This window comes from Aplidium turbinatum, chromosome 13 (assembly GCF_918807975.1).
Source record: "Aplidium turbinatum chromosome 13, kaAplTurb1.1, whole genome shotgun sequence".
In the NCBI taxonomy this organism is placed as follows: Eukaryota; Metazoa; Chordata; class Ascidiacea; order Aplousobranchia; family Polyclinidae; genus Aplidium; species Aplidium turbinatum.
The window spans coordinates 11,751,461-11,823,549 of record NC_137484.1 but is presented as its reverse complement, the minus strand read 5'-3'; the positions used below and the strand labels follow the sequence as shown (position 1 = coordinate 11,823,549).

The 72,089-nt window shown below is 37.5% G+C and overlaps 4 protein-coding genes across 4 annotated transcripts; 3 read left to right on the top strand and 1 right to left on the bottom strand.

Moving 5' to 3' along the window:
* The first annotated feature begins 10,485 nt into the window (after positions 1-10,485).
* Positions 10,486-27,602, top strand: LOC145782041 (BOS complex subunit TMEM147-like). Its single transcript, XM_082593773.1, has 4 exons — positions 10,486-10,609; positions 11,340-11,566; positions 24,581-24,714; positions 27,143-27,602. Exons 1-4 carry the CDS (start codon positions 10,533-10,535, stop codon positions 27,383-27,385), a joined length of 681 nt encoding a protein of 226 aa, XP_082449899.1. The 5' UTR covers positions 10,486-10,532; the 3' UTR covers positions 27,386-27,602.
* Positions 27,603-40,576: 12,974 nt separating this feature from the next.
* LOC145782083 (peroxisome biogenesis factor 10-like) lies at positions 40,577-45,895 on the top strand. The gene is made up of 3 exons (XM_082593822.1): positions 40,577-40,717; positions 41,338-41,492; positions 45,227-45,895. The coding sequence occupies exons 1-3, from the start codon at positions 40,639-40,641 to the stop codon at positions 45,884-45,886; spliced, it is 894 nt and encodes a 297-aa protein (XP_082449948.1). The 5' UTR covers positions 40,577-40,638; the 3' UTR covers positions 45,887-45,895.
* A 98-nt stretch (positions 45,896-45,993) lies between these two features.
* LOC145782084 (DNA repair protein XRCC4-like) lies at positions 45,994-48,731 on the top strand. Its single transcript, XM_082593823.1, has 2 exons — positions 45,994-47,220; positions 47,889-48,731. Exons 1-2 carry the CDS (start codon positions 46,996-46,998, stop codon positions 48,552-48,554), a joined length of 891 nt encoding a protein of 296 aa, XP_082449949.1. The 5' UTR covers positions 45,994-46,995; the 3' UTR covers positions 48,555-48,731.
* Positions 48,732-48,920: 189 nt separating this feature from the next.
* Positions 48,921-66,888, bottom strand: LOC145782085 (testis-expressed protein 264 homolog). The gene is made up of 4 exons (XM_082593824.1): positions 66,599-66,888; positions 60,114-60,335; positions 59,421-59,557; positions 48,921-49,059 (listed from the first exon to the last, which is right to left on the bottom strand). Exons 1-4 carry the CDS (start codon positions 66,878-66,880, stop codon positions 48,951-48,953), a joined length of 750 nt encoding a protein of 249 aa, XP_082449950.1. The 5' UTR covers positions 66,881-66,888; the 3' UTR covers positions 48,921-48,950.
* Between the last annotated feature and the right edge of the window lie 5,201 nt (positions 66,889-72,089).

Genomic DNA, 72,089 nt, shown 5'->3' with positions numbered 1-72,089 from the left:
TATTTAGCATAATTTTACCACGCAACTCGATACGCAACTGTATGCTCATGAGCGGTGTCGAACCGGCGCCCTTTCAATTGCCGTTCCAGCGCTCTCACCACTCGGCTATGCAGCATAGGTAAATGAGAAAGGTTATACTGTACTGTATTTAGCATAATTTTACCACGCAACTCGATGCGCCTATTGTCATGCAAAAACTACTACAAGATGCAAAAAGTGTGATGTCGGTCTGCATGTTAAATGCTTCAAGCAATATCATATTCTGCAATGACTTGTTTCAGTGATGGTGTCGCGAAAGACCATGTTTCCGATGTAAAAGCGGCCTCGTATTGCGACACTTTCATAAACCACTTGCCAATTTCTTTCGCTTCGCTTCAAAGGAATCTGTACCTCCTGTGCGCTTACATTTTAATTGTAAAATTCACTCGCGATTGCCGATTGCAGAAAAACAACAAGAGACTTATTGCATGCATTTCATTGCAATTTGCAACTCTAAAAATTATTGTGTTGTCAGGGCCGTCGCTGCAGGGGGCGTGCCCCTCCCATGACAACGACCTGTGCACACACATTTCAGGCACTGAAGAAGAACTGGTTTTAATTTTAGTTTCATGAACTAGGTGGCTAGTAAAAATATTACTTTTCATGTTCTTGACGCTTGTGTGTTGATCCGAAATAAAATTTATCGGCGATTAATTATCGGCGATAATCAAATATTGCCTTTGGCGATAACGATAAACGATAACTGAAAAAATAATTAAGCGATAACGATAAGCGATAAAAATTTATCGCCGATAATTATCGCCGATAAATTATCGCCGATAATGCCCATCACTGGAGGCAATACATCCGTATCAAATTTAAACATGAACTTAGCAATTTCGTGTTCGTACAAATCTTTAAGCTTGAGTATATTAAGTTGCTTATAGAAAGGTGTGACATGATCACACCACCTGCCACCTGCTACTATTCTGACAGCCTTATTTTGTAAGGTGCTAAGCTTAATTGTTCATTCGTGTCTTGCAGCATGAACCCCAAATCGTTATCCCATATGAGAATGTACCAGTGCGTAGTATAATTGTAATAATGTTTTGTTTGGTAGAATGTATTTGAGTTTGGACAATATTCCTACAGATTTAGAAAGTTTCTTGTGGAGCATATTAATATGAGGTTCAAAATTTAGACCATTGTCAAAGATCCTAATGCCAATAAGGTATTTGGCACACTTAACTTGTTCGATCTGAGCACAATTATAAAGTACATTGATATCTTCTGGGTAGCTGCATTTTTTAGGAGGAACCACAATAACATTTGATTTGGAAGGATTGATAACTAATTTATGTAACAGTCGAATTCTGCAAGATCATAAACTGACCTTGCATCCTGGTCACAGCGGTAAACCATAATCTCTTCGTGGGAAAATTGTAACATAAAGTTCCCGGATCCGTTCGTCTGTATGTAATGACCGAAAAAAAAACACTCCTTCGAAACGTCTATTCAAATTTGTATTTCTGTAAAATTAGCCACCTGGCTGTCGAAATTGGATGCAACGCCGTACACCACTAAAACTTGTCACTACAGAACAGATTACTTAGATAAAAGACGGAAAATTTGTCCAGCTAGTAAGCACCAAGCAAACAGTTAAATATGCGACTGACTTCCAACAAACAATTTTACGAATGACTAGAATAATTTGCGATATCTCAAATGCACGTACACAGTAACTGTGACACAATAATGAAAGACATTGTCACGCAATTCAAACCGGTGTTCAAAGGTAGTGATGCAATATTTCATCAGGACTTACGGCCGATGGTGCAATATTTGGACATTTTCTAGCAATTTCCATGACGTAAGATGCCAGCTAGGTTAAGTAGACCATAACGGTTTTATATGACGTTTGATTTGGTGAATAATTGTCGGGAACACATCCAACAACTGTGCTTCTCGCCTGACAAGAACAGCTCCAAGGTTAGGCCTCTAATTATCACAAACTGATTAAAGCTGACTAAAAGTTTATTCAAGTAGCCTACACACGAAGACACTTACTTGCAATCGACGAACAAATAGTCAACCGTCATCAGTATGAAGTTTTAGAAAATGTGACCGTCCACCGCTCGAGTCAAAACGCAAAAGCACGATTCCGATAAATGACCAACAGAGATTAAAACTCGTGCGGCTGGAGGTCAATTAAGCGTGACAATTAAACCAAAACATTAAAATTAAAAAGGGATCGCAAAAATCGTTTCTTACAATTTATTGGCTTTAATCCAGTTCTTGATGTTAAGTAATTCAGACGATATTTCCTTTTCTAAGTAGGATGGATTAGGAGCGTTAATTACCAGGCAGGTATCGTTTGCGAATAGTTTTGGAACAGAAGACGTGCAGTTTGGTAATCGTTTACGTACAATAAAAACAGTAATAGACCCAACGTTGAACCCTGAGGTAGCCTACACCATGAGTTATGCATCTCTGTTCAGATTCCTGTTCATTAATCGCAACATAGCCTACTGCTTTCTGTCTTTTAGGTAGGAGGAGAATAATTCGTTTGCTGTACCTCGGATTCCATAGTGGTTGAGTTTGTATAGTAGAATGGGATGGTATACCGTGTCAAAGGCTTTTTTGAGATCCAAGAGAACCAAACCTGTGTGTTGCTTTTTACGTGTTCATAGGTGGCACTAATAATATCAATAGCGGCATATGAAGTAGGGTAGATGAGCCAGACCGAAATCCAAATTGCGTAGGAGAAAGGACAGAATATTTATCTACAAAGGAAGAGAACCTTTTATACATCAGCTTTTCCAAAATTTTTTGAAAGACGATAAAAGGGAGATAGGTCTATAATTATTTACGTCAAGTTTGTCTCCAGATTTGAAGACAGGTACGGTACAACTTTAGAAGTTTAAATGTTTCTGGGAAAATACCGAACTGAAAGGAATAGTTAATAAGAATTGAGAAGGGCAGGGCAATAATCACGGAGGCGATCTGTATGAAGTATGCTGAAATGTCATCGTAGCCAGTTGCTTTGTTGGGTTTTAGAGCTCGGATTTCTTTGAGTACCTCATCACCTGTCGTTGGTTCAAGAAAAATAGAAGAAGGAACGTGGCTTGTAAGGGAAAGGTTCATTGGTTCCAATAGTCTCGGTTTTGTTAACCACATTAGTTTTTTCGTCACTGTACACTTGTACAGTGTACACTGCTTAGGTTTTTCTTGTTAAACCATCTTAAAGTTTTTACCCGGCGTCAAAGCAGTGGGATAAATTTATTTAAGGAATCTGGCAACACTGATTCCAAAGGCCTTGCCAGAAGGGTTGCCAGATGGCCTTTTTTTAGGCCAAATTCCAGAAAACTGGCCTTTTTAAATTGCAGTTGGCCTACAAAAATTGATGCAAATAAGGCCAGAAAATCTGGCCTTATTTGGCCCTTTTTATGGCTGCAAGTTTTGACCGGTTTAGAAAGTATTATTTTAAGGAAATTCAATTTCAATTGCAATATAAAAGTATCACTTATCTTATCATCACTTAGAGCCTGGCCTATATTCGTTTTAATTTTAATTAGTGAGTAGAGACATTGGTAGAGAGTAGAGAATGTGTTAGCGGTGGACAGGGCGGTTCTATTAAGTTGCACCTGCCGTAAACCGTAAAGTATACACTTGCCTTGTTTGTTAATGTGATGTGTTTGCATTCCATTTGTGTAATTGTCGTATTTCGTTTGCTGCTAAATAATTTCAAAACCGAATATTAGTTTTAGTTCTTATGACATCTTAAACGTATTGATTTCGTACTGGGTTGGTCTGTGAATAAGTTTATTATAAAAGCCTGGGACAACACATTTCACTGATTGTTGAACACTCCATGTTTACTTCTGATTTGGTTTGCAATACGCAAAATGCTACAGAACGACAGGAAATCTTTGCATTCGTTTATTTTTGATTTTTTAGATTCGTGGTTTGAAACTTCTATACATCAAATAACTTAAAATAAGTGTTGATGTGAGTGAAGGCTATATTTTATATTGTTATTGCAAAATTGAATTTTATACATTCTTTAGTTGATACAAACAGTGTTTTATTTTAATAATTCTTTTGTAGTCATGTATAGCCCTGAAAATAGTTTCCAATCCTGTAGTTGTAGACATCCTTGGTACATATACTCAATTAGACAAATTCATGCTTATTGCTTAGCTAGATGTTCCGAATAGCACTGTTCATGAATTGAAGTAATAGTAGTTTCTAGTTGAATGCCACCGATGTCGTCCCCTGGACATGTCGTCCCCCCGATGTCGTCCCCTGCCGATGTCGTCCCTGTTGCCAGATGTTCAACTTTTTTTGTCCATTTAAATGTAGGTAAAAATTATGGTTTTTCGAAACGAACTTATTCAAATCGAAACGAAATTTTTGCTACCTTTTTCTTTTGTTGGTTTTGCTCCTGTACTCTATTGTTAAATTCATCATTACTGTTTTACTCGTTACAATATTGTTCAACTTATCATCACTTATACAAAGAAAAATAAAACTGAATTGAAAACAAAAAAATCTTTCTTGCCCTGTTCTGATTCCTCATGAATTTCGCATTGCTTTTTTGTCCGAAGAACATGGATTTCATGTTCTTGCAATCAACACTGTGGCGTAGCTAAGGGGGGGGGACAGACCGCCCCGGGCGGCACGTCTGGGGGTGGCACTAAGACTACGATTTTTGATTTTGATTATAATCTGATAAAAAAACGCATTTCATTTTCACATACTTTTTCTTGAAGGGGTGGCAAAATCTGAATCCGCCCCGAGCGGCACATTTCCAAGCTACGCCACTGAATCAACACTCAATTTCTTTTCATGAACATTTATTTTCACATCGCTAGCGTAGCCCACTGCAAATTGGTTCGTTGGTTTTGAATCTTTATCCTCGGACTGATAAAGCCTTGATTGGTTATTCCTGGTATCGTAGTTACGCGTACTTGCAGTGGCTCTTGACGCAGGGCCGGTCACCGAGATTGGCAGAGTGAAGTTTTCCGATTGTTGATGTGTTGTTGCCGAGAAATTATTCCATTCACTGGGGCCCGCTGAATGGAGAGCAGTCCTGAAATGCGTTGCTCAAGCGCACATCCTGAGCGTCGAGCTTGCGCCGCGTGATCTTGAGCCGGCGCATAACTGAGCTAACGGGGCGGACAATAAATAAACGCAATAAATGGCGAAAGTAAACATATCTAACCTACGACAAAAAGCACAGAAACAGCTAGCAAAAACATTAACTATGACATGCAACAAGTGTGGTCCTACGTTATCTGGTAGCCTAATGTAGATTAGAGATGTGCTCAACTGTTACTTTTTAATAAGTAGCCTACTTTGAAAATCTGAACTGCTACTTTGAAAGCTAAAACCATGAAAACAGAAGAAAGCTAGGCTAGAGTAAACCTCAGTTAACGTGTGACTAAAAAAACAATTGTGTAAACCAGGGTGGTCCAAGACTGCAAACATGAAGGGCCACATTAGGGTCTGAGAAAAACTCCACGGGCCGCATAGTGAGAAATGATAACGCGTTGTTGAAAGTAGAAACGTTGTTAAATAAAAGCTTAACTAGGTTGCAATTTTGAAATTATTTTCTATAGATTTCGATCTGTTTTAGCTATATTCTTGCTGTTAGGCTTGACTGGGCTATTTTATGTCTTGATTATCATTCAAAGCATTACTTTTTTGCATTTGGCCTATTGCATGATAGCGAATCCAAGCAAAGAACATAGCGCTTCTGCTTAACAATAATGTTAAAAAAAGGTGCCACATTACTGCACTGCATCGATGGTTCGCATTTGTTTTCTATATCGTCTATACTGCTTTCTATTTCGCTTTGTATTTCGCTCTTATTGTATGTCCTTTTACGCATCCCAGTTGTGGAACAAGTTTAGATCTTCTAATATAAAACGATTACGTGTTGCTTACAATGATTCTTTTAGAATATTGCACAACTTGCCTCGTTATGTCATTGCCCGTGAATATCAAGTAATGTATAATATAACAACGTTTGATGCTTTATTGAGAAAAAACATGTTTTCGTTTATCAACCGTTGCATTCACTCCTCCAATCGCTTTATATCAGACCTGATGTCATCTGATTGTTTTTATCGCTCTGAATACTTTCAATTCTTCCAACGCTCATTGCATATAAATTTGTAACAGTAGATAGCCCATTTAGTGAGCTTTTAAACCGACGGCATCCAAGGTGGCTCTCTGTGATCTTTGTGCATTTTCAGTTTGTGTATTATTTCGTTGTTTTTGTTTTGGATATGGACAACTTTGTTTGACGCAAATAAATAATAATAATATATAGTCCGCCTTGTTCGCAAGTCAACATAGGCCTAGGACTAGCCTACTTGGAAAACAAAGCTAACTGTTGTAAGCAGACAGGTATTAGCTTGAAATTTATGCTGTAGGCTAGGTCAAGATATAAACACATAATGACTGCAAACTAATTTTAGAATTGGCTCTTCTTCATTTCTGTGATGGTAATTTTCCATTGATAACGTATTTTCAGACACACAATTAAACGGAAGTGAACAGAATTACAAGCCACATTTTTACGACTTCGTTCCCCTAGAGGCCGTAGCACTGCAGTGGTGTAGCTTACCTAGGGTATGGCAGGCATGGCTCGAGCCTTGGGCGCAAAAATCGGTTGGTAAAAAATAAAATTTGTGAGTTATACTTTCTTCAAAATCTAATTTGCGCCCAACAAACATCAAAAAGGGTCACTCTTTACTGTAGCCATTGTCAAACAATGGACGTTGAAAAAGCAACATTGTGCCTCTCCTGGCTCACTTTACGTTCAGTCAGCAACAATTGGAATCAATCAATCAATGGTTTATTTGTCAGTAACAGGAACATAGTACAGTAGGCCTACATGTTGGAAATATGCAAGTAATATACACAATGCAAAAGTTACACAAGTTTCCATACCGACAGGGAGACAACGAGACGACCTAGTCATTTGCCACCCTACGGAAATGGCGATTTTGCCATTTAAAAATTGGAAGTTTATTAAAGTCGCTAAGCAGCGATTAGTTGAAGCTTAGAAGTAGCTCCAGTACTTACTTATTCATTTTTATAAGAATTTATAAATCCAATCTGTTGTATGACTTCAATTTGTCCTGATCAGAGCACTCAGTCTGTTCTAGGAAGAAATTAGCATTGAAATATTATTGAGCCTATAAGCATCATTATGTGAAATTTTGAGACCAAGAATTATGCTAGGTATGATTTCTTTTACGTGCTGTGCTGGCACTGCCTAGCACTAAGCAGTCTGAAGTTTTGAGGTTCATTGACAACTTCACAAGCTGTGCTTTGTAAATATACGGTACCGTACTTTTACCTAACTTCCTCAAGTTGTCAAACGGATAAAATGAACGCAATTCTTAGTAGCTAGTAGCCTACACACCAATGTTGGGATTGATTCGCTATCAGTTTCTTCAATCTCTAGTTAGCATAGGCTATAACCCAACGGTTACAAAACCCGCCGACATGCCAACAAATGTCGGCGACAAATTAAATTAATTAATATTAGTTTTTGAAAAAATCTGCCGGACTTGGGTCGTTTTATTTTTATCCACAGTTATCAGACAAAAATACCCCTATCTACAGGTCGGTCACCGCCGGTTGCATCAACACAGTGCTCTATTAAGATGAATTTTTAATTAAGTTGGCTAGGCCTACGTAAAAAACTAAGAAAACATTTTGCGTATACCTAGGCTATATATTGTAATTATCGACCAAGGATTTTTTTAATTTAACTTTTACTTGCCCTTTTAGACTCTGAAACAAACCAATACAAAGAAAAAGGAAAGTGGGGCTGAAGGGCGAAAGAGACGAGACTTGCAAGCAGCAGAAGCTGAAAAGTCAAGCAGACAAGCTTATGTCCGATTGATTTTGTCCAATAATTCACTTGGTAGTAGGTTACAGTAGACTATACACACACAGCGTCAGATGAAAAAGTAATAAGCCGCGTTGGCTAGTTTTTATGTTAGAAATAACTTGGAAAGGCGCAATAGCGCAGCATTCTATCAAATTGATTAGCTCTGCAGAGAGAACAAAATTTGCATGACGAAACAATCTCTCGTGACTGCCTTTGAACATTATAAAACGGCAATAATACATTGATTTATTTTCTTCACGATTTGTTCATAAAAGACTTGTATGCAATATTTAACTTAAATTGTTAAAAAGGGCGCACATTTAAACTTTGCCATGGGCGCCATTTTGCATAGATCCGCCACTCGTAGCAGTGGGCTACCGTGTCCGTAGGTTATGTTATTTTAAAGAAATAATAATAAATAAACAAACTGTTTACTCGTCAGCAACAAAATAATTAACCCTGGCTAGCGGACATTTGAAAAAAAATTAGCCTAGAAATTAATTTTTATTTTTGAAATTAAAATAATTTGTTTGTTCATGTGAACAAAAAAAAATTGTTTGTTCATCAACTAATCCCACAAGTTGTACCAAACTGAAAGAATAACGTGAGCATTGACGCTCGAGCTGAAATGCAACAGCCCGCCGCATTTTGAAATCTGTTCGGCAGCGTGATTCATGATCACTCACTGGAGACGACATGGGCATTGACGCTCGAGCTGAAATCCAACAGCGCGCCGCATCTGAAGCTTTTTTTTGCTGGCGTAAATTATTGCGCGTCCCGATGTATGAGGGTACGACATCGGGGGTACGACATCGGCAGGGGACGACATCGTCGCCACCCTTTCTAGTTTATCTGCTACTACAGTAATTTTTCATTAATCAAATTATGCAAACGAACCGGTCATTATGCTCTGACAGTGCTAAATTATTATCTGTCATATTTGATCGTAAAATGGCATTTTCAAAAAATTATTTCAATTAAGTTGTTAGCGTTTATTTAGCTTTAGAAGTAAATAAAAAATTTGGCCTTTTTTTGGCCTTATTTTATAATGGATTTGGCCTTACTATAGCTTGAGTATCTGGCAACTCTGCTTGCCAGGAGGAAGCCACTTTAACAAGTAGAAATTCTGCCACTGAAATTGATTAGAATGAAACCGCCAACCAATCAGAACATGTTATAAGAGGCTACCGTCCAATTGTGACAGTTTCTAGCACTCAGCCAGAGAGTTAATGCTTGTTTTGAACTTTTTTGGTAATTACAGAAGAAAAAAGAGCAATAGCAGTGATGGGAATCGAACCCGCGTCAATGAAATAACTACTTTCTAGCCCTAACCCCTAAGCCAACCAGCTGACAGAAAATCCATCACTTGATTTGCTTTGTATCATCTTCTTTTCGCTCTTTTTCCACGTCATAGAAAACGTACGGTAGCTTATGACTGGTTGGCGGTGCATTCTAGTCAATTGCAGTGGCAGAATTTTTTCTTGTTAAAGTGGCTACCGAGCGAGGGGTACCGCTGGGGTAGGCACTTTAACATCTAGGACAGTTTTCTGTGCAAACCAGAAAGGTAAGGTAGGGTAGGACAATTTTCTTTATAAACTCAGTTGATTACAGTCATTACGATCCTTCTTGCTCTCAGTTCAGTTGCAGAAGAAAAAAGAGTATATATTAGCAGAGGGTGGGAATCGAACCCATGCAATCGAAATGACTACCGTATTCCCTTGCCCTAACCTTAACACATTAGGTCACGCTGCTTGTGGTGATACATTCACTTAATTTTCTTTGTATCAAAAATCTTTCGACTAGATCAGTCAGAATATAACGTGCTGAGTCACATGACTGAAATCAGCTGATTTGCAAGGAAAACTGTCCTATGTCGAAGATCCTACCTTGCAGAGGTGGACAGGAGCCGGAGTTTTGGACTTTGGAGTATTTTAGAGCTGGAGTCTCAGTTTTCGGCCTGAGTGCGGAGTCTGATTTTTTTACCAGTTAGCCTAGATACATAACACGCAAATCTTTACGCCTTACTTGGTGCAACTGTTATTTTTGTGAAGGTAGGCTACTTCGGATGCAAGCCTATTTCGTCCCCCGAAATTTAACTAGAAATAGTAGGCTAGCCTATTGATTTTGTGCAATTTTATGTGAAATGAAACGAAATCCCAAACTGCTAAAATATTTCTGAAACTCAGAAAAGAAGCCCAATTCCACAGAGAAATTGCAAAACTGGCAACTTTGAATCTCATTTTCATTCTTGCAAGAAAAAGCGGAAAATCCACAAAACATTTATTGTTAAAAACATGTTTTTGTGACAATTGCAGTGTAAATATTTGTATACAGATAGTATCGACTGGCAAAAAACAAAGTCAAACTTCGACTCCAATCCGGCTCCTGTTTTTACTACAAATTTCAGACTCTGGACGAAACTTGAGACTCCGGCTCCTGTACACCTCTGATACTTTCTGAAAATATTGCTTCATTTTGTGTTTGCTGAAAATAAATCCAAGTTTGAGCGTAACTGCTGCTGTATTGATATTTCCTTACATACCATAAATTTAACACTTAATGAATAAAATTTCATTGGCCTAAATTACTTCTTTAGAATTGTAAAAGTTTTCTTTAAGCTATCACTTGCTGAATCATCAAAATGACGTTTGTACATTTTGTCAACTGCCTAGCTCTTTCGTATGCTCCATACGTTGTCACCTACAAGACATCAATATTGTAAGTTTGTGGCCAATTGTTTTATACACTGTGTGAAATGATTATTCTAATTTGAAAGAATTTTTGCACTATCAGAAGTCTCATTTTTTAATTCCACTTCTGGTCTTGGTGATTTTGATAATATTTATGGCATTTATAATTATATTTGTTGTTTTTATATATATAGCGCTGTATCCATCGCAGAATGCATTGCTCCTCAGGTCTTTACAAAGCAGACAGTGTCACAGCCGTATAGAGGCACAGCTGAGTCCATTATTACCTGAATCCATTCCGTTGCTCAGTGCCAAGCAGGAATTAGATTTATTACCATGTTTAAAAAGTCTTTGGTATGACTCGACTTCGACAAGGTATCCAATCCATGCCTACCGATTCAGAGGCGGACACACTGAGCTGGAATACGCCAAAAAATATATATGTATATACCGTTGTATATAAAGTTGGGTTAAAAATTCTTTCAGTAGTGCAATGAAGTGTGAGCCATCAAAAACTGTTGGAATCATAACAAGGTTTATCAAAAGTTATTTTCAGTAACAAAACAGGTTTTCATGTACTTATGGCATCAATGTCAGAATTCCAGACTGGGCCTAATTGTGCATATGAACAGTGAGAGACTAACAGTGGTGGCATAACTAGCTGGGATAACTGAAGGTTGAAATTTTTAACTTTTGCATAATGTGAAGTACGGTATAATTAGAGAAGCTTTAAAAAATCTATTTTCCATTTTTTAAAGGTCTGAGTACAATGCGCTTGTGAAAATTGGATTTGCTGGTTTTGTGTATCTGGTCACCCAGCTTGCAAAAATGTTGGCACTGGCAACATTTTTTCCAAGTCTTGAACCTAGCTCACCTGGAAATGTCAATATTGTTGGTGAAATTTTGAAGACTACTGTAGACATTTCTGATTTGGCTGGTATTTATTTCATAATTAATCGAACCGTTGGAAAGCCAGAGTTAAAAGGTATATACTAGTGTTCATATCATGTTTATATTAGGCTATCATGTTTATATTTTCTTATGACTTTTTTCATCAAACGGGGCAACACTAAAAGGCGGAAACGCGGAAATAAGAGCGGAAAACTGCCAACAGCTCAAGAGAAGACTTTTGTAAAGTTGAAACGATAGTAAAGTAAATACAAGTAGAAGTTAAACAACGACTTTAATTTATTATGAGAAACAACACTTTCAAATGCGTCACATTAGGTTGGCTTTTAAGTACGCCTAAGTAAAAAACTCAACCAAATAAAAATATATATACAATTACGAAATCTCATATATATATTTGCTTTTTGTCATAAAGTAGTAGTAGTAGTAGTAGTCCAGTTTTAATCCGGTGATGTCCCCGTTACCGAGGGTGGCCGGATTCACCTCCAAGTGCCGCAATCGTCTTCACACCCTGCCTCCACATCGATCTGTCTAGCGCGTCCTCTCTTGTCAAGCCCACCTTGCTGCTTTCTTCCTCAACTTGCTTTTTCCATGTTTTCTTTGGTCTTCCTTGTTTTCTACGACCCTCCACTCGCAACTCCAGCGCTCTTCTCAAAACATCATCTTCATCCCTTCTCAAAACATGCCCATACCACCTCACTCCATTCGCTTTTGCCAACTTATCAACACTCTCATTCAACCCAAGCAAGCTCATAAGTTCTTCGGTATTCCTTTTGTCCATCAGCTTTACACCACACATTGCTCTCACCATCGCTCTCTCAGTTCTTCTTAAAATCGCCAATTCGTTTTCCCGTAAGCACCATGTCTCACTTCCGTACAGCATTGCAGATCTCACACAACTAATATAAATTCTTCCTCTCATTTTCAACGGAAATCTTCTACCACATAACAACTCTCGACACTCTCTGAATTTCACCCAACCAAACCTTCCTCTTGCAGTCACTGCCGCTTCACAACCACCACTGGCATTCAATCTATCTCCTAGATAGCAAAAGGCATTTACTGATTCAACTTCGTCATTCAGCTTTTTAACAGGACCAATCATTCCTTCCTCAATCTTCTTGCATCTTTCACATTCAAAACCATCTCCAGATCTGCATGTCACTCTCTTCATCTTTGCACATCTTCCATGCATCCATTTCTTGCATTTCGTACATGTAACAGAATTTGCCATCACTCTTCTTCCGCAGACGCCACATGGGTCAATTTTGCTCATTGTGATTTCCCCTTCCGTTCCGCTTATTACGACCTTTGTCTTTTTGATGTTCACACGCATACCTTTACATTCAAACGACTCCTTCCACTTCTCAAATTTCCCTCTCAGATCTTCCATTGTGTCACTCAACAAAACCAAATCATCGGCGTACAGTATCTCCATTAATGAATCTTCTCTTACACATTCGGTAATCACATCAATCACAATGGCAAAGATTAGAGGAGAGAGGACAGAACCCTGGTGTACACCAACCTTCACCGAAAAACTCGTCTGAGAGGGCAGATCCAACGCGAACTCTCGTCCTTGCACCGTCGTAAAGACCCATTACGGCTTGCACGAGAGCTTCTGGCATTACTTTTTTTCTCATTGCCCATTCCATCACTCTTCTTGGAACTCTATCAAACGCCTTTTCCATGTCCACGAAACACATGTACAAGTTTTTACCCTTGTCTCGATATTCCTCTTGCAACCTTCTCAAAATAAAAATAGCATCTGTCGTTCCCTTCCCAGGCATAAATCCACACTGCATCTCGTCCAGCTTCACCACAGATCTTATTCTATTCTCCAACACCCTTTCCACTACCTTCATTGCATGCTCCAACAGTTTTATTCCCCTATATGACCCACAATCCATTACATCACCCTTTCCCTTGAAGATGGGTATCACCACACTCATCTTCCATTCATTTGGCATTCCTTTTCCATCTAACACACGTTGACTGATTTCCTGCATTGCTTTCAGTCCTGTCTCTCCACTTGCGCGTATCATTTCCACAGTGACTTCAGATAGTCCAGGAGCCTTCCCCGATTTCATTTTCTTCATTGCTTGCGTTACCGTTAAAGTATATTCACAAAATTGTCATTTAGGACTGCATTCTTATTTTTTAGAAGCAAAATGCAAATGTTGCAACATTTCATGATGCAGTTATCGCTATGTTAAACAATATGGACGCCAAGATCGTATTTCCGCGTTTTCTACATCGGTGTTAAAGCGCTACTTCTGCGGACAATATGCCATTTCATGCTCGGCTTACTTTCGCGTTTCCGCCTTTTAGTGTTGCCCCAAATGATCCATTTTGTTTTATCCAATACGTGGAAGCATGTATTTTTGGTGCAGACAGTTAGGTGCCTGCCAAATAGGTGCGCACACAGTGGCATCAGGGTATTTAGGTGTGGCGCTGGTCATTTAAGTGCTATTTCCTGTACAGTCTATTTCATTAGGTGCTTGATAGTAATACTGCAGACAGTAGCGTATGCAGGATTTTCTCAAGGGGGGAAAGGGAGCATTCAAAATGCTTTTCAAAACAAAATGAATACAAATTAAAAAAACACCCATTTGCTAGTTATAACCAGCAAGTTAGTTGTATTTTATAAGATTAACCTACCATATTACTCAGCTTGCAGTGAAGATATTTTGTTAGTTTGCGACAGCTAGGTTACTTAATATTATATTTGGAAAGATTTTGAATTTAAAACAAACAATAATATGATACAACACTCTTGACGTTTTTTATATATTGTGTTACGTACATGACATAATTTGCTTACTCAACCCATTAAACCACGCGTATGGCGTAACAGGCGTATGCAGGATTTTGTTATTGGATTTGATTTTATTTGACATTTTTGATCAAGAGTAGCCTAATGCTAATTTATATAGTGAAGTCTGACCAAGGTAGCCTAGGCTGCTTGTTGGTGAAACATATGCTCTTTGCGTATGTCACTGTATTTACGCATTGAATTATTAGATATGTGAATGTGAAAAGCATGATAGGGCAATGTCATTAGATTAATTAAAGCAGTAACATCTAAGTATCCTTACGCCACAGTGCACACACTTATTTGGCAGGCACCTAAAAGATGTGAACCCCAATCTGTTTATGTTACCTATACATGAACCTATACTGAACATGAACGTATACCTATACTGAACTGGCAATCCTGAGAAGAACGGAAAGGTCAATGGTGAGAGCAATGTGTGGGGTGAAAACGAGAAGGGAAAAAAGGACTGAAGAATTGTTGGATATGCTAGAGATGAGAGAGACCATAGACCAACTGGCAAGGGCAAATGGAGTAAGATAGTATGGACAATGTCCGAAGGAGGAAGATGCAACGGACAGGGTGAAATGGAGAAAAGGGATTAAAATAATTGCTGCGCGGAAACAATCGGCCACCCCCACCAGTGGGGAACAAACCGACGATGGATTATGATGATGATACAATGTATATATATATGGTGTACAATGTACTTATTAATCTATAATCCAGGTAATAGCGTACTAGTTAATTTTTCAAGCTTCTTTATTTGTTTTTCCAATCAATATATCTTATAATATATAATATATATATATATAATATATAATTATATAACAGATATATATAATTATATAAAGAAATATAACATAATGTTAATTATATATAACATAATAATAATATAACATAATAATATATAATAATATAATATAATAATATATAATAAATATAAAATAAATATAAAATAAATATAATAAATATAATATAATATAATAATAATATATAAATATAATATAATATATAATAATAATAATAATATATAATATAATATATAATAATAATATAATATACGTATAGACAATTGTTTAAATCAGATTGTTTAATTTACTATAGTTTGGGGTTTACAAAACATATACTGTATGTGACAAAACAATGCAATTAACCAATTTTTTCTAAATATGTAGCTTGATATATCATTTTTCGGAGCACATTTTTTAGGTGTAGACAGTTATGTGCCTGTCAAAAAGTGCACACACTGTTGTGTCAGGTTATTTAGATGTGCCGCCCGGTAATTTAGGTGCTATTCCCAAGTTTATTTCATTAGGTGCTTTATGGTAAAACTGCAGACAGTGGCATAGGATTTTCTCTTCTTCATCCCTGTTAACGCTTCTGACTGCCTATACCGAACATCTTCGCCATTTTACGAGCATTTAATGATGGACAATTCTTATGCTATCAATCGTTAAAAGAAATTTCCCAAGAAAGGGAGAGGGTAGTAATATTATTCTTTCTATAAACTTATTTTTTCCCTGATCTAAAATAATCATTCCAAATGATGATCAACAATACTAAACCCAATAGATACAGTCTAAGCTATAAAATGTCAAGCTTTTGTAGCAGTAATGTCAATTTTTTTTTACAAATAGCCACAAAATGCTGTAGGATACCAGTTATATATACATGTATATTAGGGTGCGGCTGGTGCCCCTTGTATGGATGTTTCACCCTTACTTTTTTTTGGTGGGGAGGTTAGGGGTATAAAACAATCTGTTAAAATTTCAGGAAAAAAAACAATGTTTAGGGGTAGCAGGTCACCCCCAAACTTTTGAACCCCCTCGCTCGCCCCGATAATCACGATTTTACAGTATCTACAGTTATACTTGGGCTAGAGAGTTGATTTATAGCTCAAAATGACCAGAAACCTCATATTTATATTAGTCTTTCTAACATTGTATAGGTCTATATCCTTGAGAAATAAAGATAATGAGAAAAAAACATTTTTCTCTTTTACGACAAGAATTATTTGGCATTAATGATATATAATATACATAAAATTTATTTAAAAAACTTGTTCTACTCACAAAAGTCAGGAGAATTAATTTCAAAAGCTACCATTGAACATTTCAAGGAATGGAATTGCACTGAGTGTGTTGGAGGGATTGTGTTTGAGGGAGCAAGTCTTTTAGGCGCTGACAGTTAGGCGCTAGTCTAATAGGCGCGCACACTGTGGCGTCTGGATATTTAGGTGCGGAGCACTGTGGCGCCCGGTCATTTAGGTGCTATTCCTAGTAAAGTCTGTAGATTGTATCAGCTTGGTAGCTTGCCAGAAAATTATATCATGGCTTTACAGTGAGTGAAGCTGCTAAAACCGGCAATGCTTTTCACACAAAATGTTATATTGAGCAGAAAAATATATTGTTGTTTTATTGATTTATTATTGTTTTATTTGTTGTTAGTCCAAGTTTGCGTTGGTTAAAGCTTTATCAATAAATTATTCAAGCTTCCGAACATTATTGAGTTCACTTTTTAGTTACCGTAACTCTTTTGCGACCACGGACGTATACACACGTCTTGGGATTTTTGCCATGATGACCAAGAAAGTATCCCTACGTCCAAGGTTAAAAGGTAGCCTATTTCAAGCAAAAAAAATAATGTAAATGATGGCAGATCCATAGTCTTTGCCTGTCCTTTTTTAACTAATTAAAAAAAAAAAATTTGGCGGTGCAGTTATCGTATGAGGACTTCTTAAAGATGGGGACACAGTAGATTTTTTTTTCTTTCATTCATTAGAATTGGCAGTCAAAACTGGCTAGGCAACCCCTTACTTTGGAATTTCTCGATCAAAAAGACTGTAGGTTAAATTACGTAAACTTTTTGCTTAAAATTTTCCAAATTTCTCCATAATCATTCTGCTGTACCTCCTAAAGCATTGCGCGCAGAAACGAAGTAAATTTTTTCTCATGTGCAGAATTGTTTTGGCATTCGATTAAACTACATATATTTTCAAATTATTTTATCATGCTTGGGTAGTAAAGATTATAATGAAGTAGCCTACACTTTTCTGCCAATTTTTAATTTTTTTAGAAATTAGAAAAAATACCGTTTGGAAAGTTGCTAGTTGTACATACAATGTTTTAAATTTTATTGCAAAGCTTTGCATCTTCGGATAGCTGAAGGTGTATGCTTTCATTTGATGTCAAGATTGTGCGTCTACGTCGATCACATGACATGTTTTTACCGCGTAAATACAACGGATTTGTGTAAAAAATGTCTGGTAATTTAGATTAAATATAAATTACTTCTGTTCGGGATGGATTGGCCATGTGACGAGAATGCGTAAGACGCTCTACTACTGTTCACATGAATACATTTCTACAGGGCATATAGGCTACTGGCTACACCTTGGCTACAAGTTGCAAGCATAATGGTGAGACTTCGCTCGTTATTAAACCCAGTCCGGGTTTTGACGAAAAACTAAGTTACTCTTCACTCAAGCCTACCGCCCTCTTGAGTACAGCCTATGGTACATTTTTTACTGATGTTTAGTTACTATTTGACCTAACTAAAAGTGAACTCATACATGTTCGGAAACTTGAACAATTTATTGATAAAGCTTTTGCCGGCGCAAACCTGGACCAACAACAAATAAATGCTGAACACGCGCATTAAAAAAACAACATATTTTTCTGTTCAATATAACATTTTATGTGAAAATCATTGCCGGTTTAAGCAGCTTCACTCACGGAAGCCATAACATATTTTTCTATTCAATATAACATTTTGTGTGAAAAGCATTTTCGGTTCAAGCAGCTTCACCCATATATTTTTCTGTTTAATATAACATTTTGTGTGAAAAAGCATTGCCGGTTTAAGCAACTTCACTCACTGAAGCCATGACCAACAACGCACACGCATTAACAAAACAATATATTTTCCTGTTCAATATAATATTTTGTGTGAAAAGGATTGCCCGACGCCCCTACCTACCTGCCAAGCTGATACAATCTACAGACTTTACTAGGAATAGCACCTAAATGAACGGGCGCCCTAGTGCTCCGCACCTAAATATCCAGACGCCACAGTGTGCGCGCCTATTAGACCAGCGCCTAACTGTCAGCGCCTAAAAGACGTGGACCCTGTGTTTGACACAACTGCTTCTAATACCGGGAGTATTATATAGAATAGAAAATTCAGTCAGGCATTTATAATCAGAATTCAGTAAAATACAGTTCAATAAAGGCTAACTCAATACAGTAATATCTATACAATTGCAGAAGGCAGACCAGATTAATAAGATTATTATGAATTATTCTTGTAAGGCTATATTTTATAAGTAGTAAGTAACAATAAAATATGAAACAGTAGCCTATGCATATTATAACAGAAATATACATAGATGTACAATTGTACAGTACAAATGCAGTATCTAAGAGAAATATTATTTCTTAGCAAGTTCAGCAACTAGGCATATGTATAGATTATATGATTTCAGGATCTCAAGCGGCAGCATGTGTATATATCTATTCATTTCAAAAGAAGTTGAATCGAAAGTTACTGTGGTTTGCATGCAGACACCATATTATAGGCGAAGTTGTACTAACGCATTCATGGAATAGTTTAAACATGGAAGTTTCTAAAAGTCCTGATATCATACAATTTGGGTAGAGAGGTAACTCTTTTAAACCATAAACAGACATAACTCAGCAACAACACTACATTTAACATTATAAAAACAAAAAGCGCACGTTTTCGGCTAGTCATATAGCCCTTTTCAAGCCTATAAGAAAATACATTTTTAAAAGAAATGCTAAAGAATCATATAGTATCACAGCAAAAATATGGTCAAATCTAAACATTTGAGAAACTGCCTCGCTCACACAAAATGATAACTGAAAATTACACAGCACAACACGTCAAGTATTTCAGAGGTAAAATTACAGTAATTGATTGTTCAGACAAGGACTCAGGCAGATTACGCAAGAAAGACAGAAGCACAAGAGATAGGGGCACAAAACAAAGTAAATGCGAGAAACACAAGACGTGATAATTCAATCAAAAACTGCTAAACGGTAAGAAGCTCCGCAAGCAAATAATTGCCTGTTGTCCGAATTCGACACCAAGATTCACGAGGCATTGATCATCAAATCTTTAAACCCAGGGCTCAACAGGCAATTATTTGCATGCGAAGCTTCTTACCTTTTAGCAGTTTTTGATTGAATTATCACGTCTTGTGTTTCTCGCATTTACTTTGTTTTGTGCCACTATCTCTTGTGCTTCTGTCTTTCTTGCGTAATCTGCCTGAGTCCTTGTCTGAACAATCAATTACTGTAATTTTACCTCTGAAATACTTGACCTGTTGTGCTGTGTAATTTTCAGTTATCATTTTGTGTGAGCGAGGCAGTTTCTCAAATGTTTAGATTTGACCATATTTTTGCTGTGATACTATATGATTCTTTAGCATTTCTTTTAAAAATGTATTTTCTTATAGGCTTGAAAAGGGCTATATGACTAGCCGAAAACGTTCGCTTTTTGTTTTCCTGATATCATGGTATTTAAAAGGTAAGTACAGAGTCAAATATCTTACTGTTAAAAAAACTTGATCACTGTGTTAGGGCTGAAAGATGGTGATGATAAGATTACCTATACGAGTCAGTCAGGTATAGATTTGCAAAAGTTTGGACAGATTTGCAGTGTTTGTTACATAGTTATGTGTTCCATTTAGTGATTTTTCAGTTATGAAACATTTTTCTAAATTTTTGGAAATGGGTTGGTACGGTACTGTATACAAATTTTATTTACCAAAGTGAATGCATGATACATTATTTACCAGATTCAAAGAAAACTATGATTCTTTGACCTATGGAGATGTTGATAATTTGGATATTCCAATCACACCAACTCATCTCCAGGATCGAAGGCATAGCATTATTGATCTATGTAACAATGCATTGACACAATCGTTTGTACGTGGTGATTATAAAGAATTGGTGCATTTGACGCTGGTTTATCTCAAGTGGTGATAGTGAGGTAGTCAAGAACTTTGCATTTCGTAAACCAGGTGCCATACATAAAGCACGTTGGATGTCGAAGTTGTTGTATTGCTTAAAGATGGACTTAATGAGTTCCAAAATTGTGACGGAATTGCCCAAAGCAAAAGTGGTTACACCATTGCAACAGACCAAAATCCACCAATTTGTCCAGTTTGTAGTTTACTGTTACATTCCATGGTGGTTGACAACCACTGATCCTGCCACTGCACCTAAGAATGATCTTGGTTTAATTAACTCGTTATTGCATTATGTTCATATTGACCAAACGCTTGCTACTTCTGCCCTCAGAGGCTTTGCAAACCATCTTTGTTATCTCACAGAAGAACTGATGCCATTGGCTCTTTTCAGTCAACATGTCCCTCCCAAAGAGGAGCTGAAAATGGCTGATTGTTTGCTCTTGATAAGATCCACTACTGCTTCCAACCGATATGGAACAGGTTTTGGCAGACCGTGTTTTCCCAGAATGCCTACTGAAGAATCCATGGATTTGATACAATTTTTTGGAAGTGGTTTGTGAATGTTTTTTGAGGCATTAAAGATTGGGCATACCGTCCTCTCACGACCAATTAAAGAATGGTCAGAAGATGAGCAGTACAAAATAGCTAATACTATTGTACAAAGTCTTCATGTGGTCAATGATGCCGCCGAGAGAGGGGTAAAGCTACGCCATGATTTTTTGGGGGCAGCAGAGAGAGAAGATCGTCATCAAGATATCCTGCAAGTGGTTGAGAATGCCAGACATCAGCTACCAAATCAAAGAAAGAAAAATCTGAAATCAGCATTGTGGTTTCTAGCATAATAAATTAATGCAATACTACCTTGCTGCTTTACTTTGCAATGTGTTGAATGTTTGTTTCTGTTGAAATTAAATATGCAAATTACAATAGTTAGCAATTATTTTAAAAGTAGGTAGGCCTATTAGTTACACACTTACACGGTTATAGAACAAGTTTTTTAAATAAATTTTATGTATAATTATATACCATTTAATGCCAAAAAAGAGAAAAATAGTTTTTTCTCATTATCTTTATTTCTCAAGGATATAGACCTATATAATGTTAGAAAGACTAATATAAATATGAGGTTTCTGGTCATTTTGAGCTATAAATCAACTCTCTAGCCCAAGTATAACTGTAGATACTGTAAAATCGTGATTATCGGGGCGAACAAGGGGGTTCAAAAGTTTGGGGGTGACCTGCTACCCCTAAACATTGTTTATTTTTCCTGAAATTTTAACAGATTGTTTTATATCCCTAACCTCCCCACCAAAAAAAAGTAAGGGTCAATCGATTCCAGTTTTGAAAATCATAGGGCACCAGCCGCACCCTAATGTATATGTATATATGAATATGGGTGGGGCCCCAACCAGAGTGTTTGGAACAGGGTTGAGAAAAACCCGGGTTTTTTTAAAAAAGCCCAACCCGCTCAGGTTTTTTTAAAAAAACCCGGGTTTTTTTGGGTTTTATTGGGTTTTTTAAAAAAGATGCAAAAAAGGTAGATTCATGCTTATTTCACCTCAAAACTACTTTTTACGAATGAAGTGCCTTTCACTCACAGTACATGCTTGCATAACTCAATAAAATAATGCACTAGGGCTGTAGTTGCTTGAATGTTGCATCATCTATTAATTTCAAAATCAAGTTGGATGTTGCATCATCCACTGATTTCTATACCAAGTTGATGCTACCGTGGTAGAAATCACATTATTGCATCATTTGCTTTAGATTTGAAGGCAAGGAGCGTTTATGCCATCATATTATCAGTTTATCAGTCCTGCACATGTGCGTTGAGAAAAGTCGTGCGCAACGCCGTTGTCTTCCACGCGCGTGCAGCCAACGGGAGGTTCAGTTTTTCCGATTCTGATAGCCCCGACGTTGAGCCAACACAGGCGATGAGCGAAGACGCCAGAGGCCAGACCACTCTGACGGAACTCTTCTCCATGGGCAGGGTCCAGACGGAAGACTCCAACAACAGTGATGATGATGAAATCAGCTCAATCTCAAACGAGATTTCCTATTTTACGAAGCAGAAGCTTGCTTTTGGGCAAGCTGATCCGCTTTCCTGGTGGAAAGCAAACGAAGGCGAGCTACCGGTGCTGAAAAAGCTAGCCGAGAAGGTGTTTGTGACCCCAGTGACCTCGGCTCCAGCGGAGCGACGTTTTCAAAAGCTGGCCTGACCGTCACGAAGCTGAGATCCCGACTGACGGGTGACCATGTCGATCAGCTTGTGTTCTTAAACACCAACATGAGCCTGGAGCTGTAGAGTGTAGACGTTATTTTGTGTTCTTTTTTCGCAAATTTTCATGGCGTTTTTTCGTGTTTTCAAGCGAATTTTCATAGTGTTTCTTTTAATAAAATCACATTTTGCAGTGTGGTGAATAGTTGTGATATTCGAAATCGAAATTCGGAAATCAAAAATAAATTGAATTTCGAATTCCGAATATTCAAATAATCGAAATTGGACACCCCTAAATTCACATCCTTAAGTCCTAATTTAAAGTTTGTTTTAAGTGCCTTGTAGTGTTTTTGTTCATTTTTTTAATTTTCTAATAAAAACTGGACAAATATGATGCTCTGGGTTTTTTTATGGGTTTTTTTGGGTTTTTTTAAGTGGGTTTTTTTAAAAAAACCCACCCGGGTTTTTTTGGGTCGGGTAAAATACCAACAACCCTGGTTTGGAAGTAGTTAATCCGGCCTTACGTGATTAAAGCTGTTGGATATTGAGCTACTGTGGCAATATTTACATTATTTTTTTATTTCAATTAGAAATAAATAGGCCCCTAAATAGCCGCCCTGGCCGAAGGACACGGAGGGTGGTTATTACGGCCTTTCTACCCTAGACCACTTTTAAACAATAACATGTTTGCACTTACACAATCACAACAACGCTGAAAAAAAAACATTTTTGTGTGTACGGCGTACGCCACTGACTGCCTATTATACCAGCTTGGCTGGTAGGGCAATGCTTTTCACACAAACTGTCATATTGAACAGAAAAATATATAGTTTGTGTGCATGTGCGGCATTTATTTGTTGTTACTTCTGGATTGCATCTGCAAAAGCTTTATCAAAATTTTTTTCAAGTTTCCAAACATGACTTGAATTCACCTCTAGTTATGTACTGATGTCAAATGATAACTACACTAAACATCAGTAAAAAAGCATGCCATATATTCAAGAGGGTGGTAAGCTTTCAGAGTGAAGAGTAAGTTAGTTTTTTTTTAAAAACCCTGACTAGGTTTGAAAGCAATAAAACATAGCCTACCTTAACGCTGCTGAAAAACTTAGTACTTTCCATACCAGCTAGTCATTTGTTCTGTATAATGGTTATGTGTGTAACTTGACACATCAAATAGCACCTAAATGATTGGGTGTTGCACCTAAATACTCTGACGCCACAGTGCTTGCACCGATTTGGCAGGCACCTAACTGTGCACCTACAAGACCTAATTGTGGACCAACTTTTTTTTAAATCCATCTGCAATTTACTAATTCACAATTAGCCACTGAATTACAATATGCAGCTTCAGGAAACAACAGCTACTGAAATGTCTAACGAATGAGTGGTGTGCATAGTGATAAACATATGCAGTAACAATACTTCTTCAAACATGCAAAATTTGGTGTTAAACTGATGTCACTCATAGAGTTTGTTTGATGTACACTTTACCCGATACAGTCATTAGCTCACATTGGAATTGGTATCATATAATTACCTGGTTAATTTGTATCATTACTATTACCTGGATAAACTTACAAATAATGTCAAATATAGTTATTACTATCTGAATCCTTAACAGCCTGTTTCACTTTTAACGTTTAACGGATCATTAGAAGGTCTTATTCAAATATAATTCTATTTGAATAAGACCTTCTGATGATCCGTTAAACGTGAAACAGGCTGTTAAGGATTCAGATAGTTATTACTATCTGAATCCTTAACAGCCTGTTTCACTTTTAACGTTTAACGGATCATTAGAAGGTCTTATTCAAATATAATTCTATTTGAATAAGACCTTCTGATGATCCGTTAAACGTGAAACAGGCTGTTAAGGATTCAGATAGTAATAACTATATTTGATTTAATTCGCTCTGCTTTGCTTTTTTGCTTAGCATTGAGCACTTTTTGTAGTTTATAGTTTTTATTCTTTTTACAACAAATGTCATGTACCTTAATCATATACAAACAATATTATCTTCTCAAACATAGAAACCTGTAAATTTTAATTTAGTGCTTATTGCTGGCATTAGCTGGTCAGGAACTCAAGTCTTGTTTTCAAATATTCTTGCGTTTTGGTTTGGAGCGAGGGGCCTCGAATTTGATTGGAAATACATTCAAATGGCATTGGATGCCAATATTACCTTGGTAAGTGTAGTTATCGACTAATGATGATGGCGGTTGCAGCCTGTTATTTTTATACAAAAACAATATTTTTATTAGTTAAACTGATGCCTTTGTGCATAATATTATATGCATGTGTGGGCAGAGATGGGCAAGATCACCAGTATTGGTGATCTTGAAGATCAAGATCACCAAACTATGTGATCTTGAAGATCAAGGTCGTGATCTTGAAGATCAAGATCGTGATCTTGAAGATCAAGATCACTTTCAAGATCACTTTTTGTGTACTAAAAAAAAATGAAGTTTTTGATCAATGATGTTGCAAAAAATAATTACTATAAGCAACCTGGGTAAAGGTATATAGTTGGTATCGCTAACTTTTACTTTTAACTAGTCAATCGCTGGCCTAAGATTGTAATAAGTTAGTGACTGTTGCTATTAGGCCTATCAATTGTTGACGTAGTTTGCGTAAAATCGCAACGTCACACCCAAGGCCGAGGTTAATTACAGTAGTAGCCTACTGAAAAAGTTGCAAAATTGCAATTAGTTTTATACTTTTTATTTATAATAAATAAATAAAAATAAACTTTGAACTGCGTCATTTTTTACCAAATTTTTGTCTGGTTTATTTGGGAATTTTTATACGTGTTACTAGGTAGTTTTAACTTTCACTGTATTATGTCAATGTTTATTGCACCATCTATCCATCTGGCAACCTTGATACTGTTGTCTACTATCAAAAAAGTTCAGAGGTTTGCGGTCAGACAAGCCACTCCATACTCAGACCCTAAGCAAGTCTTGGTCTGGTTGATTTGCTGCAATAAACCACTTTACATGACCAAAGTCGGCTAGAGTCCAGACTTTTTAACACCGCCATTCTAGATTTTTGAAACATCCAAAATTGGGTCAAAGAAAGCAAACATTTCTTTAAAATTCACACATGGAGATTGTGAACAAAGTTAAATCATTTTTATTATACGTCAACATAAAGTACACGAAAGTTGACTTCTTTATTATGACCAACACAGAAAACTTTTTTCAATTTTGAAATGGCAACACTGTCCAGATTAGATGGAGACTTTAAATCGTCTTTTGTTGGACACATATCATATTAACAGTGACTTAATGTTAGTAGTTGCCACTAACTACTTTGTACAGTACAAGTGCTAAAAAAATGACTCTTTCTACTATGTAAACTTCAATTTTAAAGTGATTTTGATCTTATTGTTCTTCAAGATCAAGATCACACAAAAATAAGTGATCTTAGATCAAGATCAAGATCACCAAAAAAAAGTTGATCTTCAAGATCACGATCTTGATCTTCAAGATCACTTGTGATCTTCAAGATCAAGATTACGCCCATCTCTGTGTGTGGGAAAAGCAAATATTTAGTAAAACAAATTCCCAAAGGCTTATTTACATGGTATTATATAAGCACAAATCACATTGCTTCAAAACATTATTGATCTACTTTGTTGTCGATCGATCATTGTTAATGGTTTTGATAAATTACTCACTGAAAATGGATAAACATACTCATGTTAAAAGTATTTTTTTCATGATATTTTTGCCAATGGTTAGAACCTGTTTTGCAATTTTTGTATGAACGATTACAGTGTAAAATGGAAAAAATGATAGTACGGCATTTTGAAACTGTTATATTTAGTGTTGTTGTATTTGTATAATAAGACAATTTGGAAAAAAGTAAAGTTGATCTGAAATGCAACATCTCTACATTACCAAGGCATTAATCTTTGCTAATTTAAAGTTCTATATTTTATTTGAATGTTAGTTTCAACATCAAATTTTTAATGGCAACTTGGCAAGTACAAACGATGAAAACAAAATGTTACACTGTGAAGCCAATAATGGACACTGTTTAAGAATCAAACATCTGATACTTAACATTCTTTCTGTGGTGTATCACAACAGATAAACTCCATGTTCATGTGATCTCTTGTTTTTATTCGTCCTTGCGATCATAATTTTCGAGTTTCAGAAACACAAGTTTTGAACCAGAGATCCGCGGATCTCATAAAATGTTTGCAAAACGTTTTGACAAGGTCGGCGAAAGCCTCAGAATGCGTAACCAATAAATTGCGATTTATAAAAATAGCTTACTGTCGAGTTGTGATCATCACCTTTTTGATTAAACCCGAAATAATTGCAAATCGTATTGTAGTTTAGGGATATTGCATAGCCCACGTGTGACTTATTAGAACTGAGCTGGATACTTTTTTTAGGTAGAGAAGGCAACAGCGCTCTCTTTTTCAGTAGATGTTGGTTGCCGTAAAGGGCATTGAGCAAAATAATTTTTTACTCTAAACGCGAACAAACCTTAAGAGCGAGATTGCATCGCAATGCTTTCAAAACTACAGCACCTGTGATTTAAGTTTAAACTATTCTCATCATCAGTACCCTTCATTGTCATCAATGGGTGATGCTATTGCAGGTCCATGTCATCAGTATAGCTGCTCTTGTATGGATTTGGACAAGAAATGATTTGAACCGTTCGCTTCTACCAATGGTCACTACCTTGCTTGGGCTTGCTGTATATCGTGTAGTTATAGTTGAGATGGTAGTGCAAGCGTTTGCCATGAGCACGTGGACATTTTTAGTTTTAAAAGGTGTATACACTTTTCTTATTGCCACTCTAGCTCTGCAGTTATATGTTGGTTTTGTTCAAGTGTCTTAGAGTTCTTTGCTGCTGCGTGTGCGTGCTGCCACAGAACAAGTAACAGTGCACCTTGTACCATCATATTGCACCCAGTTTGCAAAGTAATTTTATCTGTTTGGATTCTTTAGTGTCCTTACTGGTCGCGGATAGTGTGAAGTCTAAAATGTGTGTTTGCTGCAAGTTTTGTGCAATGTGTCAATTGTGTTTGGCGAAGAATAAATTTATGAAATCTTTAGCTGCTGTTAAAAGAAAGGAATTGCTTACACTGTTGATACAAAAAAGTCAACATCAAGTCAAAAACAAAATTCAATTGGTTTTAGTTTTCAAGGCTGCAAATAGCCTAACTTAGCCTACCATGTATTTTACTATCTCCTGTCGTTTGGAAATAGAATTATTGTCACATTATCTCGTGCATAAATTTGGAAAGAGTTGAAATTGACTAAAAAGAATACGGTGATTAAGGGCCTACTCAGTTCAGTTTAATTAATGTTTTTTAACTACTTGAAATGCTGTAAGCTAAATAATGCTTAGACTGCATTAATAACCGGCCCTGCGTCATGAGCCTCTACAAGTATGGGTTTACACTGGGTTTGCAGTTTGTTCAATAAATGGCTGTTCAGATCATACCTAAATAAACCGATGGGATATCAAGAGATAGGCTACTGTGCAAGTCAAGCATGTAGCCATTTGATAGGCTACTTTCTAAAAAAAGTGGTCACCGTAGCCTACGCCATTGGTTGACAGCACCCACCCTGCTGAAACCAACCGTAGAAGGAAAACGGCTGATTGATGGAGAAAAAAAAGCATTGTGTTTGCGAGAAAGATGCGATTTCAACCATCGGTTTTCTGCTACCCTATGTTGCTTTGACAAAGCGCACAATGAAGCTCATAGCCTATGGCCTATTTTTAACTTGTGGATCAATAAATATTTACTACACTAAATCTGTGGAATAAACTATTTTAAATCATTATTTTTGCGCTTTTTGTTGATTGTAGCATGATTTATAAAGCAAATATTTTCTCGAAAGTACAACTTAGGGAACGTTCAAATATTACGTAACGCTTTTTTTCCTAATTTTTGACCCCCCACCTCCCCCATGTAACGCCAACGTAACGCTTTTTTCAATCCCCCCTCCCCCATGTAACGCTTTTTCATTACGAATTCAGCACAAAAAACTACCATTCCGTACTCGAAAGCGTTACGTAACGTTTTGCTTGAACCCCCTCCCCCCCCGATGTGACGCTAACGTAACGCTTTGCATAAACCCCCCTCCCCCTCGAAAGCGTTACGTAATATTTGAACGTTCTCTTATGGGAAGGCGGAGCAAAACAAACATTTGCTTTTTTGAAAATAGCTTTCTCAGTACCGTACCTAGGCTATAACTTATTTACGGTAGGCACTAGCTAGAATAGATCATGAATCTAGAGAAGATCTAGAATCCGATGTCCAAATGATTCAAAATCTATTTTTGACACTGCCAATTTAAAACAGCGTTTAGGCCAGTTAGGGTTGAATGTAGAAACTAAACTTAAGCTGTCCTTAGCCATAAGAACTACTTAAGTATTAATCATGTCTTAAAACTGTATGCAGAAACTAAACTTTTGACTAAGCAATACTTAAGTTCTTATCAAAATGTTCAAAAGTTAAGACTGCTACTGACCAGTCTTAAAGGCATACTAAAGGAAAATTTCAAACCGGAATTAAGCATTAAAATGAGTAAACTGAACATTCAAGAATACATTTCAAAAACAATTACCCAAAAATATTTGTTTTCAATGGCGCTGGCAAGGCCCAAAGTCCAGTGTTTCATTTATTTTCATTTTTTTTAAAATGACCAAAACGTGCAAACACAGCTCAAGAATACGTCATAAAGTCCAGCAATAACAAAAACCACGTTACCAATCTGATGTTTTGAGCAAACTGTCTGCTGTTTTGATGTTAAAATGTGCTGTTTTGATGTAAATACATACATAGCCTACAGTAAATTTGCCCGCAGTAACAATTATTGCGTGATCGGTTGATTGCTAGACTTTATGACGTTCTTTACAGTCGCACGCTTCGTTGCTCAGGCCAATGTCGTTTTGAAAGCTCTGACAAAAGCACGCGCACAATGGTGGTCAGACCGCAATGGGGCAAAATTTTATTGAAAATCGTTTTATGGTAGCATGTTAAACACAAAGAACGTGGAAAATCGCCAAGTCAGGTTTTTCCTTTAATACCCCTTTAAGTTGTGATTATTTCTGGCAATGCCTAAAGTTATGGTACACGTTAGGTTGATGCGAGGTGATGGGGGATTGCTTTTATACTGGTAGAGTTGCTCCGTTCGCTTTTGGTTGATTTTCTTTGGAATTTTTTTTTTTAATTCCGATGGAACACTTTGACGATGAAGAATTCGCATCTCGATTCCGCTTCACCAAACAAGCAGTCCTTGATTTATTTGAGTTGATTAAGGATGACACTTCGTTGAACGTTAGAAGTCATAGCGTACCACCGCTGCAGCAGCTATTAACTACTTTGAGGTTTTACGCAGAGGTGGGCAAAGTTACTTTCAAAAGTAACTGAGTTACAGTTACAGTTACTTGGCCAAAATAGTAACTGAGTTACCGTTACAGTTACCGATTTCAAAAATGTAACTAGTTACAGTTACTAGTTACTTTCAGTTACTCATAAATCTCAACATAAACGCTGTAATCCAAATTTAAACAAACAATTATTTGCAGGAGGCGCATCCATTCTCCTCAACATTTATTAGATGTATCACGCACCCTGTGGTGCAAATTCTTTTCTAGTTACGCAGTTGCCTTTTCCTAATGTAGTTTGTTTTCCGTCTGTCTGTTTTCCACACTATTGCTTATAATCGTTGCGTGTTTCTTGATGCTTATAGTCAGTTAGTTATAGTTGCTTTCAAAAAGTTTAAATATATTGGTACAAAAAAGAAAACTCTCTCCCGAAACTATATTCTCTTTAAATGCTCGAAACAAAGGAAATAATTTGTTTTCTCTGCTATGACTCGAAGTTACTTAGATATCGACTTCCAATTTTGAATCGAGAAAACAATGATGTGATAAGGTTGCGAACAGTGAACGTAACACCGAGACTCCGGGTCCTAAATAGGCTACTCCAAAAATACGACTCCTGTACACCTCTGGCAGCTATACGACAAGCATGAACTGAGCTATCAAGTGTCGCCAAACACTTTTGCTAAACATTGCATAGAAAGTCACATACTGATCAATCACCAAAAGCAATTAATTTAACCAAATCAGTTCTCAAAAAGCGCTAAAAAGAGCCAAATCGCCCAACCATAAATATGAAGCCAAACGTCTTAAAAAATCGCCAGATTTCTGGATTTTGGCGATGAATTTGCCAATATGGCAATTCTGCTCCATAAGATCACAAAACAAGAGCGCCGCGCATGAACAGTGCTGCTCCGATACAGCTGCGAGAAGAATGCATTATTGAGCAACGCGCAGCAAACACGCATAAAGCATGACACAAACATGCAGGCCCGGATTTAGGGGGGGGGCAGAGGGGGCAGTTGCCCCGGGCCCCCCGACTTTTGAAGGGCCCCCCTATGTGGAAAAAATGTGATTTTGTGTTATGTTTTTCCTTTTGGCCTTTAAAGTTTCTGCAAAATGCTGTGCAGTACTGGACTGATGCTACTGTAAACGTAGAGATGGTTTTTCGCGCCGTAGGCGCGAAAAATTTTTTTGCAAGGGGGCCCCCCGATCTAAAAGTGCCCCGGGCCCCCCATCAGCTAAATCCGGCCCTGCAAACATGTGCAGAGTAATGGACGGCAATTAGAAACATAAATTTCAATACAAAAGTAACTTGTAACTGTAACTGTTGAAAAAGTGCTAAAATAGGAACTAGTTACCGCGTTTCGTTACTTTTGGAAAATAGTAACGAAGTTACCGTTACAGTTACTCAAAAAGTAACTAGTTACAGTAACTAGTTACTTTTGTAACTATAGTTACTGCCCACCTCTGGTTTTACGCTACAGGAAATTTCCAAACTACCGACGGCGACCTCATGGGATTGCACCAAAGCACAGTTTGCAGAGCAGTCCACAGGATTTCAAAGTGTATTGCTAAAAGAAAATCTAATTTTATGAAGTTTCCTACCAACTTGGCGGAAGTCAAGCAAGCTTTTTTTGCTATTGCTGGGTTTCCTTTAGTTGTGGGTGCAATCGATTGCACGCACAAACCCATACAGTCACCAGGTGGAGACACCGCCGAAGTTTTCAGAAACCGCAAAGGTTACTTTTCTGTAAATGTGCAGGCAATCTGCACAGCAGATCGCATTTTTACGAATGTTGTTGCGCGATGGCTTGGGTCAACTCATGACTCCAGAATTTTTGAAAACAGCGTCATACGGGACAGACTCGAAACCAATGGAATAAACGGTTTCTTGTTAGGAGACAGTGGGTATGCATGTAAGCATTACATAATGACGCCAGTGCTGAACCCAGCTAACGATAGGGAACGAAGATACAACAGGAGTCACATTAACACACGTGTTTGAATCGAACAGTCACTTGGTGTCCTGAAGCAACGCTTCAGGTGTCTTCGCGTTCCACTGCGGACACATTTCAGTAACTCCTTGGTAATAATAATAACAGTATTCTGTCTGCACTATTATGCAGTTAAACGTGGACAACCACTTCCAGAAGATGTTGTTGAACAAGATGACTACAATCAAGGACCAGAAGTAGATGATGCTGCTCCTTTATCTTCCTCAGCAACAAGCTTACAAGGACGTGCGGTTCGCTTGCAGTTAATAAACCAATATTTCCAATAAACCAATACTTTCAGTTAATAGACCCTTTAGCAAGAGTTTATGCGACTATGCATGCTTGAAAAAACTCAGATTCATGGTAATAAAAAACTGGTATCAGGGAATTGAAGTGGTTTATTATCATCGTTACCTTTAGAGGTTACAATGATGGTTCAGCAAAGGTGACCACATTTAATAATGAGGCATGTAAATTCACTGCAGGGGGTAACTACAATTTGCAAAAATGCACAAGTATTGTATAGACTTCAGTTATGTAAATACAAGAGGAAAATACTTCACTGCAGTAAATTTTAGCGCGCTAATCAAATTGGGGGGGGGGGCCTCGAAAGCGCGTAAATCAAAGTGGGGGGGGGCCTGAGCAACTGCCCTATTTGCCCATTCTTATATCCACCACTGCAAACGGCTGTCGCTCCCAGTGACCAATATGTAATTTGCAGTACTATGTCAAAACTGGATCGCTTTATACATTATTTTTAATTCTTGTTATTAGAAAGGGTTATTACAGCATAAAAATGACCAGAATTAAAAGTTTCGTATGCGCAGGTGCTGCTTTGCAAGTCTAGTGTCGGTGATGTATCAGCGACGACGTAAGAAATTCTTACGCAATGCGTCACGTACGTAGACTTAAGTCATTGACTGAAAACTTAAACAGAACTTAACTAAGAAGAGATTAAGAATACTTTCTGCAACAGGAAATCGACCAGGACTTAAACAATGCTTAGCTAAGTTCTTCTTAGCGTTAAGCAGTTCTTTAGTTAAGTTTAATTTCTACATTCAACCCTTAGTGTTTTTTGTATTAGCTTGATTAGTTGTGGTGCGGTGGTGCCTAGCGCAAAGTAGTTCAATCATATTTTATAACTTAACGAGCCACCTAATGCTGGTTTTCATTTTTAGAATATTTTTCTATGCCGTCCCGATTCTAAGCGCAATTGAAATGTAGCCTACTATTTGTGAGGTAGGACTATACAAAGTTCTTGAAAAATTATAAAAAGTGTTGGCTATCAGGAGAAAAAAGGTTGAAGAGCACTAAGCTAGATGACTGTTACATGGTGTCACATGAACACAAAGTAGGCTAACAAGCTGTGTTGTACGCGTCAATGAAACAAATACGGCGTCAGCGCGAATTGCCTAAAAACTTCACGACGCAAAGTACTGCGTCAGCTCTTAAAAAAATTGTCAGCGCTAATTTCTAGCGCTATTTTAGCCAGAGTCTCAAAAAACGGAAGTATTTTAACCAAGTTTAGGCTAACAATAGCTATGAATAAAGAGCAGGTAGGCTATTATGTTTTGAGACTGTATTGTAATTAGCTGTTTAGCCTATTAGCAGTGATGGGCATTACCGGCGGTAAATTTTTATCGCTTATCGTTATCGCTCAATTATTTGTTCAGTTGTCGTTATTGCCAAAAGCAATATTTGTTATCGCCGATAAATTTTATTTCGGATCAACAGTCAACACACAAGTGGAAGGACCATGAAAAGTAATATTTTTACTAGCCACCTAGTTAATGAAACTAAAATTGAAACCAGTTCTTCTTCAGTGCCTGAAGTGTGTGTGCACAGGTAGTTATCAGGGGAGGGGACACGCCCCCCTGCAGCGACGGCCCTGACAACACAATATGTTTTAGAGTTGTAAATTGCAATGAAATGCATGCAACAATATTCTATTGTTGCTTTGCTGCAATCGGCAATCGCGAGTGAATTTTACAATTAAAATGTAGGCCAAGCGCACAGGTGCACAGCTTCCTTTGAAGCGAAGCGAAAGAAATTGGCAAGTGGTTTGTGAAAGTGTCGCAATACGAGCAGTCGCGTAGCCAGAAAAAAATTTGGTGGGGGGGCAAACATTTGATGAATTGAAGAGAACAACAAAGTGTTTGATTTAAGCCATCGCCACTTGATATGCAGTGGCGTATCCTGGTGGGTTGAGCAAGACAAGCAATGAAACTGGTGGGGAGTTAGAGCGTGCCTAAGGCACGCGTATCCTAGGGGGGTCCGGGGGCATACCCCCCGGAAAATTTTTGAAAAATTACACTCAAATAATGGATTATAGCGCTTTCTGGAAACACTTTTAAGGTAATATTTGCATGAAATTTATTAGCAGATAAACAGCTATTAACTTAAGGTAGCTCTTACACACGAACGGGCAAAACTGCGGCTAAAATTACAGAACACCAAAAATTCAGCTACACAACAACTCAATAACTACACAAAAACCCAACAGAGTAAGCCATTCTGAAATTGCTTCCACAAATTAGATCAAAGAAACGTTAATCGCGTAAATTTTGCGCGATTTACGATTTGCAAAATCTATTGGTGTCTTTCTGTGTGTCTAAAACAAGTCCTTGGAGGTGTTAATAGCCAGAAGTCTTGGAAAACGTAATAAATTTCCACAAATTTTATTACATTTTCAACAAAGGGCTCAATTTCGGAATCCAAACTTGGAAAATTTGAAGGGGCCATGGCCCCTTTTGCCCCCCTGGCTATGTCTACAAATACGAGGTCGCTTTCAAGTAAGCATTGCAGCAGAAATTGTGAAGAAAACGAACATTAACAACCAGTGGCGCTGCTATGGAAAAATATAAGGGGAGGAGTGCTAAAAAAATTACCCTCAAACTGGCGCATTACAGAAAGAATTACTTTTATGGAAGTTTAAGGCGGTAGTGGACCGCCTCCCGGCTACGCCACAAGTTCTACGCATCAATTACAGTACGGTACAACAAAATTAGGGCAGTAGCCTACGTAAAGACCATCGGCTCATAAACTACATTCCTTATGACAAAGACATGGCTCAACCGTGAACATTGCAAGTGGCTCAACTGTTAACATCGCCGCCATTTTCAAAATTCATGAAAAATTGCCAATAACCAACTGGCTAATCAAGCAACGAAAACTACTAAAACAAAGAGTAAGTTACCTTTACCTATCCCAGAATTTCGATTAAGACAACGATGAAACATCGTAGGAAAAAATAACACATTTCTTATTTCTCTCAAAACTACTTTTACCTACCATTTTACATTTAACTGCTTCACAATTTTTCTGCTTGTAGAAAATCCCTAAAACTACATGTGCTGATGGACTTCACGTTTTTCCATATTTTCGTTATTAAACGGTTGACTAATCATGCACGACGTTGCGATAAAACCGGATGGAACAACCGTTTCCCGGCTCAACTAACCAAACCTTCCCCTAGAGCTCTTGAAGTAAAGTATCTTTAACCTCGGCGATGACATTCATTCATTGATTTTTCTCTTTCTTTCTCTGATCCCTCATTCTCGGTAAGCTAGCCTACTGCTCACGATATGCGTGATCACCATTTGGCGAACTTCTTCCGCTTGTATTCCAGGTAGCCATTTCAACCAGCGCGAAAGCCAGTAGGCTACTTCGGTTGAGTCGCGCTGGCCAAAATACATTGTGAAACTCTCATTGTGAAGATAAAAAAAAATGACACATAGCGCTTGACGCTTAAAATCGGCAAAATAGTTGACGGCGCTATCATTTTCGTCAATTAAAAACAAAAATGACGGCGCTAGCCTCAGCGCCAACAAAAAGTTGACGCCGTCTAATGACGCATTTGACGGCGTCAACGTAAACACTGCTAACAAGACCAAGGCTTTTTAATGAAAGTTTTTCTACGATTAGGCCTATATGACAAGTTTGTGACGTTTGTCGATATCACTGAATGACGCATAGGCCATGGATGCATAGGCCTAACTACTGTAACTAGCCTACTATGTGGAAACTTTTGGGCCATGGGTACTTCAACATACGACAATTAAACAATATAGGTTATAGATCATGCTTGTGTGTAGTTAACATCAGCTTGAATAAAATACATTTGACAAATGAAATCAATCAATGTTTATGCAGAAAACAAATAGTATCACTGATGTACAGTAAGAATAATGAAATCTGTCAATCTCGACAACCAGTCCTGCGAATGGGGAGGTTGCAGTAGAAAGATTGAAATTTGTTTGTTGAGTGCATTTTAACCCTAGTAATAAAAGCTGTCGTTTTTAATGTAAAAATAGCAGAGATGTAGGCTACGTATACGCTGTAGACTTGCGGCGTAGACGTTTTGTTTACGCTAACGCTTACGGCCACATTTATTTGGATAGTTGTCGCTTGAGGCTACGCCGTAAAGTTTTCGCATTTTTTAGCGTATAGCGTTAACGCATACTATTTAATGTATTTTTTCGCTACAACACGCCAATACCTTCCAGCGCTGCAGTTGAAAGAATGTTTTCAATGGACAAAGACATATTGAAACCAAAACGCTGCAAAATGTCAGATGAACACTTTCAGATGCTTGTGTTTCTTCGTGGAAATTTAAAATAAAACTTGTTTGTTTCGAGTGGTTTGTACCGTGTAAATGTTTGGCACCTAGCAAACAAAATTAGTTTACGCTAGTGTATGCGCTAGCGCTGACGCCGCCAACTTTTTTTACAAGTTACGTTGACGCATAACGACGTATGGTTTTTCGAACGTTTGCGGTTACACTGACGGCGTCAATATTTTTTGTATACGCGTACATCGCTGAAAAATAGCAACCTTTCTGATTAGAATCTCCTGATATTCACTGCTAATTATGGTTAGGCTATAAATGCAGTAACAATCCATGTACCGGTATAAGCTACAATTTGTGACAAAACGTGTGTTTTATGTATTTATTTTCTTTAGTCTTGTGTGTTAAAAACTACTGTATTTGTATTTTTAGCCAATTTGCTTTACATAGCATGTTTTAAAAACTGGTTTAATTGTGAGCACTTTGATAAACTATGGTAAACTAACGATCGTGCGATATGCAACAGAATAATTTCAAATTGGAAAAATGCAGTAGAAGAATTTCAAATTGGACTTTGTCTCAGTTTATGCATGTACTCACACAATTAACATGTACTCTAAAAGGTCGTCGTTTATATTATAGTGTTCACTTTTTCTTGAATTTTTGATGCTTTTGTATCTGCTTTACGCGGATCCCCGATTGACTTTACGTTGATACGGTTTAAAGTAATCGCCCCTTTTTTTAAATAATCTGGTAAACTTCTGGATTCGTTTTGGTGACGAGCAGTTCCCATTATCTGGCATCACTGCAAGATTGGATTTCAGTTTTCAAGCATTGATTCCATCATAGATATCTTATATCTTATATATAGATATGCAACTCAGTGATGCGTAACGATGTTTGAAGGCTAACAGCTAGCTATGGCTGTATGCATTGACTTCAAACTTGGCACAGCAAAACAACTTTATTTTTAATATATTTTTTTGGTTTTTGTTTAAATAAAACTTTCTTCGTTTTCAAGTTGACGTATGGATTGCTTGTGATGACGTCACATTTTCGTTCCGCATGGACTGCTTTATGGAGATTCTGGCGATTGAAAACAAATCACAGTCACAGAGGGTACCTCTAAATACCCATTGTCAGGCATTGTCGGGCATTGTCAGGCATTGTCGGGCATTGTCGGATTTTTGGGGGGTTGTGGAGCATTTTCAGGGGTTGTCGAACATTTTCAGGGATTTCAGGTATTGTAGAGTAGGCTAACTACTTTCAGGCATTGCTGGGAATTTCTAGGCATTGTGTAGGATTTCCAGGCATTGTCGATCATTATCAGTGGTTTACAGGCTTGTGAGGCATTGTCGAACATTTTCAGGCATTATCGAACATATTCAGGGGTTGTCGAGCATTTTCAGGGGTTGTCAGGCATTGTAGAGTAGCTACTTTCAGGCATTGTTGGGAATTTCCAGGCATTGTCTAGGATTTCCAGGCATTGTCGATCAATATCAGTGTTTGACAGGTTTGGTAGTCATTATGGAACATTTTCAGGAATTGTCGAACATTTTCAGGGATTGTCGAGCATTTTCAGGGGTTTTCAGGCATTGTAGAGTAGCTACTTTCAGACATTTGTTGGGAATTTCCAGGCATTGTCTGGGATTTCCAGGCATTGTCGATCAATATCAGTGTTTGACAGGTTTGGTAGTCATTATGGAACATTTTCAGGGATTGTCGAGCATTTTCAGAGGTTGTCAGGCATTGTAGAGCAGCTACTTTCAGACATTTGTTGGGAATTTCAAGGCATTGTCTAAGATTTCCAGGCATTGTCGATCAATATCAGTGTTTGACAGGTTTGGTAGTCATTATGGAACATTTTTAGGCATTGTCGAGCATTTTCAGGGATTGTCGAGCATTTTCAGAGGTTGTCAGGCATTGTAGAGTAGCTACTTTCAGGCATTGTTGGGAATTTCCAGGCATTGTCTAGGATTTCCAGGCATTGTTGATCATTATTAGTAGTTGACGGGTTTGTCAGGCATTGTCGAACATTTTCAGGGGTTGTCTAGCATTGACAATGCCTGGAAATCCTAGACAATGCCTTGAAATTACCGACAATGCCTGACAATCCCTGAAAATGCTCGACAACCCCTGAAAATATTCGACAATCCCTGAAAATGTTCGACAATGCCTGAAAATGTTCCATAATGACTACCAAACCTGTCAAACACTGATATTGATCGACAATGCCTGGAAATCCTAGACAATGCCTGAAAGTAGCTACTCTACAATGCCTGACAACCCCTGAAAATTCTCGACAACCCTTGAAAATGTTTGGCAATGCTTGAAAATGTTCTATAATGCCTAACAACCCCTTCAACCACTGATAATGTTCGACAATGCCTGGAAATGCTAGACAATGCCTGAAAGTAGCTACTCTACAATGCCTGACAACCCCTGAAAATTTCCGACAATGCCTAACAACAAGGCTGTCAACCATTGATAAGTAAGTAAAGACCTTTTTTGGAGCTGTAGTTCCAGGAAAAGCTCAAGTTTTATTCAATTAATCTACTGAGTGTTACCAAAATGAAAGTTACTGCTGGCTACCGAAAGCTGTGCTACAGCATTTGGTAGCCTACTTATGGTGTGTAGTAAACATTAAAATTGTCTTGGTTTGGCGGTTGGATCCGTGATGCTAATGAAGCTGTCTCAGAAGGGGGGAGGATGCCCCCTGCCCTCAAATTTTCTCTGGATGGGGGGCAATGGTGCTCTTTTAAGGTCATGTAAGCTACTGCAAATAGCCAAATTATAGGGCCTATAGCCTACAGTAGGCCCACACAAATTATCCCGTGGACACATTTTATACTTTGCAGCAGATTGTGATGCTATGAATGTGAAATTTACCTTTCGTTTTTTGTTCAAGCTATTGCAATTATTCATCTGTCTCACATTTCGACTTTCATGGCTAATAGCGGGAAAACGAATGAGTTGCCCAGCATTATCACTATATCTCATCCTAAAACTCTCGTCCTAAAATTGTTCCGGCGCCCCTCTATCTCAGGTTTGTAAACTGCCTACAACAAGCTTTAATGAGTCACTGGAAATAAGCTTAAATGAAAGTTCCAACGATCATGAAACAGAAGTTGCATAACCTACGTGAAGAAAGATTATTGTCTTGATTTTTCATAGTAGGTTATTCTGTGAAAACTTGAAATATACGCCAAACAAAATATTCCAAAGGAGCTCAAAAGCCCCCACTCGCCAAGCCCAAACCGTACAGTACTAGCCTACCGTAGATACGCTAGCCAAGATGGCAACCTTGATTGTTGATTGTGTCCATAAAGTCAGTCGAGCGTGACGATAATTCCACGATTGCTGAGTTGCATATCTATAATGTGACGCCGCCAACTTTTTTTACAAGTTACGTTGACGCATAACGGCGTATGGTTTTTCGAACGTTTGCGGTTACACTGACGGCGTCAATATTTTTTGTATACGCGTACATCGCTGAAAAATAGCAACCTTTCTGATTAGAATCTCCTGATATTCACTGCTAATTATGGTTAGGCTATAAATGCAGTAACAATCCATGTACCGGTATAAGCTACAATTTGTGACAAAACGTGTGTTTTATGTATTTATTTTCTTTAGTCTTGTGTGTTAAAAACTACTGTATTTGTATTTTTAGCCAATTTGCTTTACATAGCATGTTTTAAAAACTGGTTTAATTGTGAGCACTTTGATAAACTATGGTAAACTAACGATCGTGCGATATGCAACAGAATAATTTCAAATTGGAAAAATGCAGTAGAAGAATTTCAAATTGGACTTTGTCTCAGTTTATGCATGTACTCACACAATTAACATGTACTCTAAAAGGTCGTCGTTTATATTATAGTGTTCACTTTTTCTTGAATTTTTGATGCTTTTGTATCTGCTTTACGCGGATCCCCGATTGACTTTACGTTGATACGGTTTAAAGTAATCGCCCCTTTTTTAAATAATCTGGTAAACTTCTGGATTCGTTTTGGTGACGAGCAGTTCCCATCATCTGGCATCACTGCAAGATTGGATTTCAGTTCAGTTTTCAAGCATTGATTCTATTGAATTGAATTTGAATCAGTGATTATTCTGGTGTAAATAATAAGGCGGTGTTTCTAGGATTTTGCTTCAATTCTTTCAACTGCTTTCAAATTTGAGAAAAGATGCCATTGTTACCTCCAGATGCTGTTACGCAAATATGCTCTCATCAAAAAGATGAATATTACATAAATAGTTTAAGAGGTGTGTCTGTGGATTACCGTATGTCATCAGTTTTTTTACAGCTATGGCTATACTCACACTATATTTTGTATACACTATATTATGCTTCAATAGCGTTTCCAGATAAGGAATTCTGCCCTAAATTGAGAAAAGTTTAAAGCTGTTTAACAACAACTTGTATTTTGGAATTTTTTTTTTAGTTCTGAACAGAGATCAAAACCCTAACTCTTACCCCTTCCCAGCTTTAATTCTAACTCTGGCAACACCTGATTGTAACCATAGCAACAAGTGGGTAAAAATAGCCTTGTTTGTTAATGGCTATTTGTAAAGTCATATTATTAGCCTATAGTTATTTCACACTGAATTATATTTTACAATGAACTGAATGATGAGGTTACTAATTCTTTACGTTCAGTAATTTCCAGTCACAAGGGTTGAAGGTGATTGGCTCACCTCTTTCACAGTAAAGGAAAGCACATTGAATTGCTGTCAGTCCCCGCTACACACATGCTTAGGTCTACAAAGTCCTTCACATGTGCAGGGTTATTATATGTACATCAGGGGTTGTAAATCTCTGTTTTGTTATAAAAAGTTGTTTTTAAAGGTTAGATGACTGTGAAAATGTTTATTTTCTTGTATAGGGCTTCTACATGCTAATGCTTCCACTATTTTTGGAAACGCTTTTTTATTAAAGTGGGGAAAAGAAGTCAACATCCTGGCAGACCTTGCATATTACTCGTTAACAACTGCAGGAAGTTTACAAACTTTGGGTGAAGAATACACTGGCTTAATTCAAGTACTGGTTTTTAGTAAAAATTTTTCTATTTGCATGACATGTTGAAAACATTAATGAGTTGCAAGGCATTTTATTATTGTTGTTACGTGCCTTATTCTGTATATATATGGTTACGGAAAAATGCTGTTTCAAAAAGTATCATAACTGACATTTTATGTATTTACATATTGTCATAGACATAGGTATTCAATTGAAGAAAACAAATCAATAATTGTTTTCCTAAAGTCAACCTTTAAATCATTTGTCTAGGCTAACCCTCACAACAGTATTTTAAATTTAATAAAATTGTTTAATTTATTTTGCGGAACCAGTTTCTGTACATTAGGGCTCATCAACACAACGACAATTTTATAAACTTTTATTTAAATACTGGTACTGTTGTAAGTGGTAGCCTAGCCATTGAATGATTTTGGCAGTGGCTATTTGACCGGCGCCGGTCTTTGAATCTGAAACACTATTTGACCGGTCATGACGTCACTATACAGTCACTTTTTTCTTTTTCTCTTTCAAAGCAAAAGACGAGAAGCGCATATAACTTCTAAATCCAACCATCTCACTCAACTCGTAACGTGGCGCATGCGATACGTCGCCGCCTCCGACTCTAGAGGGACTGAGTTCGATACTACCCGGAAGCGTTCTTTTTTTTTATTTATTTTTTTTAAACTAAACTTTGACACGAAGTGCATTTTTTAGTCAGTTTTTAATTATTTTTTATGTCTTTTCAAATGTGAGTAATAAAGTTAGAGTTTTTTTAATTTGCTGGAATTTGAGAATTTCTCTGGGTAATTTTCCGATTGTGGCCGTGCTAACTACTGATACGGTATATAGCCTAGCCTACATAATTTTTCAATTCAGGCACGTTTTAAACTTTTCAAGGTTTTGCCACGTCTTCCCGTTCATTAACGTGCTGGGAGGTCTATATGTATCGATTTTTGTAGTTAGTATCTTTTTCGTCCCGGACGCGTTAATGACGAAAAATAAAATGATTGATTGATGTGACCGTGTTTGCCGAACGAAGCAATACATTTTTGCTCTCAACAAAATGCACTTTGGGTCAAAATTTAGTTAAAAAAAAAGAACGCTTCTGGGTAGTATCGAACTCAGTCCCTCTAGAATAGGAAGCGGCGACGTACCACACGCGCCACATAACGAGTTGAATAAAATGGTTGGATTCAGAACTTATATGTGCGCTTCTCATCTTTTGCTTTGAAAGAGAAAAAGAAAAAAAGTGACTGGACAATGACGTAATGACGGTCAAATAGTGTTTCAGATTCAAAGACCGGCGCCGGTCAAATAGCCACTGCCATGATTTAACGGTTCAGACTTCAGGGAAAAAAACTGTTGATGTGTTTTCTTAATGATTACTTGTTAGGTAGATCGCCCATTTGAGGAAGTGTCTTTGCTTCTTCCAGTTAGTTTTTCCCACTTTTAATATGTATATAAAATTTACATGCAAATACATTTACATAGCCTAAACTAAAAAAGTTACTTTTCATGTTTTTTTTGCATGATAATGAGTGGTGCTTTACCATTACAAACAAATAATTTACATGTTGGTTGTGTTCAATGTTAGTGGATTGAGCAACTTTAAGCCAAAATACTGTCGGCCTGGGTTGTTTTTTTTCGCTGAGACTTTTCGGTCATTTGTCTGAAATGACTTTAAAAAAATTTGGTTATATTTTATGTATTTCGATCATTTTTTCTGATAAAAATATGGCAGTGGCTATTTGACTGGCGCCGGTCTTTGAATCTGAAACACTATTTGACCGGTTATGACGTCACTATATTGGCATTTTTTTCTTTTTCTCTTTCAAAGCAAAAGACGAGAAGAGTGCTTATATAACTTGTAAATTCGGTAGTTATGTTCAACTGATTCGGTGGCGCGTAGGATAAGTCTCCGGCTGGTGCTCAAGAGGTAATGAGTTCGATACTACGCGGAAGCGTTCTTTTATTTTTAAACTTTGACCCGAAAATTATCCAGAGAAATTCTTAAATTCAAGAAAATTAAAAAAACTTTAACTTTATTACTCATATTTGAAAAGGCATAAAAAATTGGGCTGTAGGCTACTCAAATTAAAAATTAACCACAAAAATGCAGCAGCTTAACGATTGAGTCAATTCGGGTCAAAGTTTAAAAATAAAAGAACGCTTCCGCGACCCGCGTAGTATCGAACTCATTACTTCTTGAGCACCAGCCGGAGACTTATCCGACGCGCCACCGAATCAGTTGAACATAACTGCCGAATTTACAACTTATATAGGCACTCTCAAGCCTTACAGCAGCCGGCGGCCATGGCCGCTAAGTAGTGCTTGAATGACCGCCGGTGCTACCTCCTACGTCGGCCAAGTTTGGCCGCCGGTTTCTTCTAGTCAATTATTTAATTTCGCAATAGAATGATCGTGGATTAAATGTCGAAAATATGTAGTGTCAAAGAGTGACACAGAATTAGGTCAGCGCTTTATAGTCACTACACTGTTGTATTGAATATATCCAGCTGCGATCACCAGCGCTGTAAGTCTTGTTTGCAATTCCCGATGTTTATTTAAACGAAGTGTTAATCCGAAGTGCTAATTTGTATCGGCTGGCAATATTGTCGTTTTTATATCGATTCAATGTTGTCGGATATTGAATCGTTGTTAAAAAGGAGAACTATGTTAGTTGACATCCGTGGATAAAACACGTGTCTTCATCATAGTTGAGAAGGCTGTGGGTTAGTGACTTCACACCCTCAATGGTGATATCATAACGGAATAAATGGTCAGGTTTTATGAAAGGCGGTATGCAGTTGAAACAATTTACTGAGCTGCGAGCAGTAAAAACCAATTAGGGTCGTTAGATGGTCCCGCAATACCGGATTACAACCCCGATAAAGCATTTAATGCGTGGTACAACGACTCTATTGCAGAACGTCGCCAGGCATCAACAACGCTAAGTGATCATTTTAACATTGTTGCAAGTTTAATGCTATTTACTTGTGCTATCGTTATTGTATTTTGGCCTCCAAGCACGCAGATTTGGCCGCCGAGAAGGAGCTCTCGGTAGGCCACGATTGCTGCCGGAAAAAAACACGAGTTTTAAGGCCTGCACTCTTCTCGTCTTTTGCTTTGAAAGTGAAAAAGAAAAAAATGCCTATATAGTGACGTAATGACAGGTCAAATAGTGTTTCAGATTCAAAGACCGGCGCCGGTCAAATAGCCACTGCCTAAAAATATTTCCTTTCAAGTAGCTATAATACAAACAAAAATTTGCACTTCCTGACTAGCTACAACATTAAGTTTCGCTGAGAAACGTTGCCGTGTTTTATCTGAGAAAAGTTGGAACAAACAAACGTTTATTCAACGTTTTTTCGGACATTTTGACCAAATTGACTATATATTTTTTCGGACATTTTGACCGAATTGACTATATATTTTTTCGGACATTTTGACCGAATTGACTATACTTTTTTCGGACATTTTGTTAAAAAATCGATCAATGATTGATAAATGACCGAAAAAAACCCAGCTGTCAGCCATAGTTGTTTATGTGCTCTACTCCAGTAAATTTTTTTTTCTTTTCGGTTTATAAGCCTACATGTTTAATATGCCCAAAATTGTTCAGTTTTGAGTTGAAGGTAGTAAGCTGCAGCGACTAGCCGACTACTGCATCTGAGGTAGAGTCGCCATAAGCTTCGTTCTGCAATTAAGTTTTATGTTGAAATTTTACTTTTGGAATTTGAATGTTTGTGTTTCAGGTGGATCATTCTCTCAGAAAAATACCTTCTTTCACAAGACGAATTGCTATGATTTTGCTTCATTCTGTGTTTCCTTTTCTAGTAGATAAGTGTTTTGTGTATTTTGAAAAGCGACTCAGTTTGGATCAATTTTCTTTCCTTTCACCACTCACTCAGAGGGTGTTATTGACAGGACTGCCAAAGTTTAAAGCAATTTTTATTACTATTCATAGACTACACCTATCATTATTTTATTTAAAAGCTTTGCACTTCACAATATCTAAGCGTGCTGCTGGTGTGAAGTATCTGAAGTTTTTCATGAACAATCAACCTAATGATGATACTTTCTCTTTGTTGGGAAAATTCTCTCTTGTACAAGCAACCTTCATGTTGCTGCTTCAATTGTACAGTCTGTACAAAGAGCTGAGATACTTAAAAACATCCACGAAATGTGATGCTAGATCAACTTTAAATCTACTATCAACTACAGAGAGTCACTTGTCGGCTGAGCAGCAAAAGTGTGCTTTGTGTTTGGAGATACGAGTTCATACGACAGCCACTCCTTGTGGTCATTTGTTTTGCTGGAACTGCATAAATGAATGTGTTCAAACGAAACCGGAATGTCCTTTATGTAGAGATTCATTGCAGCCGAGACAACTTGTTTGTTTGAAAAATTACTGAAATTACTCCACAATGTTGGTTTTCGTTGCTGTAACGTATTTTTATGTTACAATGTGTGACATTTTAGAGTTTACCGTAGATAAAAGATGTCCAATCCATCTCAGACCACGCAAGTGCTCTTCAATATTCTCAACATCAGTTCACTCTCTCAAGACCTCAATTTTAATCGAAGAGTACTTGGAGAAATTATAAGTTGAAAATAATCGCCAATGCTGGTTTTTATAGGAATAATTTATGTTATATTGTGTGATTCCCTATGAGCTATGACAGTCTACAATTCTATAAAAGATTTGTTTTCTGTGAATTAAATCTGCAGCACATCTTTGAAACCAATCTCCAATATCTGAAAAAATTATTACACTTAATCTAAATTGAGAATAAATAGAGCTCAAAAACAGAATTGTCTTCACTTTCATTGACTAAATATGTTAAGCTCCTCCATCGTTTTAAATCGTGTGATTTTTTTTGAAGTAGGCTACCTATCGGTAACTCGAAAATGTTTTATATACCGTATGGAAGCCCTTGGTTTATTCATAAATCTTAGCTTTTCCGATTTACAGCAATGTTGTTGCCCTTATGTGTTAGACACATATCTCAGATGTAATAGATTTAATTAATGTAGGCCTGCTTATTTGTAATATTTTTTTGCACTGTGCAATATTTACAGTAAGCTTTGCCGTTGGTTTCTTGCAAAATCACTGTTTACCATAATCAGAGTCGAAATTTAGAATCATTGCGTCAGACATTGCATTGTTTATCTGCATAGATTTTGTGTCGTATGGCCGTGATATTGAATGCGAAGTTCGTTTGCAACCTGATGTTGCAGTGAAGTCATGACATTCTTCCTAATTGGATCACTAAGCAATATGAAATCCAAGTTGGATATCAAACCTATGTTAATCTTATGCTAATGATAGCTGAAATACCGAGCCTTCGTATCAGGGAAATCTTCTGGACATCCCTGCTTCGTATGTTCAAATGAGAAAGCAAGAATTCCTGTTGAAAAACGACTAATATCTGTAAAAAATATTTGACCATTTTCAGATTATTAGCTATGTAATCTGTTTAGGCCGTTAAAGTTGTTTTTATGGTTATGCACTAAAAGTCAAATGAACCTTCACTCCATCCATGTAAATGATAAACTTTATTTCATTCAATCGATTTTCAATGCGGACAATTCTTGCAACTTGACAATATCGGATGCTTCTGCAAGTTGGGAAGGCAATGTGGATGGAACTTCGTTGGAAACATGGGCAAAAGAAACCAATATAGAATTGGAAGAATATTGTTTGCTCATGACTGCAGCTCTATCTGGTCTTAATACCAATAACGAGGCAAGTGGACTGTGTCAATTGCAGCAGTGCCATAATCACGTTTTCTTAAATATGCTGGTACAGTAGCAACTTCCAATAACAGTAGACTGTTATCTACTGTAGTTCTAATTGTTTAACACTCGCACTTTCAATGACATAGGTACAGTAATGCTGGCATGCAACATAACGGTAATAAGCACCTGCGCAAAAACTGCTGTCGTAAGTAACATGTCAGACACTGGAAGCATATCTGGAATGAATGCACCACGAGCGGAAATTTTACTCTGTCAATCTTGGTGACCAGTCATGCGTAAATGGTTTAAAGCCTCTAGTCTACACGGATCGAAACTGCCATGATTAAGCCTTTTCAATTCGAGGATAAGGATTCCCACAATTAATGATTAATGTCAGCACTGCTAAACAAAAAAGGGCATGCGTTGGTAGACTGAACTTCTTCAGTAAGAGTGCACTTACATGCTTGGCATATTGCATTAAAGATTGTTTATGAGTTAATATTTAATAACCGCATTTTTTAAAGTGTCAAATCTATAGTGAAATATTGCACTTGGTATGCCAAATTTCATTTCACTGACCAGCAGTTTTAACTCCAAATATTTCAGCAATTACCGGTACCTTATAAAAGAATAAAACAGCGTTTCATAAATTATATTTTTCTTTTTATGGTACAGGAGTTTCAATATGAAATCAAAGAAAACTGTGGCGAATTGATACTGAAATGGAAGAGAGTTGAAGGAAGCGTTAAATATTGCCTCGGTACAGTGTCACTAAAAAAGTCTGACAATGGTGCTGATTCAGTGAAGGAAATTCTGTTGAATTGTAGCACAGATTTCAAAACTTTGAAGTCTTCGCTTGCTTCCAGCAGAAATGCAAATTTAGAATTGAAAAGTCGGTGCGAGGAAACCATTAAAGAGCTGGACAAGTGTTGCGAGTTGAAAGAAAGGTTGGAAATGGAGTTGTTGGCCAAGTTTGTTCTGGTGTTAAATGAAAAGAAAAAGAAGATCCGCTCCTTGAAGCAGCGCCTGGGAGATAACATGAACGGTGAGGAGGTTTCAACAAAAGAAGAACAATCATCAGCAAGGCCCGCCAACGATGGTGGAAGCAACTCCACTAAGACCTCTAAGCTTAGACTTGAATTCGATGATGACAGCCCAGAAAATTTCCCCATCCTTCCGAAACGCCGAAGACCGTTGACGAATAAGCCACTCATGGTGTCGGTATCGCCTGAAAAAGTTCCTTATGAGCCCCTACCGACCGCCCAGTTTCCTTCAGATCTAAACACGACAACATCATCTGATTCCACTATCGATGTAAATGATTTGCTGGAAAACGTCTGACGTGAGACCAGCACAACTGTAATCTTTTGCATAGCGACTTAATATTTTATTGACAATTGCTTATAATGTATATTTTACTGTGTTTAATACGCATATTATTATCATAGCAAAATTCTCTATTTTGTTCTGACAAGGTATCGATGGTGCTGAGCTAAATAGTTCAAACAGTACTCAGTTACTCACTGTGTATGGTTTATTGATGATCACAGAAAGTTAAAACTAAATAATTTTCTCACTCGACAAATAAAATTCCATACGGGAGAACTTGACTGACCAACAATGCAGGAAGCCACATGGATTACTGTATACTTTCACACTTGCACGTTGCACCATTCATTTGTCAAACGAATGTCATATTCTAGATAGACCACACGTCGTTAAAGTTTCCGACGCGCATCACTCGAGTTGTTCAGCTGTGATGTCTTCAAACGATGACGTTGTTCCTTGACTGTCTTCGTCAGACGTGTTTGTCTGTTGGGAACAGTCATCATCGTGTGATGGCTGGCTGAAAAATACCACAGAAATATTATCGCACTATCCAATCTTCGTGTTCACTGTCAGGCATGATTGTCGTAACGGTAATGTATACCTAGTAACTGACATTTTTCTGTGTGCTGTGATCGCAAAATCTGGTGGTCGTATTTCAACATAGTTTTTACGGAAATAACAAAAAATATATGTACAAATCAATAAATCATATCCGTTAGTCTATAAAAACACCTACAAATTCTCATTTGCCTTAATAAGAGAACCTTTTTCCATAAAGTCATTGACTGAGAACGATTGTGTGGATGCAATATTCAAAATCAAATGTTATATATTAAACGTTTATTTCAGACCTCCTAGTATAAACAACTAGACACATTCAGAATAAGGTTATACGAGATACACTGTTTGTTTGTAGTGTTCATGAAACGATGACAATAAGAATCTGATTTCATGAGCGACGAAGTTAAACTGTTAAGCTCACTGATATGTTAATGTGACGAGGCAGTCCATATAAAATACGAAACGAACTGTTATACACCACTGGAAGACGATGAATACTAGAACGCAAAAATTTACTCCATAGCTGGCTTCCATACATAAATATGCATACAGTACCGTACGATCAAAATGGGTATTTTTGACCAGTTGAGAGATTCTAGAAAATCTAACTCTTAATTTATTTGCAGAGCAATGGCAGCAAAATAGAATGTCGCATTGTTTTAAGTTTTTCAGTAAAACCTGTGTCTATGCCTCTTTAAATCTCCCAGTTTTACTCAAGTACGGTACTTCAATGCGTTCTTCAATATATACTTGAATGTAACTATTGCTCATTTGTTATTGCAAAGAAATTTATCTTTTATGCTCTATTGACAATCAGGGCTACGATTTTTGTCTTTTTCGGCGGCATTGCCGCTCGACACGCGGCGTCACTATTCTACAAACGCCGCGCCTTACGAAAAAAAACAGAGAAGACGTCCAGTCAGGTCGAGAAACAATCGGGGGGGGGGTGGGAGGAGCATCACGTGATGTAATCATAAGAGTGCCGACTTGCCTGGTACTTCAAGGCATGGCCTAAAAGCGATCCTTCACGCGAGAAATTCCCAAGGCGTCCGCGCCGCCATTTTAAACACTGCGGAAAAATGCTTTGATCGAAGTTCTAACGCCCGGCATCGGACACTTCGCCACACACGTTTCGGGCTATTCGACACAACGGATTTCTTTTACAGATGAAATAACCTAGTCTACTTTTAGTTGTCCGTTTCGGCGAGTCCGATTCGGAGACAGCCTTTTTCGGAGAGTTCCCTATTCGGAGATTTTTTAAAAATGTTTTTGAAAATTATTGGGTGCCGTAGCCTAATTATCATTGCCGTTTTTACATCGTTGAAATCGTGCAGAAAAAAATAGAAAATTATCGGGTATCGTAGCCTATTTATCATTGCCGTTTTTACATCGCTTCAACGTCGCTAAATGTTGAAATCGTGCAGAGAAAATATAAATAAAATGTTTGAACAATTAAATGAAAATTCGTCATGTCAGTTCAGTTGAGTTGTTTTTATTTGTGACCATCATATCAAAAACAATACACGTTAACATAGCAAAGGTCGAGAAAAAGGTAGAAGCGACAAAACGCGAATGTTAAAACGTGCTTGTGACCGAATTTAGTGATTGAGTTGAAAGAAATTTGGTACGGCCGCAACACCTTCAGAAAAATTTAAGATATGAAGGGAAAATAAAAAAAAAAGATGTTACAAAAAAAATCATGTTTATGTCTATAAGTTAGTACTTTTGAATAGTTAAAATGATTACCGGTAGTTTGGATCAACAAATGTGTGGCCTACAGCTTGGATTGAAAGGAAATTATCGGGTACCATAGCCTAGTTATCCCGACCAGTAAAAATTTGTTCCAAGAACCCAGTTAGTCTAACAGTTCATTTTTACATTGTAGTAACAAATAACCAAATGTGTGGCCTATCGTTTTAACGTCGCTAAACGTTGAAATACCGTAGCCTAGTTATCCCGACCAGCAGAAATTGCCGTTTCTACATCGTTTTAACGTCGCTAAACGTTGAAATCGTGTCTAAAAGAGAACTTTAGCTGACTATGATACGCATACTAGGATATTCCACAATATCGTTTCTTTTATAGTTGAAATTATCGAAGCTTCGAGTGGGGTTTAGACCTAACCATTGAGATCTTAAAACTAAAAAGCGAATTAAATTTATTTTTGAACCATTAATGTTTGCTCAGATAAAATTGACATGTATCCTGCGTCGCCTTCTGCATGCAAATTTAGAATATATTAGAATCCTCAACTATTACAAAATTCTAAATGCAACGACGCCTTCTGTATTTACAGTAGAGAATTTTGTATTTTATTCCACAATATCGTTTCTTTTATATATAGTTGAAATTCTCGAAGCTTTAGATGAGTGGGGTTTAGACCTGGCCACTGAGATCTTAAATCATATTTATGACACCGGAAAGACCCTAGTGATATGGTACGTTCCATATTCATAACTTTACCAAAGAAAACCGGAGCAACAGAATGCTCACTTCACAGAACAATTAGCCTTGTGAATCACCTAACAAACATCTTACTCCGAATCGTGATGATGAGATTGAGACCAAAACTATACAAGCGGAAATTTCAACAGCACAGTTTTTATTTGTTCCAGACAAAGGGACCACAAAAAGGAATTTTTACATTAAAAATGATAACAGAGAGATGTATGTCCGATTCTTCTGTTTATTTAGAGAATTTTGTATTTTATTCCACAATATCGTTTCTTTTGCATTCTTGCATTTTATCCAGTGTTTACCTTTGAGTGCCTTCCCAGACGGCAAAATCCGTCATTTTTACATTGATTCAACGTCTGCAGACGTTCGAATCAATGTAAAAATGACGAATTTTGTTGTCTGGGTTCGTTCAAAATATGTGTTTTACATCAAAACAACAGTTTTCATGATTAACAATAGGGGTTAATGAGATAGTCTCAGCGAAAACGTGTCAACTAAAAAAAGACAGTTGCCAAATAGCGTTTGCCATAATTTAGAGTAAACCTATAAATTTTAAATAATTAATTTTTAAAAAAAAATTTCAAAAAATCTCCGAATAGGGAACTCTCCGAAAAAGGCTATCTCCGAATAAGGAACTCTCCGAATCGGACTCGCCGAATAGTAGCAGACCCCTAGATAACAGCCTAGTTTTCCACCAGATGTTCAGAAATACAGATGAAAAACGCCGCTATTTTTATGGAAACAAGTTCTCTTCCAGAAGAACATTTTAAAGACTGCGGAAAATGCTTTGATCGAAGTTGTAACGCCTGGCATCAAACATTCGGTAATTTGCATATTATTTCGCTCCTAACTGTGTTTGCGTGCAGGTACGTGCATAACCATACGTAGGCTACTAAGCGAGAGTAAAGAGATGCCAAAGGAAAAAAATCTCGCAGTAGGTTACGCTAGCGGTATAGCTTAAGAGGCATTCCATTATAATTCAACAAATTTTAGAAAGAAATGTAACCACTAGGTTTCAAAAGGTGTTGGTTTTGATAGATTTTGTTGTTTTCAAAATTTGAACTTGGGCAAAAAAAAAATTTTGAAAATCGGACAAGCGGTTTTTGAGATATCGCGTTTTGAAATTTTGTGGTTGTCACTAGGTGGCGCTGTTGATGTTCCCAATATTTCTTGATTTTAGGGTTATATTTGGGGTAGAAAGTTGGTTGAAGTGTCTATTCCACCATTTCTCATGATGCAGAATTCAAAAATGGTCTCAATTTTAGTCTACAAGCATTAGCTAAGGAGTTATGGGGCATTTAAAAAAAAGTGGGGGACCAAATGCCAACCCTCAAATTGTCATGTGGGTAACAAGATATCCCAAAAAAAATTTCTGTTCTTGAAAGTTTCTTGCATATACTTTATGATAGTACAATATTTTTTATGAGACTTTTGTCCTTTTTGCACAATGCAACCTTATATCAATGATCTATTAATGCAGTATTTGAATAATGCTTGCTTATGATGTCACAATAGCATGCAAATTACAGATTTCCCAAAAAAAAATTTTTTTCATTGTGAAAATTACCCAGGAAAACAAAATTTGACTGCAATTTTGAAACAAGGGCTGGTTTACCTGGACAAATTTCACAATGAAAACATTTTTTTGGAGAAATCTGTAATTTGTTATTGTGACATCATAAGCACGCATCATTCAAATATTGCATTAACAGATCATATAACTTCTCATGCAAGTCTTTGATAAAAGGTTGCATTGTGCAAAATGGACAAAAGTCTCATAAATAAACGTTATATTATCATGAAGTATATGCAAGAAACTTTCAAGAACAAAAATATTTTTTGGGATATCTTGTTACCCACATGACAATTTGGGGGTTGACATTTGGTCGCCCAATTTTTTTTAAATGCCACACAACTCCTTAGCTAATGCTTGTAGACTAAAATTGACATCATTTTTGAATTCTGCATCATGAAAAATGGTGGAATAGACACTTCAACCGACTTTCTACCTCAAATATAACCCTAAAATCAAAAAACATTGGGCACATCAACAGCGCCACCTTGTGGCAGCCACAAAACTTCAGAACGCGATATCTCCAAAACCACTTGCCCGATTTTCAAATTTTTTTTTTTGCCGAGATGCATTTTTCACATACTATAACATATGTTTTAGTCATCAAAATTGAAGACTTAGTGGTTATTTGGATTTGTTGAATTATAATGGAATGCCTCTTAAGGGAACGTTCAAATATTACGTAACGCCTTCGGGGGGGAGAGGGGGTTATGCAAAGCGTTACGTTAGCGTCACATCAGGGGGGAGGGGGTTCAAGCAAAACGTTACGTAACGCTTTCGAGTACGGAATGGTAGTTTTTTGTGCTGAATTCGTAGTAAAAAAGCGTTACATGGGGGAGGGGGGATTGAAAAAAGCGTTACGTTGGCGTTACATAGAGGAGGGGGGTCAAAAATTCAGAAAAAAGGCGTTACGTAATATTTGAACGTTCCCTAAGGGCATTTTTCTTTTGCGATTGTCAGTTTCGAGTTTACAACAGTTCTCTTCCTGGAGAAAACAAATAATACACACATCCAGTAGGTATACAACTTAGCGCTTCATAATCCTTTGCAATCACTCAACCAACGTGCGATTAAAACCTTAATAAGTGACTCTGGCGTACATCCACACAACTTGTGCGGTAATTCGCAGCCAAACTTATCTGACTCTTGTGACGTCATATTACTATTCGACAAACAAAAGCACAATTTTTGGTCGTTCGACAAGAAAGAAAAAATCGCAGCCCTGTTGACAATGGCAAAAGGGCATGGATGCAACACTGGGCAGTTTGCTTATATCAAAACCAAAAAATTTAATGAACTCGAACCAGACATCATTGTGGTGCAAAGATGGTTTGTACGAAGTAAGAACAAAACGTAGTGTATTAAAGAGTTCTGTAACGCAACCATATCACGCGCTATTGCTTCAAGCCACATAAAGACATTTTTATATGCAGTTACATGTTCAGAAAGGTGTCGTGCGACACCAGCCAATTCGATCCTACGACAGCCCAAGGAATTAATTGAAGCGTCAATATTGGAACCTACAAAGTCTTCTGTCCTATTCTATTCGACAAAACTGCGTGCGATAGGCCAATCGGGAACTGTTTAAGCAAAAGTAAATTTTCGACAAACTGTCGTAGCACCACAATCGCTTTTGCCCTGCAAACGGTCTGCCACAAATCTTAGTAGACTCTTGCTGAATATTTACTTTCGTTCTTAATGACAAGCTTAGGAATTAATTTGCTAAAAACCTTATCGACGGAAAAGATGTAGGAATTATCCCGTTTCATGGCTAGGGATGGGCAAAATAGAATACCGAATATAGAATAACCGGTTGTAGAGCCAAACCGGTTTCAAAATGCATATGAAATCGGATAATTGAAACCGCTTTAACGATCGACTTCGTTTAAGTCCGTTTGATCGCAACGAATTCGCTACAGCGAAAGTACAATTGTTTATCGATTTAGTGCGATGCGGCGTGGGAAAAACGCACGAGTTTCATTGTTCGCATTAAAGAGATCTTTCTTGTCAAGCGCTTTGTAGTCCTCACAGTCTTGCGGAAGTGTGGCACGAAACACCTTAATCCGCTTTCAGGATTTTTCTCTATTTCGGTACCACAAACCTAACTTGTTTCTGGTAGAATAGAAGGGTCGACTAGCCTTCGCTCAGCAACTCAACATCGTAAGCTCCCATTCTCGCATGTAAGGCAACGTCGACCACAGGGTGTGAGGACTAGCAAACCTCCCCCGCACTGGGGACCCCCTAACGCCAGGGTTGCCAGGTTGGCCTACTTGGGGCAAACTTTCAGAAATCTGGCTCTTTTTGAAGCTGTTTGGCCCCCTAATTTTTGGTTGGCTCTTTATGAACAGGCTGAGAATTATTTCCTAAATTTTAATGTAAGCTTCAGCAATATGGCAATCAAAACGTGTTTTTTGGCAACTCTTGACTTTCTGATTTTTCACCCTGTTTTCTTTTCACACCCGGCTCGCAATCAGCATGACCTTTTTTTAGTGAGTTGAAGGCGCGTCGAATTACCCATACGCCCCATAAGTCGCGTCGAATTACCCATAAGCCCCATAAGTCGCGTCGAATTACCCATAAGCCCCGTAAGTCGCGTCGAATTACCCATAAGCCCCATAAGTCGCGTCGAATTACCCATAGGCACCATAAGTAGCATTGAATTACATAGAAGTAACGTCGAATTACCCATAAGCCTGTATAGTGTAGAGTGTAGTCTATAGCCGTCTAGAAGCCTAGTAGTCGGCTGCATAGCCGAGTGGTGAGGAGCACGGGCTGGGCGTTCCAAAATATAGTTCGACACCGCTCAAGAGCAGGACACTTGAAGGCATGCCTAAAGGTGGACACAAAGATTGGCTTCGTTGCCTTCCCGTTCGCTTATGTGTAATCTGCAGTTTGCTGCAGCAGATGGAGTGTTTTGTCCGATAAAACACCTTAACATTGGACAATTTTTCCTATGAACCAGGTGACTGCAGCATAGCAATCGTTCTCGCACTCAGCCAGAGACTTAATTCTTGCTTTAAACTTGATAATTAAAGAAAAAAAGGAATAATGGCAAGAGTGGGAATCAAACCCGTGTCACCAAATTCAATAGCCTTTGCCTTAACCACTCAGCCACGCAAACGCTCGTGAAATTTTCGCTTAATTTGTTAATATGGGTAATGTTTCGAGAACGCTCACAATATTATCAGTTTAGTTTGTTTTTATTTCTGACCATCACAACGAAAAAACAATACACGACAAACTTAGCACAGATCTATAAAAGGTAGAAGCGACAAAACGCGGACGTTTATAACGTGCACGATACCAAAGCCTGCAGATTACATATACGCTGACATGAGGCGTAAGTAATTCCACGTTGCTTATGGGTAATTCGACGCGACTTATGGGGCATTTGGGTAATTCGACGCGACTTATTTAGCTTATGGGTAATTCGACGCGACTTATGGGGCTTATGGGTAATTCGACTCGCGTCGAATTACCCATAAGTCGCGTCGAATTACCCATAAGCAACGTGGAATTACTTACGCTTTCATGTCAGCGTATATGTAATCTGCAAGTCGCTGTTGCGACTTGCGATCGTGTCACTTAAACTGATTGTCCTGCTTTGGTATCATGCACGTTATAACGTCCGCGTTTTGTCGCTTCTACCTTTTATAGACCTCTGCTAAGTTTGTCGTGTATTGTTTTTTCGTTGTGATGGTCAGAAATAAAAACAAACTAAATTGATAATATTGTGAACGTTCTCGAAACATTACCCATATAAACAAATTAAGCGAAGATTTCCCGAGCGCTTGGGTGGCTGAGTGGTTGAGGCAAAGGCTATTGAATTTGGTGACACGGGTTTGATTCCCGCCCTTGCCATTATTCTTTTTTTCTTTAATTATCAAGTTTAAAGCAAGAATTAAGTCTCTAGCTGAGTGCGAGAACGATTGCTATGCTGCACTGCTGCAGTCACCTGGTTCATAGGGAAAATTGTCCAATGTTAAGGTGTTTTATCGGACAAAACACTCCATCTGCTGCAGCAAACTGCAGATTACACATAAGCGGACGGGAAGGCAACGAAGCCAATCTTCGTGTCCACCATTAGGCATGCCTTCAAGTGTCCTGCTCTTGAGCGGTGTCGAACTATATTTTGGAACGCCCAGCCCGTGCTCCTCACCACTCGGCTATGCAGCCGACTACTAGGCTTCTAGACAGCTATAGACTACACTCTACATTATACAGGCTTATGGGTAATTCGACGTTACTTCTATGTAATTCAATGCTACTTATGGTGCCTATGGGTAATTCCATCGCGACTTATGGGGCTTATGGGTAATTCGACGCGACTTACGGGGCTTATGGGTAATTCGACGCGACTTATGGGGCTTATGGGTAATTCGACGCGACTTATGGGGCTTATGGGTAATTCGACGCTACTTATGGGGCTTATGGGTAATTCGACGCGACTTATGGGCTTATGGGTAATTCGACGCGACTTATGGGTAATTCGACGCGACTTATGGTGCTTATGGGTACTTATGGGTACTTATGGGGCTTATGGGTAATTCGTGGGACCCGTTTGGCCCCCTAATTTTTGGTTGGCTCTTTATGAACAGGCTGAGAATTATTTCCTAAATTTTAATGTAAGCTTCAGCAATATGGCAATCAAAACGTGTTTTTTGGCAACTCTTGACTTTCTGATTTTTCACCCTGTTTTCTTTTCACACCCGGCTCGCAATCAGCATGACCTTTTTTTAGTGAGTTGAAGGGTTAGCTCTCCAATTTTGGTTGGCTCTTTGGCCCTTTTTGAAAACCAGTTGGTTTCTTAAGTTTTAATTTAGCCCTTTAGCTTTTTTGGGCCTTGTTTGGCCGTTTTCAAAATGTGAGGGATTGTGGAATGTTTTTTTGCAAGTGATTCTTTTTGCCCTGTCTTCTGGAGAAGGTGGTAACAGAACACTAGTAAGGATACTGTGGCAGTGTAATACCGGTACCTACAGGTATACTATTTTATTTCAATTGTGTTTTTGGACTTGATCCAGGAAGACTAGGATGCCAAAGAAGTAGAAAACAGGATATGAGAGCGGTACCGGTAGGAAATACAATAGTAGGCCTGTGGTAATTGGGGAAAACTTCGAATGGGAGGATGATGGTGAATTGAATGTGGAAATGTTTATTTGACTGTTGGATAACTTGGTGGAATTTATTGGGGTCACATTTTCTGCATGCCTTTTTGTAATTTTTTTATTTCTTATTGTTGTGTCTCTCCAGAAGCATGATCTAACATGCTGTATGGTCTGTATATGTTATGTTTCAGTGCTGAAACGTCTGTATTGCTAAGAATGTGTTGTTAATTCAGTGAAATTGCTTCTTAGTACTTGAAAATTGAGCTGGCCCTATTTTTGGCACCTTGTTTTAGAAGTTGGCTCTTTTTTGGCCCTTTTTAAACGTGCAGTTGGCTTCTTACCAAATTTACATCTGGTAACCCTGCCTAACGCTCAGATCAATGCAGGGCACTCTACCTTTGCGTGTCTCGGGAAAACCCAGCCCTGAGACACTGGTGGTGGTGGGGTGTTATGTGGCACGAAACAGCTTAATCCGCTTTGGGGATTTTGCTCTGTTTCGGCACTACAAACATAAGTTGTTTGTGGTAGAACACAAGGGTCGACTTGCCTTCGCTGAGCAACCCAACATCGGAAGCTCCCACTCTCGTATGTAGGGCAACGTCGACCACAGGGTATGAGGATTAGCGACCTTCCCGCAGATGTACGTACGGGTAGCTGGCTTTGTCTTAGCTTTTACTACTGGTATGCCAGTACAGTGACATGGACGACTTGTTGAGCTGTGGGATTGAAGATGCTACATGCAGTAGTGATTATGAATCAGCAAATTTGGTTTCACCACCTTTAGAAATAGATACCTATCTCACGTTGTTGAAAGCATCGACTATATCTCTTCAGAATGCCCCTGTTTGGTGGAAAGCAAACAAAAACCAATTTTCTTGCTTATGTCAGATAGTTTCAAAATATTTTTGTGTACGGTACCTGCTACATCTGCTTCTTCAGAGATGTTTTGAGATCTCGTTTGACTGGTGAAAATTTAGAAAGCATAAATTTGTTACACTGCGATAAGCAATTTTTGTGATGTTCATTGTTTTTGTAAAGTCATAAAAATCATTAAAATGTGTCATGGTAAAAACTGTCAATTATTCTAGAATAGATATCTGTATTCTATATTCGGTTTCAGTATTCTAGAATAGCTAATTATTCTATTTTGCCCATCCCTATTCATGGCTCATTCACACTCACCTCAGTTTTGACGATCCAGATATCGTATATGGCACTTGGGGAACATAAAAGTCATTTTGCTTACTCAATGGTCCCGTGTAGAATATTGTACTATTTGAGTAGTACTCAATAAACGGATGGGCGGATAATTTGTGTTCCTAAAATTAAGGGAACAATCATCAGAGTGAGTAGCCTACAGGCTAAGGGGATGATGGACTTAAAGTATATACCGTAATAAATTAATTAATTAATCATTTCTAGGCTGAGTGATTATTATCCCTGTAGCTTTGTGGTATTGAACCTGTGTAATTTAATAACTCAAAATGGTATAACATTTTAAAACGAATAGTAAGTACTGTAGTAGGCTAATTCAAAGTTGTTATGCTTTACACTTAAAATGTTAAAATATTGAAACATTTATTTATCAAGAGGAGAGGCAATCACCGTCACCGTGTGTGTGTTTCTGCAGTTCAAAAACAGTATCCGCATCTGCAAGACTTGAATTTTGGAAATAAATTTCCAAGTTCTAACCTTACTTAAAATTTTCCCTTCATTAATGCTAAGACAACCAATGCACATACCGGTAGTTTTTTTGCTATCAACATTTAAGCACTTTCAATTTCCACATGCAAAGCATTATATTAATGACTAAAATGTGAAAGTAATTAAATGGTGCTGACAAACACTAAGATATCAAAATATCATAAAGCCTACTTTGATATATGCTGCTAATGCAGGATAAACTTTCCAAGCTCCAATTAAAGCACACATGTCAAAGACAAATGGAAAAGTTGCTTTTACTGCATGATCGATCAAAGGCAGTTGATATGTATGAAAGTTGTTTGAAGAGAGAACATCAAGTAAAGTTTCAGATGGCTTTTCATTCCCATCACAAAGCACTACACCCACAATGTAACGCAGGTCATCAGCGTTAACCTGCAAAACAAACGACTTGTGATCCCTTAATAAGTGCAAGATGATAAATCAATGTATTGGATAAATAAGTGTTGCTTGCAAAGAATAATTTTTTGGATAATGTGCCATATAAAATGTTGGTAAATGGACCAATTTGACAAACTAAAATGCACACAAAATAGATAGGAGTTCTACCAGGACTGAAAAAATGTGCAGTGGGGGTTGTTTGCTCAAGCAGAGTCCTACAATGAAAGCTTTCCAGCAACACATAAAATGGGTTGTTGCGTGGACAAATTAGGCCCAATACTATAAGAAGCCTGACCCCATAAACAGAACTCTGAAAAAGAAACAAGACATTACATCAAAAAAATACTAACAAGGAAAGAGATGGTGTTCACTGTTCAAACAAAGATTTGTCTTCTATAAAATAAAATATGTATAATGCTATAACGGAAACGATTTCTTGTAGTTCCCAGTAGGGGAGGGGGAGTGGGGGACTTACACTTTTTGGCGAAAAGTCATGCTTTAATAGGCTGAAAATATGGGTCCACGTCTTTTAGGCGCTGGTCTAATAGGCGCGCACACTGTGGCGTCTGGATATTTAGGTGCAGAGCACTGTGGCGCCCGGTCATTTAGGTGCTATTCCTAGTAAAGTCTGTAGATTGTATCAGCTTGGCAGGTAGGGGCGTAGGGCAATGCTTTTCACACAAAATATTATATTGAACAGGAAAATATATTGTTTTGTTAATGCGTGTGCGTTGTTGGTCATGGCTTCAGTGAGTGAAGTTGCTTAAACTGGCAATGCTTTTTCACACAAAATGTTATATTACACAGAAAAATATATGGGTGAAGCTGCTTGAACCGGAAATGCTTTTCACACAAAATGTTATATTGAACAGAAAAATATGTTATGGCTTCTGTGAGTGAAGCTGCTTAAACCGGCAATGATTTTCACATAAAATGTTATATTGAACAGAAAAAAATGCTGTTTTTTTTAATGCGCGTGTTCAGCATTTATTTGTTGTTAGTCCAGGTTTGCGCCGGCGAAAGCTTTATCAATAAATTATTCAAGTTTCCAAAAATGTATGAGATTGAGTTCACTTTTAGTTACGTCAAATAATAACTAAACCTCAGTAAAAAATGTACCGTAGGCTGTACTCAAGCGGGCGGTAGGCTTGAGTGAAGAGTAACTTAGTTTTCCGTCAAAACCCGGACTAGGTTTAATAACGAGCGAAGTTTCACCATTATGCTTGCAACTTGTAGCCTATATGCCCTGTAGAAATGTATTCATGTGAACAGTAGTAGAGCGTCTTACGCGTTCTCGTCACATGGCCAATCCATCCCGAACAGAAGTAATTTATATTTAATCTAAATTACCAGACATTTTTCACACAAATCTGTTGTATTTACGCGGTAAAAACATGTCATGTGATCGACGTAGACGCACAATGTTGACATCAAATGAAAGCATACATCTTCAGCTATCCGAAGATGCAAAGCTTTGCAATAAAATTTAAAACATTCTATGTACAACTAGCAACTTTCCAAAAGGTATTTTTTCTAATTTCTAAAAAAATTAAAAATTGGCAGAAAAGTGTACTTCATTATAATTTTTACTACCCAAGCATGATACAATAATATGAAAATATATGTAGTTTAATCGAATGCCAAAACAATTCTGCACATGAGAAAAAATTTACTTCGTTTCTGCACGCAATGCTTTAGGAGGTACAGCAGAATGATTATGGAGAAATTTGGAAAATTTTAAGCAAAAAGTTTACGTAATTTAGCCTACAGTCTTTTTGATCGAGAAATTCTAAAGTAAGGGGTTGCCTAGCCAGTTTTGACTGCCAATTCCAATGAGTGAAAGAAAAAAAAATCCACTGTGTCCCCATCTTTAAGAAGTCCTCATCTGATAACTGCACCGCCAAAATATTTTTTTTTAATTAGCCAAAAAAGGACAGGCAAAGACTATGGATCTGCCATCATTTACATTATTTTTTTGCTTGAAATAGGCTACCTTTTAACCTTGGACGTAGGGATACTTCCTTGGTCATCATGGCAAAAATCCCAAGACGTGTGTATACGTCCGTGGTCGCGAAAGAGTTAACTAAAAATGAACTCAATAATGTTCGGAAGCTTCAATAATTTATTGATAAAGCTTTCACCAAAGCAAACCTGGACTAACAACAAATAAAACAATAATAAATCAATAAAACAACAATATATCTTTCTGTTCAATGTAACATTTTGTGTGAAAAGCATTGCCGGTTTTAGCAGCTTCACTCACTGAAGCCATGATATAATTTTCTGGCAAGCTGATACAATCTACAGACTTTACTAGGAATAGCACCTAAATGACCGGGCGCCACAGTGCTCCGCACCTAAATATCCAGACGCCACAGTGTGCGCGCCTATTAGACCAGCGCCTAAAAGACTTGCTCCCGAAAATATGGACCATGATATGACATTTCCAACAAGCCTAAATTTATGCCTCTGGACCGTCATTCACCTCATTGAAGATGACCACAATAGTGATTACAGATATTTTCATGCAGTGTTGCCATATAAAATATCATCATCACTTTTAAACATTTTCAGTCTTAGGCTAAACAATTAATTAATTTATAGACATGAAGAGTTTTCTTTAATTGATCAGTACAGAAAATTATGTTTAAGTTGTTAAATGACATGCATTATTGAATTTAGCTTGAAATAATCATTTTTTCTAATGGCAACACCTGTTCTGCTTGGAAAATTGCAATTTGTATTGATTGTACAGTTTGGTGCGAGTGATGATACAAACCAACTAGGTCATTTTGTTGCATGCGTGATAGTTCTTAGTCTGAGCTCTTCTAATAGGCTACAGCTTTTGGTAAAAGTAACTATTAACTCGTTGGAGTCTGATAGTACAGTACTAGTAGTAGCAACCAACAAAGGTGTCCAGTAGCTCATGTTGTCTAGTTGATGTCTTTAATTTGGTATTGCCCTTGTGTTAATCGTGTTTGAATTTTCATTGGATAAGAATAAAAGACTGTAAAAGCAAACATTGCCCAGGGAAGGAAAACGAAAGACATGAAGAGACAGTCACTATGGATGGGGACAAACTAGAAGTGGTTGAAAAGTTCTGCTACCTCGGAGATGTTCTGATTATGGATGGAAGAGTGCAAGATTCAATGATATCAAGAGTAAGAGCTGGTTGGAAAAAATTCAAAGAAGTGCTCAGGATTCTGTGTGGAAGAGTACGGTACATTACCAGAATATGGGTGGCATTATTTATACGACATGCATAAGATGTACAATGTGCTATAGAGCTAAAAGATGGGCTGTGACGATCGAAGATATGAACAAGATAGAAGCAACAGAAATGAGAATGGTCAGAATAATGTGTAAAAAAAATTAAAAGATAAAATTAAAAATAACAGTATTCGAGTCTTCGAGAGATGACACAAGTAAAAAAACATATATAATATGTACGTGAGTTTCTTAGAATCCACCGTTTGCGATAGTATGGGCGAGTGGAACGTAGACTATGTCTGATGACAAGGCTTTAGTAATGGCAAGATTTTTATCCACAAGAAGAAATTTTGGGAGACCAAAAACAAGAAATGGCTAAAGTTGGTGATGGAAAACATCATGCAAAGAATCTGAATAGGATAACACCAACAACAGGAAAGCATGGCCAAAGCGCTGCAAAAACTGGTGGACCTCTGCTAGCGTTGACAAATGCCTGGTTTGATAGACTTGTACACCAGCTCCAGGTGTTTTTGCATGTGGTTCCATATTTTGATGAGATTGGAGCAAAAATTATGGTTTAAGTCCCCTTCCCCAGGTCCCTAACATTGTCTCACGTAAGAATCCCAAAGTACCTCTCCTGGAGTAAAATAATAACAGTGCTACTGGAGTAGAAAATTACACTGAAATAATACAACTTCAACAAGAGCAACTTGCACCCACAAATCTTGGTGACCAGGTCAGCGTCAGTGATTATAAAAAGCATAGGCGCCTAACTATTTTTTTGGCCGTGGGGGCGAAAGCGTGTTTCATCAGCAGCAACGTAAATTCAGTGAAATGTTACGCAGATGGTTGACGTAATTATGTCGTCACACTAGGATTGCTTTTATTGCCACACTCGGAGTTATCGCTACGTTCGACCTACCGTTAATTATTATAAACAAATTACAAAACTCGACCAAAACACATGCTATGCGTCTGCGTTGGCTAGCGGTTGATGGACTGCGACTCTTTAAGCTAAGCACAACATAAAGTTTAGCAACGAACTAGATTTATTAGCATGAAACAAGAGACGAAAAGGTTTACTAAAAGGTATACTGTAAATGGAATGAAAATACTAACTTGATCATACGCTTGAAAATATACCTGTTGAAAGCAAAATCATTCATGTTTACATCAATTCAACAGCACGTCACCTTGAATAAATTTAAAACTTGCTGACATCCGTAAACAACCCTTAAAAAATAGTTACGGAGAGACGTTTGATTAAGTCTTCGACTTGACATTGCTCCTTTTTTACTACAATATCGCAACTTATAGCTGACCAGCTTTCAAGTTTCAATTCGCTGTAATACGCCCGTTTTCGTGTTGCAGATGAAACAAAAGATGCGCGTATTCCCCGCCTTTGATCGGGTTTCTATGGCAACGGTCGTGTGTGCGCCATGCAGTTTGCGCGAGTCTGTTGTTGTGTTGATTATGCCGCGTGTGCGCAATGCGGTTTGTACCAGCCCTTGTTGCGTTCAGGGCTCCCATTCCTGGGTTTTTAAACCCAGATCTGGGTTTTTTGCTACCCGTCTGGGTTTTTAAGTTTTTTTTTTTATAAAACGTTGATATCTGTTTTTTTTCTGCATTTTTAACTTTTCTTAAATATCTATTAATTTTGCATAAAATTATAGGAATCGCGAGCTGAATTAACCATTCTAAGTAATTATTTCGCTACAAAATATAGCCTATTATCTAGCCTATTAATATAGCCGGTATCTAAAATAAATTCTGTCTGATTTGGAAGCTATAAGCTAGTTCCCACTCCTGATCACAAATATCAATCAATCAAGTTTATTTCGGCATAGCTCCACAATCCACATTCATTTTCAATGTACACATCAGGAGATATAAGTTTCCAGTTTGAGTACCGGTAAATCCGTAATGACTTTCAGTCAAGTTCAATTGCAGTTTTACCAGGCTGATCTGATGAGTGAGTATTACTAGTTTTGGTTCAATTGCTAGTTTTGTGAAAGATTTTTTGATAGCAAAACAGGCCATAAAAAGAGAGGGGCGAAATTGTCATACCTGGGAACCTAAAAGAAAATTGGTGAGCGAAGTAATGGAGGGTGTTTGCCATCAACGTTATGAAAAACGACTCCAAGGGCAAAAAGACTTGCAGAAAATAACTCTTGCAGAATGAAATGTATTTGAATAGTCGATGGGTAGTACAAATTTAAAGATAGCAGAAAGTGTAGTAGACATCTCGAAGCTTTTCTATTAGCTATTACGAACATCTGTTTTTTTTAGCCAATCTGGGTTTTTTTAAGATAAAATCTAGGTTTTTTTCAAATTTGTGGATGGGGCTGGTTGCGTTGGTTAGTGGTGACCTCGGGCCGAAACGTCAAGTTCATTTTCACAGCAAGCGATTCACTGTCGCGACAATTCTCTGCAGAGGTTTCGACTTTCGAAAGCGACATCGAGTCTGTTTGCAAGCGCATTAAGCTAAACGCACGCTGCGTCAACGTAGCAAATTATGTTGTTTTTGGGTGCATTCAACATCTGATGACAATGAATCGACGTAAAATGGTAGATTTTTGCTATGTCTCAGGCAGCAAAATCAGTCATTTTTAGATTGATTCAATGTCTGCAGAATGTAAAAATGACAGATTTTTTTTGTCTGGGATGGGATTGTAGCATCGCTACTCGTTCTAGTGATTATTTATCGCGAAACTGTTGCGGTTTGCATTTAAAAAGTTTTCCGATCGCTAGTTCATCTATTGTTTTATGTATCAATACAGCATAAAAAGTTGCTCCCACACAGAAATATGCGTGGGGGCATGGCCCCCACGGCTTAGGCGCCTATGATAAAAAGTCTATCTTATAAAATAAAGGATACAAACTTCCAGTCACACAATAGAAGCAACTGAAATCTATCTCAATAAATCATTTTTTTATTATTTGAATGTGATTATTACTAAATAAATGTATTTTGTTCTCAAAATATTCATCAACATGCAAATATAAGTTGAGCATCATACAAACATTTCTGAAAATATAAAACTTACCCTTTTGGGATCGTCATAATATATTCCAATAGTATCTAACCCAGGACACAAAGATGTGATTTCAGTGAAATGATGTCCACAATTCTTGTAAGAACCAGTGTGATGTTTGTAAGCAATCCAAACATTGCTGAGAACAGGTTTTCCAACACTAACTTTCACATTGTAAAAAAATCCAATATACTTCAATAAATATATGATAGTGGCAAGCAAGCAAAATATCATCATAAGAATAAAAAATGCTAATAAACCTCCCTCTGTACTAATCATCTCCATTTTTAACATATATACACAACCCTGTATAGTGAATAGAATTTAAACCATAGGCTAGTTACTTTGAGGTCTTGAAAACAAAAGCAATAACCATTTCACAAAATCTACCGAACCATTCATTTCTAAACAATATAAACCAGGCAATGCAAACAATCAATGCATGTGAAGCCAGCACATGGCCACCTTTATAAGTAAGCCATAACAACGTGCACTCGTGCAGCTTCAAATTTGACTGAAAGCCGATCTGTTAGTAGCAAAGATCACTAACATTGATAGTTTGAGTATTAGTTAATATAGTCTTTGTAAATAATATATTTTGTGTGATTTTGAGTTACTTTTGTGCTATTGTTACCATTCAAATAACAGACTAAATTTTTCTTGCCTTTGTCTGAATTGTCTGAGCTGATAAATCAGATGAAGCTCCATCCAGAATCTTCCAAATTTTTAAGAAGCGACTACTTAGAACTTTTGAATTTGTGTCAATTGTACTTGAACATTGAGCCACCTACCAGTAAGGATATGTCTCTCCAAAGACCTGGTGCATTACACAGAGCCAGGTGGATGAGCAAACTTATATATTCACTGAAAACTGTGCTCTTACAAGACGAAATTCATAAATTGCCCCAAAAAAATGCCATCATGAAAGCATCTCAACTCGAAAAGTTAAAGAGGTTTCTACAATTTACAGTTTATTTCTATGTATCATGGTGGTTTACATTCCCCATTAGCTGTGATGCTCCGCTGAATGACCTACAATTATTACAAGCATTGTCTGCATACAGAGAAATTGATTCAACAGTTTCTCAATGCGCACTCAAAGCTTTTAAGAAACATTTGTGGTATTTAACAGAGGAAATGATTCCATTATCACTGTTTAGTGCCAATATTTCTAATGCTGACAAAGATGCAATTTCTCAGAAATTGCAACAACAGAACAATAATGGGATTTTCCTGAAAAGATTTGGAATTGGATTTGGAAAGCCAATTTTTCCAGATGTCACTAAACTTAGTAAAAATGCTTCCCTGCCTGATTTTGTCGGTCCCGATTCGTGGAACTTTTTTCATCTCATGAAGATAAACTCCTCATTTCTTTCTAAGTCATCCGATGAGTGGCATGAAGAACAATCATATGTTGAGGCGAAAAAGAAAGTTGATGCTTTCAGAGTCGTTAATGATGCCGCTGAGCGAGGCGTCAAGTTGGCCCATGACTTCTTGTCAACTTCAAACCTTGAAGAACGCTACCAAAACATTCTCCAAGTAGTCGAAAATGCGAGGAAGGTATTACCTAATCAACGTACTTGACAACTACAGTCTGAGGGCACATGGTTTTTAACCATGTAATTGTCAAAGTACTGACTGCATAACTCCATAAAGTGTTGTCAGCTTACACAACGTTGCAATCAGCATTATTTGCAGCCTGTCATAGCATACCAGTAGCCTAATATGCTGCATTTTACTTTGTAATTAGATACTAGATAGTTGTGTGTTATTAATTGCCATTTTACCTTTCCATTTCACTATTATTGCAAGCGTTAAACGAAATGTGATGATGATGATAATGATGATGATATTGATGATAATGATGTATATAAATTGATGATAATGATGTAATGATGATAATGATAAATATAGATGATAAAGATAAATTGATGATTGATGATAAAGATGATAAAGAGATTATAAAGATAGATTGATGATGATAAAGATAAATTGATGATAATGATGTATATATATAAATTGATGATAATGATGATAAAATGATGATGATGATAAATTTTACGCTATTGTGATTTTGTTGTTAAGTAGTGGATGTCTGGACTCTAAGCATTGTGCTTTGTGTTTATCTTTCTGTGTTACGTTTTTACTGACTATGTTTAGTGCGTAAAGATCCAAATTTTTGTTTTTGAGTCCAAGTTCAGTACAAACATAGCTGAAATTTTGATCTTCAAAGACCAAAAAGTTTTCAATAAACAAAAACGATTAGTTAATGATTTTACTTTTGATTCTTCAAATGCTATAGTAATTTCATCTCAATAGGCATTTTCTTTACATGGATCCTTTTTTATAATGCATGAAACCTCATATTTTAGGCATTTTTCATAAATTGTTGAACATATACAATTGACAAATGATCTGTACGATTGTAAATTAGTAAGTAAGTTCACCAGAAAGTGTTCGAAGTTCAAATACTCCGTAACTGAGAAGAAATGTCTGAGTTTTGATGATCTAACCGGCTCGGTGGCTTAGTGGTTAGTGCGCCCGCCTCTGAATCGGTAGGCATGGGTTCGATACCTTGTCGGGTCATACCAAAGGCTTTTTAAAAATGGTACTGAATCTAATTTCTGCTTGGCACTGAGTAATGGAGTGGATTCGGGTAATAATGTACTCAGTTGCGCCTCTATACGGCTGCATTGACACTGTCTGCTTTGTAAAGCGCTGAGGAGCAACGCATTCTGCGATGGATACAGCGCTATATAAAAACTAACATTATTATTATTATTATCTAGAGAGGATTTTACTATTGAAATTGTGCAAATTTACCTTTAAAAACTTTAAACTTAATCTGCACGTCCAAATTTTATCAAAACTTATTGAAATTTCTCACATATGCTTTTTTTACCAAGTGTCACATATAAAAAAAAGTTCAGGTGTATCGGATGCAATTTTAATTTTTGAGGGGCGCCTGTGGCACCCTATTATACACTGTATATAATAATACACAGGCCATGAATTCATCCTCAGGATTATAGTTCAAAATCAAAAACTTCAGTTCACACGTTGTCAAGGCCTGTGTATATAGATTAATATGAGTAAGTGCAGAGCTTTTTTCCTTAAATTACATTGAAAAGTTACTTTCAACTTATCTCCAGATAAGGCAACTAAAATTCAGCAGATATGTACATATACGACACAGAAATGCGGCGTAGACTTTTTGTTTACGCTAACACTTGCGGCAACATTTTTTTGAATAGTTTGCGCTTGAGGCTATGCCGTAAAGTTTTTACGGTTTTTGAGCGCATGGCGTCAACGCATACTTTTTAATGTCATTTTTCACTACAACACGCCAATACCTTTCAGCGCTGCAGTTAAAAGAATGTTTTCAATGGGCAAAGACATATTGCAACCAAAACACAGCAAAATGTCAGATGAACACTTTCAAATGCTTGTGTTTCTTTGTAGAAATTCAAAATAAAACTTGTTTGTTTCGAGTGGTTTATACTGTGTGAATGTTTGGCACCTAGCAAACAAAATTAGTTTACGCTAGTGTATGCGCTGACGCCGCCAACTTTTTTACAAGTTACGTTGACGCATACGCCATACGGCGTATAGTTTTTCGAACGTTTGCGTTTACGCTGACGGCGTCAATATTTTTTGTATGCGCGTACATCACTGAAATTCAGCAACACCAAAACTGTATATATTATAGTGACTTTTCATCCGCACAATTGACAAGATAAATGTCAATATTGACAGAAAAATGATCACCTTCTTCTTCAAATCAAAATATCTTGGGTACAGTAACCCTAGATAAATTTCTCAAGTAACATTAACCATCCTTTGATGTCACTGTCACTCAAGGTGCATCACTATTCACTGCAGCAAGTGGCAGTTTCTTACAGGTTCCTTTAGGCACCAACCCATGTCCCATTGTTTGGTCACCACTCTGACAGTAATTTTAAAATTGTAGGCCTATATCAAAAGTAGATCAATTTCGGATGGATCAGTTCCTTTCTCTCAGCCACCTTTCCTTCAGCAAATATGCCAACCCAATTTTGTGCTGGACGTGTACACCCTGAGTATAGGTGAGCTGTGTTTATCAATAACCAGCTTAAGTCTAGTTTCAAATAATTAGAAAGCTAACGTCTTATCCATAGGCGCCGACTTTTCAAAAAACCTTGGGGGGCGAGAAAGGTGATGACGTCATAACCATACCGCTACTTTACTTAATTAAAATAGCCTTTGGCTAAGCTTACTGTCTTGTTTATATTGACACCCAGGTCGCAAACCGAATTTATTAGAACCGCTGCTTGAAACGATTAGTTTTACGCATGCAATACGCCTAGTCGTAAAAATTTTGATATTCTTATTAGCTCATAATTGAAACAGTTGGAAAACAAGCCGATTCGTTTCCTTTTCGTGCGAGTGAATAACAACGATCAAGACAGTGAAGTTATCGAAATAAAACGCAAAAAATCATGATCTCAAGCAGATTTGAAATCGAAATCAGTTTTACTACCTTTGTTTTGCTTCTTCGCTAATTAGATACCTTTAAAATGTTAACAATGACGAAGTGTTTTCTTTTCTGGAAGTGGTGAAAATGTGAACATATACCGTACACATTACACATGTAGCCTATACACATATCTTGGACTGAAAAGATGAGTAATGACGAAATTATAAAATTGGCAAGAGCAGAAAGGAGATTAATAACAGTTAGTAGGCACCAGATGCAATTTGTAGGTCATATTCACAGAAATGTAGATTTGGAAAAATTAGCACTACTGGGGATAATACAGGGAAAAAGAAGCAGAGATCGACAAAGATGAACTTATTTAAATAGCTTGAATCAATGGGCCACAAACACAACAGTCAAAACGAACGATTTTATACGAATGGCAAATGACAGAGAAGTTTGGAAGACCATGATCGCCAACGTCTGTACCAGATCAGGCACATAATCATCATACACATTAACAGTTTTTTTTTTAAGGTTTGGTTTGGGTGACCGCTAAGTAGTTGAGACCGCAAGTGTTTTGTTTCATTTAAATACCAAAAAATAGCCATATTTGCTTAAACAAATTATTTATTAGGCTACTGGCAGGCTTCTGCTTGTTATGTTTCCACACGTAAAAACTGATCATTATGCGCCATAAATCAGAAATAAACATCGACGAGTATCAAAGGTGCACTTCTTTTGTGAATAACTCTTTGATTCAGCTGTTAGCTGTAGGGGAAGGCCGGGTTAGTTGAGCCACTTTTTGCATTTTTGCAATTTTTTTTATATGAGTTGCTTTTATTTCTTCATTCACAGTGCTCTACGTTCTGCGTATATTAAACAATACTTGTAGGAAGTACAAGCCTTATCGAACGACGACAACCGGGTCCACAGGTGTTTAAAAACTAGTAGCCAAATGGCTCAACTAACACCACGGTAAGGGTTAGTTGAACTACAGACTGGGGTTAGTTGAGCCTCATTTATTATTTTTGAAAACACAAATTT

What these genes read in the sequence shown, in the direction of transcription:
- LOC145782041 (XM_082593773.1), top strand. Translation starts at nt 10,533, where the DNA reads ATGACGTTTGTACATTTTGTCAACTGCCTAGCTCTTTCGTATGCTCCA. An exon ending in ACCTACAAGACATCAATATT is followed by an intron (nt 10,610 to 11,339) that starts GTAAGTTTGTGG and finishes CATTTTTTAAAG; the next exon opens with GTCTGAGTACAATGCGCTTG. An exon ending in TGGATGCCAATATTACCTTG is followed by an intron (nt 24,715 to 27,142) that starts GTAAGTGTAGTT and finishes ATGCTATTGCAG; the next exon opens with GTCCATGTCATCAGTATAGC.
- LOC145782083 (XM_082593822.1), top strand. Translation starts at nt 40,639, where the DNA reads ATGCCATTGTTACCTCCAGATGCTGTTACGCAAATATGCTCTCATCAA. An exon ending in TTACATAAATAGTTTAAGAG is followed by an intron (nt 40,718 to 41,337) that starts GTGTGTCTGTGG and finishes TTTCTTGTATAG; the next exon opens with GGCTTCTACATGCTAATGCT. An exon ending in AATACACTGGCTTAATTCAA is followed by an intron (nt 41,493 to 45,226) that starts GTACTGGTTTTT and finishes TTTGTGTTTCAG; the next exon opens with GTGGATCATTCTCTCAGAAA.
- LOC145782084 (XM_082593823.1), top strand. Translation starts at nt 46,996, where the DNA reads ATGAACCTTCACTCCATCCATGTAAATGATAAACTTTATTTCATTCAA. An exon ending in GTCTTAATACCAATAACGAG is followed by an intron (nt 47,221 to 47,888) that starts GCAAGTGGACTG and finishes TTTATGGTACAG; the next exon opens with GAGTTTCAATATGAAATCAA.
- LOC145782085 (XM_082593824.1), bottom strand. Translation starts at nt 66,880, where the DNA reads ATGTTAAAAATGGAGATGATTAGTACAGAGGGAGGTTTATTAGCATTT. An exon ending in ATTATGACGATCCCAAAAGG is followed by an intron (nt 60,336 to 66,598) that starts GTAAGTTTTATA and finishes TTTGTTTTGCAG; the next exon opens with GTTAACGCTGATGACCTGCG. An exon ending in TCTGGATCGTCAAAACTGAG is followed by an intron (nt 49,060 to 59,420) that starts GTGAGTGTGAAT and finishes GGTATTTTTCAG; the next exon opens with CCAGCCATCACACGATGATG.